We start from the raw sequence: 72,089 nt of genomic DNA, 5'->3' as shown, positions 1-72,089 counted from the left end.
CTTGATGTTTTTCCTGTCGCTTTATAATTGTTAATATTCTGAAATAAGACCGTCTTGATGACGTTTACCGCCTACACATGCAACCTCTGGAGGCTTCAGCTAGCGGCCAGCATTAGTGTACTCTGAAAGCGCGAAAGGCTTTCCTCGTCGGCGAATGTATTTCAAAGATGGAGGCACAACATGGATGCGCCATTCGAGCGACTCGACCGTATGTAGTCTAAATAGCAGATTCTACACTTACGAGAATACTTAGTGGGGTGGAAGTAATTACACACGAATGAGCACATACTTTTAAAAGAAAACATGGGTTTTTGCCAAGAATTAACTAAAAAAGTACACAGTGGAGCTTTAATAAGGGCTGTTTTCTTGTACAAAATTAAATATTTTAAGTTAAATGTATATAAACATAAATATTAATAAAAATAATAAGGGGAGACACCCTTAGCATTTGTCCGATGGCCCTGACGCGTAGGAACCAAAATATTTACCCCCAAAATATCCTTTGTCTGCTGTGTGATACTACTGCATTAATGCAGACATTAATGAAATCAGATGGTTGGAAAGCCAGTACATTTGTTAAATGCTTGATTTTCTGATTTAAAAAAAACATATGATCCATCAGTATTGTCATAAAAACGCATGGGTGCTTCGCCTCAAAACATGCCTGGACAAAATCAGAGACATGCTTTAATGCATGAGAACAATAGAGCACGGAGCGTGACAAGACTCCCGGAGCTTGTAAAGCAATTCATCTTTTATTTAGTTTAAAATAAATAGGTTTTAGTCTGTAATGTGGGTGCGATTTAAAGAAAGCGAATGAGAGTAGAATCCATGTGCGAAAAAGGTTTATTATAGTAAATCCCAAAAAGGGCCAGCAAACACATCCAGGCAGGGGCAATCCAAATCGTAATCCAATAACATGCAAAAGATCAGGGCAGGCAGCAAAACAAACAAAATCCAAAAGACAGGCACAGGTCAAAAACAGGCAGATACAGAACAAAATACAGGAAACAGCTTAAACAGACTAAACAGGCAAAGTAAGGCTAAGCAATTATTAGCAGTGTGTGAACAGAATCAAAGTGGCTTTATACAAAACAAACAGGAAGTGGGAAGTGAAACATGGTGATGATATTTCAAAATAAAAGCCGGAACAAAACAGGGTGTCAAAATAAAAGTCCTAATAACAAAAACAAACAGAACACAAGAAAACACAGAACAAAACCTTACATAGTCTTAAGAAAGTAGTATTGGTGGCCCCGGTACTTGTGGCATAGGGCATTGCTTTAACTATACACGTGCTGAATATTTTATTAGATAAATATGTGATATTACAAACAAAAGTTTACTTGCAAACATGAAAATACGCGCGGGCGCTTCACCTCGAAACATTGTAACGTGGGCTGCTTATACAAAGCAAGAGAGAGATGAATCCATGTGCAAGAAGGTTTATTGTAAAATCCACAAAGGGGCAGGCAAACGAATCCAACCAGGGTAATCCACCTCGAAACATGCCTAGTCCCATTTTTAATCGAAGACATGGTCCAGGAAACACTAAATCTAAGATAAACCTTTACTTTTTGTCAAAGTGGACAGAATTACCATAATGGTTTTAAAAACATAGTGACTCAAAACATCCCGCTGTGAGGGAATACAGGCTGTGGGTATGGGGAGACTCCAGAGACCCCGGTCGTAAAAATGACAGCCGGAAGGAAAAATCTCTGTACAACTTTTCCGCCAAAAATTCAAAAATACTTTGATTGACACACCAAGAAATATGACAAATAATTGCGTGACAATAACCAGACACAAAAAGGAATGACTCATTTGATTGACAAGTCGTAAAATGACGTCATTTGGACCTCCGGCTCAACACCATAAAAACGTCACTCAAATCTATACAGCGCATACAATTTTTGATTGGTAGGTATGGGTGGAGGTATAAGTCAGATGATTGACAGATTGACAGATGTTGGTGAATCACAACTACTTATGTGGCAGGTGACATTAACAAGACCAAGCAATGAATGAATGAACGATAATACATGCTTTAAATAGGCAGAGGTAACAAGGATAATCAAACATGGTAATCAGACATGTGCAACCAATCCGGAATAATAGCTTGTTTGAGATGCAGCTCGCCTCGCCTGAAATTTAGAAGAGAGCAGGTGGCTGCAGTGAGGGGAGGAGTAAAAAAGCAAAGGCAGAGATCATGTTCACATATTTTATTGAAATGGATGCAACCCAAACACCAATAAATGCATTTACATGCAAGATGTTGCATAAGATGTTTATAAGGTGAATCAACTAAAGTGAACTGTTCATTGATGGAAAAGGCTAATTAGTAAATGTTGGGATGTATAAATCTAACTCTAGTGATGATACAAATTATTTTCTGTGGTGTAAAAAGCAGTCATCAGCTGACATCCCTGGGCCAATGAACATTAAGCTTTGTCGCCAGCAAGTCTTTTTCATTGTGCTTTTTGTCAATGCAGTCGGTGGAGAGCAACTTCGTGAGTGTTTTTTTGGCACATGTCAGCATGACATCAGAGCAAGTCAGACGTAACCGTTTTCTCAATATGCGTTCTTGTCCATACTTGTGTTGTAGACTTGTGAAGCGTCATCAGTCGCAGAAGTACTGTTCCAATTTCAAGTTCACATCAGGTCAAGTTCACATAACATGCAAAGCTCGTCACAAAATTTATGTAGCCCATCATGTGTGGCTCGTCATTTCAAAATATGTGTTTTGCACGTCATGTGGACCTATGTACTTCACACACGTCAAAATACAAGCATGCTGCAGACTCTTTGAAGGGATTTGAAATAAGAGACGTTCGCATTTGCCAGATACTCGCTTAATCTCATCAGAGTTTAGTGTTACGTTAGTGTTTGTGAGTATTTGTGAGTGTCTCTTTTATCATAAATCCGTTTGACGCGTATGCAGCAGGCACACATTTTGACAAGACACATGCTGCACATGGTTCACATGACGCATTGAACACATATTTTGAAATGACGAGAAAGGTAAAAATTGCCATTCCACTATATGCATTAGGAGAGGAGGCTATAGGGGTGTACAATTCACTGACTATTGACACAGAAGGGGAGAATGCAACAATGGAGAGAAGATAACAGCACTAGAAAGTACAGCTTGCTGCCCAAAAAAGAATGTTGTGTTTGAAAGGCGGCAGTTTTGGGCTTCCCCCTTGCTGTATTCAATCACCATAGGTAAGTACCTCAATGATCTAAAACATAAGAGTAAAGACTGTAAGTTGGCTCAATGGAATCTGACATGATAAGAGACAAGATTGTGTTTAGCCCTACCGATCATTACCTGAAAGAGAGACTCCTCAGAGAAGTCAATCTGACACACAGACAAAACATAAAAGACACGTTACAATCGACTCATTATTTATTGGGGCAGTAGAACTGAAAGATAAAACTAACTCTTTGGAAAAAGCAAGCCACGCAGACATAGATATAGGAGAAGTCACAGTGAAGTTCAAACTGGACTTGGGGGCAGAAACAAATATCCTCCCGATGGACATCTATTGATCTCTGAAGGGAGCAGCGCTGCTGCATCCGACCTCAACCATGCTAGTGGATACAGATGGACAAAACTAAAGCCAGAAGGTGTGACCAACCTACAGTGCATCACACACAAATTGCAAGTTTGCTAACCTTTCTACATCACTGGACATTCATCAATCAACACCTTGTAAGGAAGCATGTAAGAGGATGCAGTTGCTAAATAAAGCTGAGACTATCAGAACCAAGCATCCTACCTCTAAGGATCCAACAGTCTTCAAGATCTTGGTCACATACATGTGGATTCAAAAATAGTCCCGGTCATACATGGCTGCGGATAAATTTCCTTAGCAGTGATGAGTAAATTGAAAAGCACACTGGACAGCTATTGCAGGCAGATGTCATAGCGCCAATCACCCAGCCCACACCATGGGTTAACAGCCTTGTCATCACTGAAAAAGAATGGCACATTAAGAGTACGCCTGAATCCCTATTACCTGAATAAAGCCGTTCTTCGTCAACACTTCTCTAGTCTCTCTATATGTTCTGTGTAGATGTCACAGGGTGCCTATTGTAGGGCGGAACCAAAAGTGGTGGAGATTGGTTCCGCCTGAAGATGGTTTCCTGCCAGACCTTCTTTCACAAACACTCTTTACTTCCTGGTTGTCTGGGGCAACACAATCTGGGCTTACAAGAAACAGGTGTGCGGATTTAAGAGTGGCAGTTGTGATTGGAGGAAGAATGAAGAGGAGACAGATAAATAGGCCCATAGAAACACAGTATGGGCACGGTTGACGAGAGAGTTGATTTTTGGGGCAAGCTCCGCTCCGCCAAGGGCGGAATAAACACCCCCTCATTAGAAGGCGCCGTTGATCCGGGGATCGCTAAAGCGAGCGGAAAGAAGATGGCTGAAGGAGCCGAAAGAAAGGAGTGGAGGTCGTTTTATTAAAGAAGCACCACAGAAGAGGACGCGAGAACCAGTGGTTCGTTTTGCCCATTGGGCTTGTTGTGCTGACTGGGTTCATTGTTTACGGTGGTTGCTGTCGTATGTGGTGGTGAAGTAGATACTGTGCTGCTGTGGCGTGCAGACGGAGGATTAAATGAGACGCGAGTTGGAAACGGAAGAAGAGGAGAACTCGTTGGCTGAGTATATTGAAAGTTATTGATCCTGTGAGAGTATTGACATGCATATCCTCAGTGAAATTGTTGGATAAATCCGACTGGATTACATGCAACAAGAAAGAGATTAGCCCGTGTGGATACCACGGAGACCAGGAGAGGGAGTGTGACAACTTACCGTGAGTACAAGGAATGTACAGTTGGATGTATTTATTGAGAGTACATTGTTTTATGTGTGTGTAAGCCCCAAGCGAAGGAAGATAGCGGCCCTATCACGGAGCAGAGTGGTGGGCGAGCCGGCAGTGCAGCATTATAAGGAAGGAGGATCATTGCAATAGCTACTTTCAACCATCAGCCTTCGATTACAACGCCCCGCCGGCCCACAGCCGACTCCGGGAAGATCTTGGCCTGACCTTACTATTTGTCACTTGAAGTTTGTTGTGGGTGAGTCTTGACTTTGCTGAGTGTGTACACTTGATGTCGTGCAGTGTCGTGCTGTGTATCTGTTGTCAGGAGCCATTATAGTGAGTCGGCCTTGAGAGAAGACGCCGTGCGGTGGGCGAAGTGCTTTTAAATCATATGCTGTGCAGTGATTCAGTGTGGAGACAGGCGTGGCATCAAGAGCCCCTGTTGTGGAGATAGTGAAGTCGGTGGTGGATTATACAGAAGACCTAGACCTTTGCGTGAGTAGAGATTCGAGTGCTGATGTATATGTGAAGGAAAGCCCAGTGTGTGTAGAAGTGTAGCGTGTAGTAACCTGTCTGTCACAGAGCCTCTTCAAAGGTGCGCCCCTGTCCAGATCTCTGGAGCTACACGTACGGAGAGGCGAGGGCAGCGTTCGGCTCGACGGTGACAGTATCCCACCCCCGCGTTTGTACAGAGGCCTTGGAAGCAAAGACTACAAGCAGCCATCTCACCTCGTAAGCCCCGAGCCCTCTAAAGGAGGAAGACTACTAACCAGTTACCTGTAAAAGTACTCACCGTATCCACTGCTACCAGCTCACCTGTAAGAGAGAGAAAGTCACAGTTAAAGGTGCCATGTGATCTTGTGTTACAGCCCCGAGCCTCTAAAGGAGGAAGTCTACGAACCAGTGACTCGAAGATTACTTACCGTATCCATTGTTGTCAGCCACCTGCAAGTAAGAGAGAAAGTCACAGTTAAATGTGCCGTGTGATCTTGTGTTACAGCTCCGAGCCCTCTAAAGGAGGAGGACTACTAACCAGTTAACCGAAGAGTACTCACCGTGCCCACTGCTACTAGTTACCTGAAATTCTGCCTCCAGGATAGCGGAGGGCGCCACGGATAGAAGAGACCCTAAAAGGCTGTCCCCTCCCCTTCCTTTTAAATCGGCCTGGAGGCCAGAAGAGGCCCTTATTTTAAGTCCCCTTATTCCCTTCCCTGATTATTCCCTTTTAAGTAATTTAATAAAGTTCATTTAAATTTTATTCGTACCTCGTGTGTCTGGTCATTGGGGTGGCTTTGGGAACCTCCTCGAGGTGGAACTTAGAAAGGGGCATGACCTCATAGCATCTGGGTCTGCCCTAACTTGTGACATAAACTCGCTGGAAAGTAAAATTTTCTCAATCTTTGATGAAAAGGATTGATACTGGCAAGTCAACTTAACTCTTTCACCGCCAGCGTTTTTTTTAAAAAGTTGTCAGCCAGCGCCAGCGTTTTTCATGATTTTCACAAAAGTTTAATGCCTTCCAGAAAATGTTCTTCTTCAAATATATAAACACACAATATACCAAATGAAAGAACAGACCCTCTGCTTTCAAACAAAAAAAAAACGTTTCATCCTACCTTGAGTAGTTCTTTTGTAATCAGCTTTTGAATATGGGTAGGTTTCTGCAAAAACACCACATTTTGAGCAAAAAGCAGAGATAATTCCATTTTTGTGGCGGACTTTTCATAGAGATCCCATTCAGAGCGATCTTTAAAACAGACACGGACATGCAGCAGCTTGCCATAGGGCAATACTTCCGGGTTTCAAAAGTTGCGGAAGGTAGATAATAGCGGTATTGCGGAAAGACGGAAATACTCGTCATTGGCGGGGACGCGTTTTCTCTTGATTGACGAGATATCTCGTCAATGGCGGGGAAAGAGTTAACAGATTCATTCCTACTATGCACATTCAACACCCCATGGGGTAGAGACTGATTCAAATGTCTGCCATTCTGTGTCAACCTGCTAGCAAAGTTTACAGCATTAGAAAAATGATGTGTTTGGTGACATAAATGGTACATATCATAGCTGAAAATATAATTGTCACAGTTGCCACTGAGCAAGAACATGATGAAATCGTTGCTACAATCACGGGGAAGGCAAAACAAAATGTAGTACAAGGTGAATAAAAATAAATTTAATGGGACACGTGATAATGCTACATGAAGTGAAAGCGTGACAGCAAGATACTGGCGATGGTATGCATGACAGCACCCACAGACAGACAAGGACTACAGCGCCTTTTGGGTATCGTAATATATCGTGTTCCATACATCCCACATGAGGCATTGCGCACGGCATCTCTCAGACAGCTATTAAGAAAAGACATTACATTTCAGTGGCAGGCAGAACATGACACAGCACTGACAGCGCTCAAAACGGGGCTGACCAACACACCAGTTCTCAGGTACTACAACACTCACTAAACAAACAGATGCATCCAAGGACAGCTTAGGATCTTGTCTGTTACAGTAAGGACATCCAATGACATATGGGTCAAGGGCGCTATCTGACACTATGGTGATTGTCTTTGCTAGTTCCATCTGTACATATATGGACGCAGTGTAAACACACAGCCAGACCAAAAGCCATTGAAAGCCATCTTCAAAAAAATCACTGAGCAAAGCACCGGCAAGACTTCAACGTATGCTCTTACAGCTACAGAAATATGATCTCAATGTCCAATATACCTTTGGAAAAGATATGCTGGTTGCTGATGCGCTGTCACAAGCTGTTGCTGAAGGCCCACATTTACAGAGGATCTTGATGATGAAAGAGTTGTATATGTGCTGGTGGCAACAGAAACTCTTAGGGAGGAAATGCAGAAGCAGCTCACAGATGCTACTGCAAAAGACAGTTCACTCCTGATGCTCATGAAAACACAAAAGACTGGATGGGCAAAACATAGAAAACAACTTGATCCCTCAATTCAGCTGTACTGGTCTTTTAGACACACCATAGCTGTGCAAGATGGAATAATGCTGATGTCAAATAGAATAAAGTCATTGAGATCAAATATCTCAGATTTGGTGAATTGGTATTCCACAGTGTTGTCTGTAAATAAATAAGAGGATAAAGCCTAAAACAGAACAATACCCTGTGTTTTAAGTAGTCATAGAGGATTTGTATACATTATATAAATGTCACAGGGTATGAATTAATAAAGTAATGGTGTTTTATATTTATAATCTACTGCTTCCCTCTGTTGGTTGATGTTTGTTCCTTCACTCACTTTACTCTGTTATAATCACTGTACTAGAGCAAGAACATCATTTGAGTGGTGTGTATGTGTGTGTTTACTGGTCTGGATTAAAAGCATAGGTCACATTGATGGTTTATCATTGCACAGCAAAATTCACAGAGTCAAATGAACACTGCTGGGTGTACATATTGTCCCAATCTTAAAAGGAACTCTGAAGTAGAGTTAAAAGTTGCAATTTGTAACTTATTCCTCTCAATCACCATCTTTGTTTGAACCCTAAAATTGCATTTCGCATTTTACTTGTAAAGTTTGTTGGCAGTTTCGTTTAAAGTCACCATTATGGTGATCAGGGTTTGTTTTAGTTGGGCGTGACTTTAGCTTGTCTCTTAGCTTATACGTTTATTTTTGGCTGCTATAATTTTGTGTTTAATGCAAGTTTGTTATGGCGGAGAAACAACAATAGTGGAACTCTTTAGTGGTGATTATTACATAAGTTAAACCTCATCTGGAAAACCAATTTATTAATTTAATGAGCTTACTTCTTTTCTGTGAATTATGTGATACTACAGTGCAAGGTCAAGAACTCTCAAAACAGTCTGTTATTCTGAATTTTAATAGACTGTACACAGAAAACATTAACCACTGTACAATGTAGACACACAGACATCAAGAATCAGAGTATGAATCTCAACAATGGTGACAAAGAAAAAAGTAAAAATGTTTCTTATTTATTGATGCCACATTGCATTCTGGGAGTCCGGGATGATGGATTTGTAATTAGTTGAGACCCATCATGCATTGCAGCATCAAGCTTTTCATTTTATTGTCACCATTGTTGTGATGCATACTCTGATTCTTGATGTTTGTGTGGCTACATTAAGCAGTGGTTAATTTTAAAGTATCAGTGTTTACAAAGAATACCTAAGATACATAAGAGGTTAACAGACCCTCCAGGTCGCCCCATTGTGGCACAGACTAATTCCCTATTAGCTCCTTTATCTCAGTATGTGGACTATTTCATCAAACCTTATGTACAGGCCTTACCTGCCTACATTAGGGACTCAACTGACTTTATCAACAAGATTTCTGAATTACATGATTTACCTGAGAATGCTCTGTTACTGACTTTGGACATTACTAGTCTATATACCAACATCTCACATGAGAAGGGACTAGATGCCCTGAAGTATTATCTTTCTACACGGAGTGATGTTACACCTCCGACTGATTTTTTGATCGATATGGCTAAATATGTTCTGAAATATAACTATTTCAGCTTTGATAAAGACTATTATCTTCAGATAAGTGGTACAGCTATGGGTTCGATTTTTGCCCCCAATTACGCTAATTTGTTTGTGGGTCATTTTGAACATTGTTTTGTGTCTAATCCTGAAAAAAATCCATATTGTTCTCAGATCTTGAAATGGTACAGATATATTGATGATGTGTTTTGTATTTTTTTGGGCAATCACAATGATGTTGGAAATTTGTGTCTATCTTGAACAGCTTTATTGAGGATTTGGAATTCACTTGTGAGATCAATGACACAAAAGTACATTTTCTTGATATGTGGGTCTTGAAAAATGATGGGAAATTGATTACGACTCTATACACAAAAGACACTGATCGCAACACATTACTTTTAGCCAACAGCTTTCACCCTATCGCTTTAAAAAAGGGCCTTCCAAAAAGTCAATTCTTCAGACTAAGAAGAATTTGCCATTCTGACACTGATTTCAACCTCTAAATGGATTGACGAAGCTTTTAATGTAACTCTCCATAAGACACGCTCTGAGTTGTTAAAAAAGAAGACCAAATTATCTAAAAAACATTCTTTCACTTTCATTACTACCCATTCTTCTCAATCTCATCTGATTAGATCGATCTTCAAAAAACATTGCACCTTTTGTCTTCCGATTCAGAATTAAGTGCCATTTTTCAAGATCCCCCATTGATTGTATTTAGAAGGTCTAGGAACTTAAAAGATTGTCTTGTACATGCTCAATTTCAGAAGAATACTCCGAGTCCTTCACAGAGATTAATCAGCCCTTTACCTAATGGAAATTATCGCTGTGGAAATTGTGCACAATGCAACAACACCTTCAAAACTTCCTTTTTTTTGTCATCCTAGAACCGGAAAAAAGTTTGACATTAAGTCAGTAATTACTTGTGTCTCTACACACGTGATTTATTTGATACGCTGTCCTTGTGGTTTGGGATATGTGGGAAAAACAACACGTCAACCTAAGCTAAGAATTAGTGAACACAAAAGTTCAATCAGAAGAAAGGATATGAATTACCCGGTTGCGACCCATTTTAATGCACTTAATCATGATGTTTCCTCACTACGCTTTTGTGGAATTGAAAAGGTGAATATGCCACCTAGAGGTGGTGATATTGATTTACTATTAATGAGACGTGAACTCTATTGGATCGATACTCTTCAAACTTTATCACCTTTAGGGTTAAATGATGAAACACTTTTTAATGTGATGCTTTGAATTGTGTATTAGACTTACATATGAGTTGTGTATCGGGTTACATATATTAAATGATATCATGAGTTTATTGAATTGAGCTGTAATCATGTGACTATTTTGAATGATGCACCTATCATGTGATTTGTTTTTCTGCATTGTGATTGGACATTTGTCCATTTGTATTTGGTGGTGTTTGTAACAATTGCAGTTGCCTGATGAAGATCAGTTGATCGAAACGTTGTAACGCAACTTTCATTAAATACATTTTTTCAGCAAGCAGATAGTGTGCGGGAATTGTTCTTTGTATATTTTGAGACTTTTTGTCGTCTTATCCTATGCACCTATCTATTGACTTCAGGTGTGCGACGCTAATTTGTTTAAAGTGTTTCAAAATTATTCAGAATGATAAACTGCTATGAGTGCTGGATCTGATACTGTAGTATCTCATTATTGACAGAAAATTATGCTCCTGATAAGTGTGTAAACACTAAATTATGTAATAAATAAATTTTAAGATAAACATCTATATAATGATGTTTAACCACCACCATAGAATTTCACAATTGTCTTTCTTTGTCATAACAAACATGTTTTAAAAAAACAAATTTATAGCGGTTGCACCTTTTTAGACATTCTATTAATTATAAATAACTTTGCAACTACATGTTAACTAGCTTTCATTAATATGCAACTATGTGTAAACTAACTGTCATTAGATTATTAGTAGACTGTAAGGGTTAGGGAATAGGTTATGGTTGTTGAAATAAGTTGACATACACTTTCAGATGAGCTTTGTACAAAATCAATGCGTTTGAGAAAAGGTACGGTATGTGGAAAATAATGTCTTGAAACAGGGTTGGTGATAAAGAGGATAAAGTTACAGATTGCAGCGTTTAACCCTGCTTTAGATTGGGACAATATGTCTACCAAGCAGTGTCCATTTAACTTTGGGGATTTTGCTGTGTAGCAATTACATCACTTTCATTTCACGTACCCAATTGGTGCAATATTATAATAGATTTTAAACCATAATAATGATACATTTTAGAGTAAACATAAAGTCTTTGTTTTTTAGTGTAAAGAGCTTCTATCCACAACAATAACCTCAATAAAATGTCTTCTAACTTTATTTCTACCTTCCAACTAATGAATGTAAAAGTTAATGAATGTGACAGAGTTTAGTGAATGCAGACATGAAGACAAACTAATTCAGCTTTATGTGTTTGCTTTTATTTAAAATATCTCTGTTAAGTTCCTTGCATTTAATTTACACTTGTAGTCTTACAATATCCATTTTAAAGTATCAAGTTTTCCTTCCCCATCACATTTCAATCACCCCATAACCATTTATTTTACAGTAAAATATATGATCAAGTGTAGGTTGCTTACAAAAAGCAAAGGAGAGTAGAGTCCATGTGCAAAGAAGGTTTATTATAAATTATCCCAAAAGGGCAGGCAAACGAAATCCAATAGGGCAATCCAAAAAAGTAATCCAAATATCAGGCAATGGTCGAGGCAGGCAGCAAACAATCAAAATCCAATATAACAGGCACAGGTCAAAAACAGACAGACACAGAACAGGAAACAAGATACAAGATGAACGCTTAGTTAAGGCAGTGAACATATTTTACTGGTTAATGTGGCTACTCGATCCGTACAGCAACCCGATCGGTCCGCGCATGTGCGAAATGACGTCACTTCCTGTTATCGGCGACGTTTTACGACAGTTTGCTCTCCTGGGATCAGTTTTGGTTTTTACGGTGGAGAGAGACGAATAGCGACATGGATTCCTTTCAATTTTATGTACGACTTCAAAAATTTCTTTTAAAGAGAGAAATTCCTGAGTCCTGACTGTCCTTCAGAGTTGCGGAAGGTGAAACGTGCGTCTGGAAAAGTTGCCATCAAAGGTAAGGAATAATAATTTAAAAGTAAATTACCGATAGATTTTATAATGAATAAAGTAAACTAACTCAAGTGTACAGCATGGGTCATGTGTTTAATTTATAAAATTATTTTGAAAATAATAAGCCAATTGTTCAGTTCCAATATTTGGGTAATCCTGCTGAAAAAACAACAACAGGAGCTTTCGAGATTCGAATGGTTTCCATTAAAATACTGTTAGGAACCATTAGCCTTTACCAATAAAACAAGTATAACATTCATTTTTTGTGGTGTGTTTTGGGCATTATTTCTGTATGATTTAATTGGGGTTATATTGGTTCCCATCTGTCAGAAAACATCTCACCCAACGATTCCATTACATACCAGTATACCCACAGAGACCCTAATAGTTTCCATTACAACCAATAAAATTTCCATTATAACCATTATATTTATAATTTAATGATTTCAATCAGTTTATAAAATCTGAAGAATTTATGTGATGTTTTATTGTTTTTCTAGCAGAGTATTAATAAATAATTGACCTTAATGTAGTTTATTTTTTAGTCAGATATCAGTTACTAATATGATTTTTTAAAATCTTTTCTTTATTCTTTTAAAGGCTTCAAGTTCCTATAGGACATTTGTTCTCAGGCTACAGAACTGGTCATTTTATCAGACATTACATCTATTTATTTTGTGTTCTCTTTTGAATGCCAGAAACATTGCAGACTTCATTGACCCAGGCTCCTGGACAGAGAAAACAGGAAAAGACCTTGAGGTTGGTTTTGAATAATAAAGTTGTATAAAGCTTTTTTTAAGTATATAGTAGGTGTCTCCGACTATGCTCCTGGAAAGCTACCCTCCTGCAGACTTCAGTTCCAACCCAGCTCCAACACACCTGTCTGTAATTATCAAACAACACTGAACACCTTTATAAGCTGCTTCAGTAGTGCTTCTTTGGGGTTGGAGCTAAAATCTCCTGGACCGTAGCTCACCAGGAGCAGGGTTGGAGACCCCTGGTATATATTTATGCATGTTTAAACAGTTTAAAACCAACTGTGAATGCACTTTTCTTTTTCCAGTGTTTTCCTCAACAGTGCAGTGGGAATTCTTGTGGTGTCTACATGCTGATGGTAAGAATGTTTAATTCATCAAAGCTGTTAGACAGTAAAATCAAAGTCTTACAGTATTGTTTGTATTTTACAGTATGCTCTCAGCATCTGCACATCATGTCCTTTAACATTTACAGAGGTAAGGTGGATTTTCACATAATTATGCTTTCAAACTATGCTATGTGCGCATTTTTATTTTTGTGCGTTTTAGGAGGAGGTGCCATTGATTTCGCCAGTGGTGGTGTATTCAGCTAATGGAAAAGTTTTGCCTAGAAGGGTATGATAGGTTTTCTAATAATAATAATAATTTCAGTATCTTGGCTGTATTACAGTTTTTTACAATCACTTTGCTACTATTTTCAGAACATTGATGTTATTTTTCACAACTCTAGACACAAAACTCACAACCAAAGATCGAAATGCACATTTTTCAAAACTCTTAACTCTTTTCTCAATTGCTTGGATACAATACACATAAAACTTGGATCATTTGTTCATTCAACCAAAATCACATGTTCAATATGACACAACTTAACATCAAAGTACTACTGTTTCAAAAGGCTATTCACACATCACATTTCAAATAAGTGTCTATTCATTTTCTTACAATGATCTAACTATCAATCAATACAACTGCCCAAAATTATAAGTAACTGTTGCATTATTCGTAATAGTTGTATGGAAACAGACAAAGAATCTTCCATGTTTACTGAAAATCATGAAAGTTTCAAGATAATGAGGTTCATTGTCACCAATAAGCATGGAGCATGAACCAATTATCACTGTACTGTATAGATGCAGGCCCTTGTAATTGCTTGTCCAATTCTGCCAACTTGTTACTGATGATTGAGTGCAGATTGTGAAATGATGTGACCTATGTTGTGATTGTACTGTAGTGTTTTCATCAATACATTACAAACTTTGTTCAATGATTCCAATGTGTCTGTCGTATTCTCTCTACTACTGCAGAACTTTTACAGATATGTATTTGCTCTACATGTACCATAATGAAATCTGTATCACCAATTTTGTTCTACAATATTTAATGATTGTACAAACAATGACTTAGTGAAACTATCAGTTGCTTGTGTGTGGGTGATCTATAGTTATGTTTCCATGGTATTTCACAGTAAATTTGTGTTTTGAAACAATGATTGTGCAAGTGCAAGATGTCTTTAAAGATGTGAATGCACAATGCAATGTTTTGAACACTAGACAGCCTGTGTTACAAGTGATTACCGTTTTGAGTTTTGTATCTAGAGTTGTGAAAAATGACATCAAGGTTCTGAAAATAGTAGCAAAGTGATTGTAAAAAACTGTAAGTCACTGTGGTTAAAGTTAAACTAGAAAGCTATTACATTAATAGATGGCATCTATGTTTGCATATATTTCAAAGGCATGGACAGAGGTTTGCATACTGGACTAAAGAATCATCCCAACTCCTTCAGGGAACACTTGAGCCTGTCTTTAGAGTTTCGAAATCCACCACCACCAAACTGTTGCCCAGCAGAAGAGTTGTGGTTGAACAGGACATTAATAAGGTAAAGACTTTAGTGGTCATATCCAACAGTTAAATGTGTGCCACTATTGTGCCATTATAATTTTGGGTAACACTTTATTTTACGGTGTCTTTGTTACACATAATACATGTAATTATTATTGTAATACCAGTTATTATGCATAATTACATGCAACTAACCCTTAACCAAACCCTAATCCTAACCCCAACCCTATAGTAAGTACATGTTATTAATGATTATTACTTAGTACTTAAATGTATAATTACACTGTAACAGTGACACCGTAAAATAAAGTGTGACCTAATTTTGTATATTTGATTTACAACTTGTGTCTTCACCAGGTGCAGCAGCCAACCATTCTGAGAGACCTGTATACAGCATGGAACTGGATACACAGTCACAGAGACTTATTCCATGGGGAGGTGACAGAGCCTGCTTTTCTGCAAATGACCATTGATGACCAACAAAATGCCATCAAAAGGGTCATGTGTGATGAATTCCCTGAGGCAAAGGATGATTTTATGTTTATTTTCAATGTCAAGAGGACATGGAGAAATTTTTGTCCTACTGCATTGATGAAAAGGCTTGAAGGTCAATGCAATGTTCCTGGAGGGAGGGAGGGAGGGAGTGATTGATTGAGGGAGGGAGTAAACATATTCATTAATGAATAAATCAGTTGAATAAATCAGTTTTGTCCTGTGTTTTTGTAATCTATTTTTCTTAAATACAAACACTTGTAAAAATATGCTGCAATGAGAAGAACAGTTTCAGAACATATATTTAGAAAATGAAATATTAAATGTAAACAAACACACACATCTGTATGTGATGTCTAACATATGTAAACTATATAGTTTAATTTTACAACATTTTGTCATACGTTTTATTTTATGTTGCACATGTGATTGCGTAGGACAAAAATACCACAAAAACAAGTCAGAGTAAGTAAACTTGCACACAAAACAGACATTACACGAGCAATATTATCAATTGTTTAAAGGCAGACATAGTTGTAAATAGTAAGACTTGAAAATAAAGCGCTATGACAAGGGTAAGAAAAGCGTTAATATCCGAAACTGCCGTAAATCGTATCGCAGTCATTTCGCACATGCGCGGACCGATCGGGTTGCTGTACGGATCGAGTAGCCACAGTTAAATACAAATATACAGGAAGTGGGAAGCGAAGCATGGCATGAGATGATTTCAAAATAAAAGCCAGAACAGAACAGGGTGTCAAAATAAAAGTACAAAACACAACACAAGACAAAATCCTTACATCAAGTTAGCAAGATAACAAGATTGACTGTGGAAAGTCTTACAATCAACAAGGCCCAGGGTAAAGGGATTCAGTGAATATATTAAATTATCATTTTAGTCCAAGTTTACAGTATTACAGTATTACACTGAAAAACATAATAAATAAAATGTACTTAGAAAAGCTAATTTAAATTAACAAAAAAGTAGAATGTGCTTAAGTTTACTAAGTAAAGTTAAATTACACTGTAAAAATATGTGATGTTTACTTAAAGATATTATGTAAAATATTGTTACCAACACATTTTTAAGAACTTTTAAAGGGTTACTTCTTTAATAGAATCTTCTTGATTTAATCACGTAAAATTTCTTCTTTTCTTTATTTATTACGCCACATTATGTTGAGCAAGTAAGAAGAGACTCAGTCTCAGTACATTAGCACAGTTATTGCTCATTGAGTGAATTAACACACATCATGATTTTCATCGTGTTGCCTACAGTATTGTCTATACACAAGCACCACTCTTCTGAATGATGGTAACCACAAAACTCAAAGAAGAAACAGAAACTCTTCTAAATCTCAAACATCAACACTAACAAGTCTTTCTTTTTAGTTAAAAAAAAACATAAAATAATTTAATTTCAAATTTAACTCTCCAAATGCAGTCCCATGCAAAGCATGATGGGAAATCCACTGCCTAGTTAGTTATGTTTACTAAAACCATTCAAGTAGCTTCAACACAAAATTATTAATTTCCTTCTTACAAATTTAAGTGGATTTTACATGATACACTTAAATTGAATTACTTAATAATGTGATCATTTACACATCAACTTAAATTACTCAATTTTTGTGTTATTTTAACTTACATTTTGGTTACTCATTTTATTTAGCAATCATTTTTACAGTGAAGAGAATCTCCACCACATCTACACTTCTGGATTACATAACTTTACCGAACCTGGAGCGATGTTAAACCCAGGATAAAGTGGTTTAATGAATGTGGTGTTGACTCTGTGTATGAGGTTCATTGTATCAGAGACGCTGTAGAAGGACAGAGATCCTTTACTGTGATCCACATACACTCCTATTCTACAGGAGCTCAACACTACAGGGAGATCAGTGCGTTTGTTATTGTGCCAGAATGAGCAGCTGGAGTCAGAGCAGTACAATCTCCAGGACTGATTATTACGTCCAAACAAACTTTCACGACCCCTTCCCTTCCTGCTGATGCTCTTATATGACACTGATATACCAACATGACCACTCCACTCAACCTCCCAGTAACAGCTTTCACACAAACTCTCTCTACCCAACACCTGCAGCCAGTGATCAAATCTGTCTGGATGATCAGGATACTGATGGTCTGTGATAGTGTAAGTAGCCGTTTTGTTCCCATCAGACAACTTAAAGTATTTATTAACTGTGTTTGAATCCAGTGTGAACTGCTTGAAATCTGATGAAGATAAACACAAATGACTTCAGCAGTTTAACAAAAATCATCATTGCAGATTTATTGCATTTTTTCCAAAACATACACATTTCTATATTTTTTATTTACTCTTTCATTTACTTTGTCTCTTCACAGTTACTATTTGGGTTGAGATTGTTTCATATATATAAATATATTTGTTTAAATGCCCTCATTTGACATTTTTACCGGTTTTAGTGTTAATGCAGTTATATGCAAAAAAAGAAAAAAAGCTAAGTTGTGTACTTTGCCTGTTAGCAGTAATTAACTCTCTGGGGTCCAAAACGTGTTTTCTCCTTATCATAGCAGAATCAACTTAAAATACTCCATCATTAATAATCATACACTTACGTGTTTGACATCATTTGAAACTGTGAAGGGTCTTCTTTAATTTGTGTACATTCACAATAACAACAGATCTTTGTGTTTTTGTCAAATAAAGAAAATAAACAGGGTGCACATTCAGACATTTCTGTCTCTGCCAGCTTAAAAAAGTTAAAAGGTTGATGTTTTGATTTTGAGTCTCAGTATCTGCAACTTGCTGTTAATTTTACTCAATTCATCCACCTCTTTAACAATAACTGAGTTACTGACACGTGTGACCTGAATGTTTTCTGTAAACATTGAAAACTTTTTGTTGTTGCTGTTGTTGTCTTTCTATTTTCTATTTCTTCTTTTGTTTTTGTCACTCTTTGTGTACTAAAAGATGTAAATAAATCAAAGTCATAAATCATAAACAGTCAAAAAGTCTCTTACATCGTAGGAAATCCTCCCTGCTCTTCAATTCATCATAAATAACTGTGATATATGTAACTGAGGACATAAACAGACATAATTATTAAAAAATTAAAATATCACAAGGATATATAAATAATAAAACAAATAACACACACAAAAACAGAGATCATGAGACTGATATAAAGTCGAACAGCGCTCTTGCTTGTGATATTAAAGAGTAAATAAATTTCTGCTACTTTACCTTCACCAGATATCTTCTCTATCTCCTCTTTACAGAAATCCTCCAGTTTGTCTTTCAGTTGAGAGAGAGATTTTCTCACATCATCAAAAGAGAGAAGAGAGCTGAGAGTAAATCTGTGTGAGACTGAAGACTCAAGAGCTGCAGACAGAGACTGAAAACTCTGAAGAAGAAAACATTACAAATTCAAAGACAACATAATCTTTATCAGAAATCTTTATCATTAACCTAGTTTATATTCCTTAAGTGGTTAAAATAATAATTACCATGTAAAAATGTTAAAATCATGGTCATATAAGAAGTGAAGTCTTCCAGAGATCCTGCTAATGTTCACTGTGTTGTATTTCAGAGTTGTGTTACCTGTAGAAAATGGATGTGATTGTCTGTATGTGAAAACTGCTTCAGTTCAGCGTCTCTCCTCTTCAGATCATCAATCTCCTCCTCCAGACGCTTCATGACTCCTTCAGCTCGACTCACTGCAGTCTTTTCCTGATCTCTGATCAGTTGTGTCACCTCAGATCGTCTTCTCTCAATGGATTGGATCAGTTCAGTAAAGATCCTCTCACTGTCCTCCACTGCTGTCTGTGCAGAGCGCTGTTAGGACAAACATTACAATCAGATCCATTACAAGTACACCAGTAAAGATCTCCATCACTGGAGGAGAGTCATGAATCTCAAACTGATCTTCAAGATGTCAGCAGATGTTTTTCTGCTCAAAACTCACCGCATGATAGTCCACAGCCTCTCTCAGCTCCTGAAGCTCCTTCTCTCTCTCCTTAATTATCCGATGTAATTTTATCTGTCTCTCTCCCAAAACTCTCTGTGAGATAACAAATAACTATAAAACCTCAAAAATATTACTTTAAACTGCATGCATGTAATGTTTCTATAATGACATTCATAGTTTAGCATATATTATTAATCATTACTGTTAGAATTAGTGCAGTGTCTGATTTCAGTTCATACCTGTTTCTCAGTTCTTTCTGCTACAGCTGTCACAGTATCATGGTTTTTATGTTCGTCCATCGTACACAGATAACAAATGCAGTGTTGGTCGGTGCGACAGTAGATTTCTAGTTGTTTATTATGTTTTGAGCAGATCATCTCATGAAGTTGTCTGGTGGGATTCATCAAATGATGCCTCCTGTCATTGAAGAGATTCTCATGTTGTTTAAGATGATTTTGACAGTAAGACTTCAGACACTCCAGACAGGACTTGACAGCTTTGTATTTTCTCTCAGTACAGGCGTCACACTCCACATCTCCAGCTTCAGCATAAGAGTCAGCAGGAACAGCAGTTTGAAGTTTTGTCTTCTTCAGTTCCTCCACCATTTCAGCAAACATCACATTTTTAAATAAAACAGGTCTTGGTGTGAAGGTTTGTCTGCATTGAGGGCAGCTGTAGATTCTCTTCTGATCATCCTGATCCCAGCAGTTTGTAATACAGCTCATACAGTAATTGTGTCCACAGGGAATGGTCACTGGATCCTTCAGGAGATCCAAACACACTGAACAGCTGAACTTGTCCTTAAAAATATGAGCTTCTGCCATATTTCACTAATATACATACAGACAGAGAGAGACATTCACTTGAAAAGTAGTTTCCTGGTTTTGTGGTAAGAGTCGTGTGCAAAACATGTTTATCTGTTAGGTGTGCCTCAGCTGCACTTTCACTTTCATTTTTTCGCCAAACCATATAAAGTGTTTGTATTAAATGTATTACATGTGCGATTTAATATAAACTAAAGCAGTGTTTTAAAGGTGAAGACATTTAAAAATATATATATAAAAAGACTACAGAGAAGTTGTTAATCATGGTAAATTTGGCTCATAAAGCAGGATGTTTTATTATGTGTCCCAAATATTATAATCAACCATGGCATTAATAATTAGTGACTGTATATTTGTCAATGTTTTACATAGACAAAAATAACTTACATTACAACAAACTTTTTTCTTTATTTCTTTTAATAAATAAATTCTAAATGACAATATTGAGAATACCAGAAATAGGGACTTTAAACCAAACCAATACCTCAAGCTATAGCACAGGGGTGTTTTTACAGCATTTCTCTTTTTGTCTTTCTTTAAAATAAAATTTCCTCAAGTATTATTATACATTTAAAATGACGGAACTTTTTGGTTATGTCACAGGTCAGAACGGACCACCAATACCGTGGGTCGCGCTCCTCTCTACTTCCACCCCGAGAAGGTTCCAAAACACCCCAATGACCAGACAGACAAGTATGTATAAAATGTAACAAGTTTTATTAACTTTTTAAAAGGGAAGGGAAATCTAAAAAAGAAGCTTCTAGCTGGAGTCTCCTCGACTCACAAGTGGGCGTATGGGTAAGTACTCTGGACTCACAAGGAGGTGTACAGATAGGTGCTCTTTACTTGGTCTCCGTAACTCACACGCGGGCTAGCAGGTAAGCCCTCTGGACTCTGTCCTCTGGACTCACAAAGGGCGTACAGTTTGCGAAAACACCCAGAACTTAGGCTCTTGGACATGCAGGCGGTAAGCACACTGAGCTTTCGGCTTTTGGGTATACAGGTGAGTACACTGGGCTTTTAGCTTTTGGGCGTACAGGAGGTATACAGGTGAGTACACTGGGCTTCTGGCTTTTGGGGGTACAGGAGGTATACAGGTGAGTACACTGGGCTTTTAGCTGTTGGGCGTACAGGAGGTATACAGGTGAGTACACTGGGCTTTTAGCTCTTGGGCGTACGGGGAGGTATACAGGTGAGTTCGACTTACAGGCAGATGAGTGGGTGAATACACAGGACTTTAGCCCTTCGATGCTTGGGTGACTGGAGGGGATGTACAGGCAAGATAACAAGGCTCCTAGCTGTCCACTTGCAGGTAGACTTACGGCTAGTACCCTGGGCCTTTAGCTCTTTCGACATACAGCGGAACAGTCAAGCGACGAAACAGAGCTTTAGCTCTTCAACCTGCAGGCTGGTAGCAGAGGACACAGAAGTGCATACACTAGTCTTAGCTTCAATGGACATACAATGGGAGATACGGGACTTTTACACAAGCAGAAAGGACAGATAGGAACACAGGCTATGATTCTTCAGCTTTTAAGCAAGCACACATACCAGAGACGGGTAACAATGAAAGGGGACACAGCGGTGTGCAGGTCGAGATGGAGGTTCTTACTGTTCAGCATACTGGTGGAGGGAGGCCAACCACTTCCAATCTCCTTCTCTTCAAACAGCGGAGCGGGGCGTTAGAGCATAAGCTGGCATCTGGAAACACTCAACATGAGAATGGTTATGCGCAAAGACAGCCAGTGCACTTCCCAGTAGCAAAAGGCAAACACTCCCTTTCTTGACCCCAGGCACAGTTATTGAAGTCAGCCCTTACTTCACGGCCACAGCGTCACCACCAGATGGTCGTGTACGTATAAGAAACGGATGTCCAACACCAGCACTCGGCTCTTCTCGGACAGGGCTCTTTCCTTGGCCTGGAACACGATTACTGACAGACACTGACAAAAGCACAGCACTACAATTTTCCTTGTGCACACACTTCAAAGAGATCATCCACCGCACTCCACACACTCACAGTGATATAGGGTCAGTGGCACGTTTCCAGCCCGGGCTCTGAATCCTGACTAATCGAGCGGTGAGGGCATGGGACGAGCACAAGGGCATGTCAGGGCCACAATCCGGGACGTACTAATTCTAGTTTCGAATACTATTTAGGACGGATAGTATGCAAATTGGTACTCAGCATCCGTCTTCCTTTCACCACAGCCTGTAAGTCCAAACAAAACGTCTCCTCTACCACACCAGTTGCTTCCCTCTCACTCCCAGTGAACACCCGGAACAAACTTCACACATCCGGTTTCTTCAACGGCCTTTTTATAGGCCTCCTCTCTTCTCTAAGACCCAATCATCGAACGCCACACTCGCTTTACACACCTGATCCATATCTCTCCTGATCTCTTTGCCCGGCCAAATTACAAAGATGATCAAGTATGCTAATTGAACACAAATGTAAGCTTTTAAATAACATTAACCTCTTTAACCCTGAGGACCCTGTCCCGGGTCCAGAATTTCGTATTTTGACTTAATATTAAATATTCTTTTAATCTTTAATGGTCCTTCATGGACCCCCAGTAACACATATGAGATACTGTTTGAAAGCTTAGACTCTCTACTTTCTGCAGATATGAGATATGTTCTACTGTAAGAAAGTTATTTACACTTAATTTACACTATCACCCCCCCATATTTTTTATATCATTTAATATTCACATATTTCATATTTTTCAAGTATGACAAACATGGGCAAGTCTTATATCAAATGAAAGCTCTCATTCTCAGGAATAAGGCTACAGCATTATTTTATTATCAACACATATCCAACAATCAATGAATGAATAATAAGGTTAAAAAATTGTCTTTTGTAAATTTATGTGAAACTTGAGCATGAACTGCCTCAGATAGCACAGATAGCCACAACTGATACACCATCTTTTCTCTTAGGTCCTACTCTAAAAAATGAGTCCATTCACAGCATTTTCTTAGGTTGTGTGCATGGATAATCCCTTGCTATTTATTATATGTGCAAAACAAAAAATTAATATTTATATGAAAAATGTATTTTCGCACCCTTCAGTAAAATAAGAATAACTTTTGAAAGTGACATGCTAAAGAGATCATTCTATTTTGGTTGTTTACTGGCTGCTGCTGCTAACAACCAGAACTGTCTGCAGTCTGCTAGAGCACCCAGAACCAGAGTTATACACTATCAAAAACAGTACTTACAACATAAAAAAAGACAATTTGGTGTTTCATCATATGAAAAACAACATAAATAACAATATGTGTCACAAACAGCAGATTTTTATGTAACTTCAAAGGGTTTTCTTTAAAATAATATAAAGAAATTGCATTTATTCCACTGTATGTGGTTATGGGGACACTTCAAATATTTTTAGGCAGAAATTGTATACAAAAAGAGTATTATTCCTCCCTTCAGTTGGAGTAAAATAACTTTTGCAGAGATAATGATAGAGAAAAAATTCCTTTTTCCTCTGTAAGCTGATAATTTCTGTTTGCAGGTAGCTGAGGCACCCAGGGCCAGAGTTATACACTTTCAAATAAAAACTTCAGAAAAAAAACATCAAAAAGCGCCTATTTATTTTTGTGTTTATTAGAGGACTGACAACACATACAACCATGTTTACCACTTTCAACAGTGTTTTCTGTAATTTCAAAGAGTTTCCTGTAAAATGATACCAAACTTTTGTATGTAAACCTCTGCATGTGGGTTTGGGAAGCTTTTGAAATTGGGTAGGCCAAATCCAGGCGAAAATCCCCAAAATAGCTTCAGGGTGTAATCCTTCAATTGTGAGTAACAATTGTGCCTATTTTTATTGAGCAGTTTTATGGCATTTGTCTTCCTATACCGATTAATAACAGGATATTACCTGAATACACTGATACTCATTAAGAGCCACATAATCCTTTCATGACATAAAAAATGCACAGACAACATTTTCAGCATAAAGTTATGACATTTTAGCATAAAATAAAATCTATAACAGTGAACAAATATGCATAGATTATTAGCACAACAAATCAAACCTTGCCAGTTTACAATGATCAGAGAGAAGATGGTTTCACTTCACTTGACAATCCGAAATCAAATTCGTCAAGCGGTCCTATGACAACATACACACTATCAGCATCATGAAAAAGTAAATATGATCCTGTTTTTTTAAAAGAGTTATTTATGAATCCCTGAACCATATTTAAAGCAAAATGATTCTGTGTGAAAAGAGATAATGTTAACATAAAGAAATAGATGTTAATATAAAGTCTATACAAACTGTACACATTTGAGGGGCAGCCAGTCTTCGATAAAATACTGCTATCTAACACTACAATATAGTTTCAAAAAGAATAAAAATAAAATGTGAAAACAAATTAAAGGAAAATATAGGATATCCAAAAAGGACATGATACAATACTGTTTGTAGGAGAAAAGATTCAACGTATACACTGTTAACCCAGAAATTGTCTGTACTTAAACAATCAAGTTAACATCAGTTAATATTTTCTGTTTTGAAGCCAAAACTTAAAAAGTTTAGTTGATTTAACTTTTAAGCTTACAAAATCCATTAAACTAAAACATTCAAGTAAAATGAACTTAACTTATTATTAGTTCATGTTGTAAGGAATACCCATAATCCTTTGCGCCTGAATATTTTGATTATTTTCTGCTTTTTCACAGAATAAAAACTGATAAGAACTTTGTCTACTCAAAAATTTGTTAATAAAATGTCAGGTTCAATCTCTTATATTATTGATGTTGTTTTGTTGTAAATTATAATTTTGTGAAGTCACCCTTCAGGTGATCAGTGTTTCCGTACATGAACCCTGTTAAGAAAATTTTATTGTATTTCTCTCCACAGTACTGACAATGTGTCAAAAACACAGTTTTGTGTTTGTTTCTGGAGAATCACGTTTATTCAATGATTGACTTATAGTCAGTCATTAATTTTGTGTTATAATGCCATTTATAACATTAAAAGTAATATAAAGTGATAAAAAGGTCGACACACTGGTAATAAAAATCCTCTTTTACACAGCACGAATAATCGTACACAGTATAAAAGACTCTATAGAGATCTATTGTTATATTTTAGCACCTTAACGCGTGTGAAAAGCCTTTAAGACACAACAATATACAACAATATAATGAGTAGAAATTGATACAACAATGTGGACAGATCCTAGCCCCTGCATCAAATATTATTAAATCCCCCAAAAAGTTCAATTTATATTTTGTCTATTGTAGATTAAAAAAGAAAATCTGAATTTGCAAATAATGTATGTTTAAACTTAATTAAAGGAATTATTTACACTTATTCACTTCATAAAAATTATTCTTAAAGTATGTCATTATCATCTTAACTATTGCCTTATCCTATTTTTCATCTTTTGTGAACAGCATAATGTTTTTGTATGATTTTGAATTCTGCTTGCCATTACAGAGGCTTGCCAATGTGCACATTTGTTCTAATCTAAAATGTTAAGTTTCAGAAACAGCAGGGGGCAGCACTGAACCATCCACAATGACCACAACAGCCCAGGCCACACCCAGAAAAATGAGGCCTTGAAAACCTAAAAGCCTTTCCTCTCAGCTGTCTTAAAATCATCCAGCTCAAACATTCAGTGACCTCCTTAATGAACAACTTGACCTTATGAATTTGCAAAGTTTAAACTTTAACCATGAGACAACAAAAGATGAAAAAATTATCATGAGCAGCTTCCAGATCAGTAGCAGTGCTAGACCAATCAGAATGATGCCCGCGACCACACACGCCACAGTGGGGATGATGTCAGGACCCGGCGGACACCCTGGTCTATTGCATTACTTTTTTAGCATGTTTATTTTTAGGAATGTGTATATATAATGGAAAAGCATCACCCAACTGTCCCATTCTTCCATGTTATGATTGGATGCTAGTGTGCCCAACATTATTTTTTTTTTACTTTAAACTGAACATATAAGAACTCATTGATCATCAACCTTCACCATAAAGACTGTGCTAGTTTTGCCATTCTTTTAACCAGGAAAATAACCCCACAAAAGTTAATATTTTGGATCTTTGTGGTCCTCATTTCTACTAATATTGATTAGTCTTATAATTTAATTATCCTCTTAATAGTTTTTTTTTAATTATTTCTATTTTTATTTAGATTTCAAAATCTATTTAAATCCATATTTCTATTTTTATCATATTTATTTTATATGTAAGGAATAATTGACAACAGGCTGTTGAATTATTAGAAAAATAATGCACACCTGAGGTGGTGATATATCGTCTGTCATGTTGTTTTTGTTTGTCCTTTATTACAGTTAACTATGCGAAGTGATATGGAACTGTAATGCAGTCAAGAGAGCTGCCTGGAACTACTTTCGCTGTGCTTTTCCCAGAAAATAATTGCACATTCTTCAGAACATTCTTCAGCCAATCAGATTCAAGTATTGAAGAGCTGAACAATATATATTGTTGGGATGACGCGCAGGCATTTTTGTTCATCATAAGCTCAAATGAGCATGTGACGCGATATTCTTTTATGCTGCTGAATGATCTCTGCTTCAGTGCAGTAAGTGATGAGTTAACTTGCCTTATATCTACATCAGTCCAGTTTGCTGACATTTCTCGTCGTGAATGTTGATCTTCATGTAAATCCCTCATTTTAAAGAGTTAAACCAACTTCATGATGCCAAGACGCGCCTCCTTACTACGGCATGCGCGTCATTGTTTATGCGTCTCATTTATCATTTCCTGATAACTGCTTCAATCTAGTTTGCAACATTTCTCGTGAATGTTGATCTGCATGTAAATCTTTCGTTTTAAAGAGCTGAACCATAACTTTTGTTGTGATGACGTGCACGTCCTCACTACGGCACGCCCATTACGGCATTGTTTCGACTTCTTGTTCACACAGAGGGTTTTCCGTGTATCTTACTAGGTCCTCTTTCCGGCAACGATCCCAGAAGATTTACAGGACGTGTTTGCGTTCACACAGAAGCTTTTATGGCAATTTTACAGGTATTTTCTGGGACCAAAGGTCTGTGTGAATGGAGTATAGGTGGGTAAAAGTTAGGACATTTCCAAGAGCCCACACATTATTGGGGCCCCCAAAGATAATTTTTATTAGTACATGGGTGTGACAGAGGGCCCAACCACATACTGAATGTTTTCTTAGGGCCCAAAATGGCTAGTGGCGCCCCTGGCTGGAACTGTTGCTAAAAATTATTAAAGGGGACAGAGAATGAAAAAACATTTTTACCTTGTGTTGTCTGGTCATTGGGGTATTCTTGGGAACTCCTCGAGGTGGAACCTAGGAAGGGTCGTGACTCACGACACCTGTGGTCCGCTCCGACCTGTGCCAGATTTGGCGTAGTCGGCAGGATTTCCACCTTGAGTGGAGCGACCAAGGTCCTCCAATGGCCGACAACGAGTTGCCCGAAGCCCCACCCCGAGTCATGCCCATGTTCATGGGAAATCGCTGGGTCCAGAAATACGGGGGGACCGAGTCTGAAGTAAGGCTGTCCGAGTGGAGAACCCAGATCGAGTATCTGGCCGGGATTCAGGGATTAAGCGCAGCACAACAGCTACAGTTTGTTCTGAATTCTTTAGAGGGAGAGGCCTGACGGGAAGTCCAGGCTGCCCCAAAAGCCGTCCGAGCTACAGCCCAGTCCATATTCAACTTCTTGTTAGAACAATACGGAGATACCATCCCAGTCGCTGTCCTCAGGGCGTAATTCTTCAGCAGCAAACAGGGGCCCCGACAGGCTATTAGAGCCTATGCTTTACGACTCCGAGAGCAGTTTGCCAGGCTGCAGAAGTGTCAGGATCATGGTCTTGGGGACGGAGAGACTCTTCTGAGGGACCAGTTCCTGTTGGGGCTGAGAGAAGGCCCGGCGCGACAGAGCCTGCGGATACAATTCCGAAGAGACTCAGAGCTAACTTTCGAAGATTTGAAGAAGGAAGCGGTGGCCCTGGAGTCAGACCAAGTCGAGGTAAAAGATCCCCCTATGTGTGCGGCTGAGAGTAACACCGCGACTGCCCGCTCTGAGGAAACTGATTGGAAACAGAGCAGACCACAGGTGTCGTGAGTCACGCCCCTTCCTAGGTTCCACCTCGAGGAAGTCCCAACAATACCCCAATGACCAGACAACATGAGAACAGGTAGTACTGTTAAAACAAACTTTATTTAATTTAATTAAAAGGTAAGTAGGTGAGCGGGGAGGGGAGAGGTAAAATCCAAACTCTCAGTCCGGAGAGTATCAGATCGGAAATGCCGAGGCCCTGTCACACGAGCACACTGGTGAGTCTTTACTGCAACCTTTTCTTCCTGGTTGTGTCGTGATTCCCGGGCCTTAACTTGTCACTTTTCTGTGTTGCAGGACTTCCCGTGGCCGTTCCTTGGCCTCCTGGAACAAGAGAGAGAGAGTGGGGTGAGTGTCGCAGGGGCAGAGGTAAGTACCTTACGCGGGCCTGACTGGGTATGGCCGCTAGAATCTCCCACGGCGACCAGGCTTCCTCTTCGGCACCAGAATCATTACCGGCCCTTCCACAGAAAGTGTCCCAGGCAGACGGCGGTGATTCTACTGTGGGCACACACACAGGGTTATTCAACAGAAAGTGAGTCTTGCTTACAGGCTGCGTTCCCGGACAGCGACTCGCCGCTACGGACATACAGGTAAGTAGCAGCAGGTAAGTGTTTCTCCGCCGTTGGCTGCACAACACACAAAGAGGAATCAACAGGTAAGTGGTTCTAAGTACTTAATACCCGCAGGCAGGGCCGCCTTAACCTAATGTGAGGCCCTGGGGCTGAGAGGTTTTGTAGGCCCCCCATACCCTCGATTTATAGTCTCATTTTTTTAAGTGTAATATCTAGTTAATCTACATCACAAAATGCATTAGTTTCTTTCGAGACATACAACAGTAACGGCACAACACTGCAATCCTCCAACAACTAACAGCATTATGTGCGGGAACTCCTTTCTTTATTTGGCGGCACAGTTTCTTGCGCACGGTTGAGAGACTTCTGCATGACAGAGACTCGTAACAGGCACGAGCACAGAGAGAGCGAGCGCGCGCGCGAAAGAGAGAGACCTGCACCTCACAAGTGCTTATTATGAAATTTCAGAAATTACTCTTTTATTTGTTGGTGGATTATTTCCCGTTTCTCTGTCACACTCAGTCTAACATGCAGGAATGCCAAGTTGACCACGCCCACTTAATTACATTACGCGGAATAGAAAAACCTGTTACGTCTGACATTTTATTTCAAGGTAAGTTACCACGGACCAATCAGCAGCCATGTAACATGCAATTAGAGTGATTGACAGAAAACCTGACAAGTTACAAAACAATATGACATTTTAAGCCATCATGAACGCGAACATGGGAGGCCCTTGAACTTGGGAGGCCCCTGGGCTTCAGCCCAGGTAAGCCGTGCATTAAGGCGGCCTTGCCCGCAGGACATGCTCAGATGGACGACTCTCTCTAGGATGGGAGCTTACAGGTAGGTATCAACAGGTAAGTGGCTCTCCGTACGTAATACACAAGGGCGTGTTCAGGTGGATGACTCTCTATAGTGTGGACTTACAGATAGGCATCAGCAGATAATTGACTCTCCGTACTTAATACAGAAAGGGCGTGTTCCCGTAGACAACCCTCTATGGCGGGGGCTTACAGGTAGGTATCAGCAGGTAAGTGGATCTCGGTACGTAGTACACAGGGGGCGTATTCAAGTGGACGACTTGCTATGGCGGGGGCTTACAGGTAGGTATCCACAGGTACTTGACCCTTAGGACGTAGTACACAGGGGACGTATTCAGGTGGACAGCTTTCTATGATGGAGACTCACAGGTAAGTATCGACAGGTAAGTGGCTCTTAGTACGTAATACACAGGGGACGTCTTTAGGTGGACGACTTTCTACGGTGGGGGCTTACAGGTAGGTATCGACAGGTATGTGACTCTTAGTGCGTAGTACACAGGGGACGTATTCAGGTGGAAAGCTTTCTATGGTGGAGGCTTACGGGTAAGTATCGACAGGTAGTGGCTCTGGACACATAACACACAGGCTGCTTCCAACTTACTGATTTGTCTGAAAATGGATAGTGTTTTCTTTACTTCGTTTGGAGTGGGGGGACTGGCGAAGAGACGGTACTCGCCAAAGGCGTCTTCCTTTCCAGAGTCTATTTCCCACACCGTTGTCGAGACCTTCAACACCACTCTGCAAGGCTAGCAGTCAATGGTTACTCAACGATACTCACGGCCAAGCCACCGCTACCTCTCCAGGTGGATTCAGGTCAGTAGCACGTACCACTGGTCGGTATGCTGATGAAACTGGGGTCGTGACGCTTCCCTCTCCTCTCCTCCAATCCACAGGGCAAGAGATCTAGACAGGGGCGCACTTTCCAGAAGAACTCCACAGTAGTCAATGCACACACAACAATCACTTTGAATCACAGAGTTTCTTTCTTCCTACTATTCGAGGTATTTTACAGGTTTTTCTCACCTCATTGCTTGCAGCTGGCGAGGGGGTCAGAAGTTGAGAGCTGGCATATATGAAAGGTGGTTTTTGCTGACGCGGCGTCCGTCTTTCCCCTCGGGATCTCCCTCCTCGGCCTACCGGAGTAAGTGCAAACGGCGGGGACACGGCACAGCACTGCAATCCTCCAGTGTACACACTTCAATACAAAACTCTCACAAAGCACTTCACTCACTCAGTGTTTTTAGGGTCCACACCGTAGTTCTGAGACCGAAGGCTCCTTCCAAGGGGGAACTCCAGAGCACCACACAGCTGATAGACAACAGTTGGCGTCACGGCCGCTACAGGACAACTACTTCCCCCAATCCGGTTGTGCTCGGCTCGCCCACCAGTCCTTCCTACAGTGGGGCCGCTTCCGCACTGCTTCACAACTCAAGTAAACGTCTGATTCTTCATATACAAGTAGGGCATATAGATGTAAATTTGCCGTTCAATGTACTCACAATTTCGTTGAATTTAACTCACTCTTCTCTGTCCGTGGCAGCTACTCACACGTACCCAACCGGACCAAGATGGCGTTCGTCGAGCCCCGTATCCTCTAACAGTTATCCTTGCAAGTATCTCTCACTTCCTGCAGACAGCACACATTGTCATAATATCCCACTATTCAAACTTCCACATCCAAACCTGTATTTTGTTGGCCCCTTCCTCTTCCTTCGCTTTGCGACTGCAAAGATCCACACGTCCTCAAACTCGATCTCCTTTTGCAGTCGCCCCAAACATTCGGTTCGCTCCGCAGATTCTACCAGAAACAACCACTACTTCCTGTATTCCTTGTGCCCTTCATATACTCCTCTTCCCGGCTTGATCGTCCAATCATAGATCGCCACGTTTGCGAACACACCTGTGATTAATCTTGCCCAAATTTCGGTCTCGCAGGGTTCCCGGAAGTGGCGGGTGTTTGAGGAATAGCGTCTGGGCGAAACTAATCTTCGCCCACTTTTCGTTCCGCCCTTTCAGAGAGTCACTCCGTGACACTTGTCTTTGTTGAATAATGGTAGTCTACTCGCATTCACAAACATACAAAAAGTGCTAAACATGCTAAACATCTCAGTCTCATAGAAATTCCTCTTTTAGAAATGTCAGCCAGAAAACAGCCCAATCTGAAAAACTGATGCTTATGACATCACAGGCATCTAACTGCCCCTCCACTTTAAAATAATTGGCTACATTTTTTGAGTGGCAGCAAAGTCAGCCAATCAGTAATGAGATTGCAAGTTAAGCCAGTAGGGGGAGCCAAATAGGTGCAAAACCACTTGTTTAAAATCCCCCACCCTAATAGAGCTATCTGAGAGAGGTTTTTAGGAAGCTTCTAAGGCATTACATACCCAAACAAAAAATAATTTGTCTACATGTCACATTATAGAACAAGGATAACCATTTTCTTTTCACTTCTGGGACTGTTCGATTAACAGATGAAATTTCATTAACAGCATCTGTAATGTGCTGCCAAGCTTCCTTTTTTTAGGACCGGAGACGCCACTATGTATGCTTGAAAATAAAATTTGGCTTTTTGAATTAACTTCTGATATTAAAACTTCAATTTCTGCATCTGATAAATTTTTCTTTTTCATTTGCTTTTAAGAAGACATGCTGAAATCCTTCGTTTGGTGTCATAATATGATGCCCATATATAGTTTTCAGCCGGATTTAATAGGCAGGATTTATGGTAATTGAGAATAAGCGTGCACGTGTGTCCCATGTACGATTCATAGGAATTCATTAACACATACACACATGTAACTATCAATTCTGACGTTTACGAAGCATTTGTGAATCAGGAGGAGAGTTTTCGGGAAGGTCTGTTTACGTGCAAATCACTCACATATTTACTCATATATTTATGAATGTTTCATGAATGAGACCCAATCATTCTATGTCACCTTTAAATAAAAATTCCATGGACATTTGTTTTTTGGTGGAGAATGAAATGTAAGCGGCGAGCGAGAGGAGGGGAACAAAGCTCTTAGATTGGTTGGCGAGTCAGATTAAAGACGGCGCGCCACATAAGTGAAGGTGAGACAGGACAGTTATATGACCTGGCTGATGGATGCAAGTGAAAATAGACTGGAAAGGCCCTGTCGACTGGGAACAACCTGAACACTAGAGTGAAAAATCAGAGTGAGTTGGGATTCGTTTGGGCACTGTTGTGATTAATTGTTTTGGGATGTATGTATAGATTTCCTTTTTTTGGGGGGGGGGTATATTGTACCTATGTTCCTCCTCCTATAGAGCCCTACCCTACAAGGCTAATAGTAAGTTATATAAATGGATTGTGGTGACATGTTTTTTGACAGTGAGATATTTTTGCAATATACTGTACATATTTTTGGTAACATTTTAATTAAATGGTTTAACAATGTTTTAACATTTAATTTTATTGAAACAGTCAGCTACTTTTATCTAAATGCTGCACTCTTAGAACAGATATGTTAAAAACAACAAATTAGTGTTGATTCTGGGACAACACAATAAATGCGTTGTCCAAGAATCCACTCATCTCTGTGTTATTATTGAAACAACACATTTTGTGCTACTTTTAACAGACCCTTTCTAACAGTGTGTGATTATACAATTGTGGAATAAAGACATTTGTGATAAAGTGTGACTGAGTGATTCATAGTTGATTAGTACCTGAACCGTAACAAAACTAACTTCAGTTTCATTTAAAAAATACTTAGCAATGGTGTTGAATGATGAATTTGTACTTAAATTTATCTTTAAGCATATTAAAAACACCACATAGACATTTTGTTGTCTTTGTACTATTGCTGCTGGAACTGTGTTGCCAAAGGTTACAAATTAAAATTTCCCATGGGCATTTATTTTCCATTTGGTGACAACACACAAAAGTCAGGATAAAAGGTTGTTGTTCTTTGTTGGTAAAGCATGCATTTTATATTCTGTATACTTTTTTTGCCTCATATTCATTTTACAAAATAATTGTCTCCACAAAAAGAGCACTTTTATACTGTCCCAATACTTATGGAGGGCACTTCACATGTACTAGAATGTACACTACGTAGTTTTTTTACCTTTAAATAATGTCTCTAAAATTATTTCAGTGATAGAACAACTTTTAACTGGTGTGGTGTGCGTCGTCACTTGTGTGTGCGCAGCGCGGAAATACCAGAACGAAGATGGATGCAGAGGAGGTTTACAGTGATCTGGTAGCTAAAAAAACTCTATGTCTGTTGTACGGCAGTATTTTGGATTTAGGATTACTGACACTGAGCAGTTGCTACATCACGTGGCAATCCGAAAACATTTCTAGTTTTACAAATACACATTTTAGCATTATCACTAAACTGTGTGTGGATTTTCCTTAAAACCCATCAAGTTGACTCATGATACCATTTAGTATAATCGCAATCGCACATCGGAATATTAGCATCAATAACCACAATGGGAAAAATTACACAAATCGTGGAGCCCTAATATATATATATATATATATATATATATATATATATATATATATATATTAGGGCTGTCAATAGATTAAAAAAATTAATCTAGATTAATCGCATGATTTCATGAGTTAACTGCGATTAATCGCAAATTAATCGCACATTTTTATCCATTCTAAATTTACCCTAATTTAACACTTTTCAGGTTTTTAATATTCTAATCATATGTACATATATAGATGCTTTATGCAAATGTATGTTAACAACAGCCTGTTTACATTTTAACAGAATCACCAGCCATTGTTTTGTATATGAATTTTCCTTTCAGAAGATTTTTCTTTCTCCATTTTTGTTTGGTGCTGCATCATTTGTGACCTGTGCAGGCAAGTTGAGTCGGAATTAGCAAATTTTTTAAAAATAGTTGTTCATATTTTGACATTCTCTATTAAAACATAGAACAATGCATGATTTGTTGAAATATAACAAAATATGACAGAACTACACGTGTTTGAAGTTGAAAGAGTCAAATTACCACAAAAATTTCCACATCCATACATTATATTACCACATCAATCCCTTAAAATCACTGGTAAAACTAATAGATTTAGCACACACAAAGCAAAAACATCATCAATGTATGTTCAACTTTTTTTCCTTTTGTTTGATTGACATTGAGACAGACTGCTTAAAATCTAAGTGATCTAATATAATGTTACACATCAGATAGTTTTACCCAACAGTTAACCAAACATTTACTTAAAACATAACAGATTATAGAGCCTACCTGCGTGAATTCTTATCAAAACAGATATTTGTAAAACTGTAATTTTGTGTAGATGTCTATATATCCGGGTCGCGCACTCGCGCGTCTGTGTGCACGCGCTTCAGATATCAGTCAGTGAGCGTGAGGGGATCGCTTTTGAGTCTTGTCGCTCTTAATAACTCTTTAACATTAATCAGGTACCGAACTTTATCTCTCTTAATGACTCTTTTAACATCAAGCAAGTCCTGCAGTCTATTTTCTAAGTCATGCATAAAAGCGAAACCAAAATGAATTGAGACGCATTTTTGTATTAGATTAAGCATTAGGAGGACGGTAACGTTACCTCTCAGACGTATAAATAAAGATCATATCAGATGTCCAACGAGCATTTAGAGCATTGGATTTGGTAGACGATTTGCTTAATGTTCTTATTTCTATGAAAACCTTTTACTCATTTAGAGAGAGTCACATATGTCTGCGTCTCTGTTCATTCAACTATGGGCTGGACCAAGGGTCAAACAGAAATTGCGCGTTGCGTTAATCTCCGTTAAAAAAATTAGTGGCGTTAAAATGAATTTGCGTTAACGCGTTATTAACGCGTTAATTTTGACAGCCCTAATATATATATATATATATATATATATATATATATATATATATATATATATATATATATAAAACCTTATGAAAAATATAGCAAATATTGTAATCACTCTTATAAATCTGAATTTATATGTTGCTTAAAAAATCCCTACAATTTATTTTATAAGATGACACATTTTCAGTGTGGATTCACTAAAAATAAAAAAACCAGGATAAAGTGGTTGAGTAAATGTGGTGTTGACTCTGTGTATGAGGTTCATTGTATCAGAGACGCTGTAGAAGGACAGAGATCCTTTACTGTGATCCACATACACTCCTATTCTACAAGACCTAGATACTACAGGGAGTTCAGTGTCTTTGTTATTGTGAATGAATGAGCAGCTGGAGTCTCTGCAGTACAAACTCCAGGACTGATCATTACGTCCAAATCCACACTCATTACCCGACCCCTTCCTGCTGATGCTCTTATATGACACTGATATACCGACCCAACCTCTCCACTCAACCTCCCAGTAACAGCGTTCACACAAACTCTCTCTACACAACACTTGCAGCCAGTGATCAAATCTGTCTGGATGATCAGGATACTGCTGGTTTGTCTTAGTGTAAGTAGCCGTTCTGTTCCCATCAGACAGCTGAATGAATGTATTAACTGTGTTTGAATCCAGTGTGAACTGCTTGAAATCTGGTGAAGATAAACACAAATGACTGCAGCAGTTTAACAAAAATCATCATTGCAGATTTATTGCATTATTTAAAAAACTACACATTTCTATATTTGTACTTACTCTTTATTTGTACTTTCTTTAACTTTCATTTCTTCTCATTTATTATTAGGTTTAAGATTGTTTAATATATCCTTAAATGTTTTGAAAGGTTTATGTTTTTTTTCTGAGTCTCAGTATCTGCAGCAACTGTTGATTTTACCCAATTAATTCACCTCTTTAACAATAACTGACACGTGTGACCTGAACATAAACATTTTCTGTAAACATTAATATTACTCAACTTGTTTTATTCCTTTACTAAAGGATATAAATAAGTCAAAGTTATAAATCATAAAAGTTTTCAAAGTCTCTTACATTGTAGGAAATCCTCCCTGCTCTTCAGTTCATTAGAAATAACTGACATATATGTAACTGAAACATAAACAGACATAATTAATATAATTCCCATATCACAAGATTAATAGCAAAAAAACATTGATCATGACACTGATATAGAGTATAACAGCACTCTTGCTTGTGTGATTTTGTTTGAGAGTAAATGAATATCTGCTACTTTACCTTCTCCAGATATCTTCTCTATCTCCTCTTTACAGAAATCCTCCAGTTTGTCTTTCAGTTGAGAGAGAGATTTTCTCACATCATCAAAAGAGAGAAGAGAGCTGAGAGTAAATCTGTGTGAGACTGAAGACTCAAGAGCTGCAGACAGATACTGAAAACCCTGAAGAAGAAAAGATTACAAATGAACATAAACATTCAACATTAACCACATTAAGCAGTCTGAATACACAGAGGAATATTTATGTTAACCTTGTTTATATTTTTAAAGTGAAGGCTTCCAGAGATCCTGTTAATGCTCACTGTGTTGTATTTCAGAGTTGTGTTACCTGTAGGAAGTGGATGTGATTGTCTATATGTGAAAACTGCTTCAGTTCAGCATCTCTCCTCCTCAGATCATCAATCTCCTCCTCCAGACGCTTCATGACTCCTTCAGCTTGACTCACTGCAGTCTTTTCCTGATCTCTGATCAGTTGTATCACCTCAGATCGTCTTCTCTCAATGGATCGGATCAGTTCAATAAAGATCCTCTCACTGTCCTCCACTGCTGTCTGTGCAGAGCGCTGTTAGGACAAACATTACAATCAGATCCATTACAGGTACATCAGTAAAGATCTCCATCACTGGAGGAGAGTCATGAATCTCAAACTGATCTTCAAGCTGTCAGCAGATGTTTTTCTGTTCAAAACTCACCGCATGAGAGTCCACAGCCTCTCTCAGCTCCTGAAGCTCCTTCTCTCTCTCCTCAATTATCTGATGTAATTGTATCTGTCTCTCTCCCAAAACTCTCTGTGAGATAACAAATAACTATAAAATCTCAAAGATATTACATTAAACTGTATGCTTATATGCATGTAATGTTACAATAATGGCATTCATGGCTTAGCATATTATTAATCATTACTGTTAGCATTAGTGCAGTGTCTGAATTCAGTTCATACCTGTTTCTCAGTTCTTTCTGCTACAGCTGTCACAGTATCATGGTTTTTATGTTTGTCCATCGTACACAGATAACAAATGCAGTGCTGGTCGGTTCGACAGTAGATTTCTAGTTGTTTATTATGTTTTGAGCAGATCATCTCATGAAGTTGTCTGGTGGGATTCATCAAATGATGCCTCCTGTCATTGAAGAGATTCTCATGTTGTTTAAGATGATTTTGACAGTAAGACTTCAGACACTCCAGACAGGACTTGACAGCTTTGTATTTTCTCTCAGTACAGGCGTCACACTCCACATCTCCAGCTTCAGCATAAGAGTCAGCAGGAACAGCAGTCTGAAGTTTTGTCTTCTTCAGTTCCTCCACCATTTCAGCAAACATCACATTTTTAAATAAAACAGGTCTTGGTGTGAAGGTTTGTCTGCATTGAGGGCAGCTGTAGATTCTCATCTCATCCTGATCCCAGCAGTTTGTAATACAGCTCATACAGTAACTGTGTCCACAGGGAATGGTCACTGGATCCTTCAGGAGATCCAAACACACTGAACAGCTGAACTTGTCCTTAAAAATATGAGCTTCTGCCATATTTCAATACATACATACAGACAGAGAGAGACACTCACTTGAAAAGTAGTTTCCTGGTTTTGTGTTAAGAGTCGTGTGCAAAACATGTTAGGTGTGCCTCAGCTACACTTTCACTTTCATTTTTTGGCCAAACCATATAAAGTGTTTGTATTAAATGTATTACTTGTGCGATTTAATATAAACTAAAGCAGTGTTTTAAAGGTGAAAACATTTTAAAATATATATATAAAAAGACTACAGAGAAGTTGTTAATCATGGTAAATTTGGCTCATAAAGCAGGATGTTTTATTATGTGTCCCAAATATTATAATCAACCATGGCATTAATAATTAGTGACTGTATATTTGTCAATGTTTTACTTAGACAAAAATAACTTACATTACAACTTACAACCCTCACCACAGGTAAATAAACAAACACATATCCCCCACACAACCATCGATCACCCAGAAGTCATGACAGTAGCCTCCCCCCCCAAGGCCGGCACCAGACGGACCGGGAGACTCACCCTGTCGCCGACGGAGGTCCTCGATCAGCTCAGGATCCAGTATATCCCAAGCTGGAACCCAGCTCCTCTCATCTGGACCGTATCCTTCCCAATCCACTAGATACTGAAAACCTCTGCCCCTGCGGTGAGAATCTAGTAACCTCTTAACTGTATAGACAGGGGCACCATCCACTAGACGAGGGGCGGGGGGTTTAGGGGCAGAGACGGGAGGATTATTGCGAGCAAATATCACAGGTTTAACCTTGGATACATGAAAAACAGGGTGAACCTGACCAAGAGAAAGGGGTAACTTAAGCTTTACCATCACCGGATTAATGACCTTGGAAATGCTGTATGGCCCAATGAATCGCGGAGCCAGCTTACGAGAAGGCTCACAGATCGGAGAGACAGATCCATGGTAGAAAGCCATACCCTTTGACCACAAACGTAACGGGGTGGAGGTCGCCGATGACGGTCAGCCGCAGCTTTGGTTCGTCTGGAATTAGATAGTAAAAGAGTCTTAGCTCTCCTCCAAGTGCGTGTGCACCTGCGCACGAAAGCTAACGCAGACAGAACCGCTGCCTCGGGCTCCTGTGATGGAAACAGGGGAGGTTGATAACCGTTGGAAAGCTCAAACTGGGACAAATTAGTAGACGTAACGGGAAGAGAATTATGAGAATTCTCAACCCATGGAAGCTGATCGCACCAGGAATTCGGATATTGTGACGACAGACAGGGAAGCGTTCTACCGAGATCCTGATTAGCCCGTTCGCATTGCCCATTGGTCTGCGGGTGATAACCAGAAGACAAGCTGGCCGTAGCACCAATCTGTCTACAAAGCTCCTACCAAAAACGAGAGATGAACTGAGGACCCCAATCTGACACTATGTCAGTCGGAATACTGTGTAACCAAAAGACGTGATTGATCAAAACCTGAGCCATCTCTTTGGCAGAAGGAAGCTTGGGTAGGGGAATAAAATGAACCACCTTAGAAAAGCGATCCACCACAGTTAGAATAACAGTGTTACCATTAGATGCCGGTAAGCCGGTGACAAAATCAAGGGCTATATGAGACCAGGGGCGGGAAGGGCACGGGCAAAGATTTAAGCAGACCAGCGGGAGGTAAATTAGATGCTTTATTACGAGCACAAACCGAACAGGCTAATACAAACTGTCTGACGTCCGTGGTCATAGATGATCACCAAAAACGCTGATGGACGGCAGCCAATGTTCTCCAAATTCCTGGATGGCCAACAAATTTGGACTCGTGACCCCACCGGATGACATCGGAACGTAAACGCTCAGGAACCCATAGGCGACCCGCTGGACACCCCTCCGGAACTTTCCCCTCCCGACCGGCCTCTCTCACCCGCTGTTCGATTCCCCACACGAGGGCACCGACCACTCTTCCCTCCGGGAAAATTGTCTCAGTCCGCTCCGAATCAGATTTCTCGAACAGACTGGAGAGAGCGTAAGGTTTCGTATTCTTCGAGCCAGGCCGGTACGAGAGGGTGAAGTTAAAACGATCAAAGAAAAGTGCCCAACGAGCCTGCCTAGATGTTAGTCTTCTGGCCGAACAGATATATTCAAGATTCTTGTGATCCGTCCAGACCAGAAAGGGCTCCGAGATTCCCCCCAACCAGTGACGCCACTCACCCAAAGCGAGTCTAACCGCCAACAGCTCCCGATTTCCTATGTCGTAATTTTGTTCCGCTGGGTTTAACCGGTGAGAGAAAAAAGCACACGGATGCACTTTCCCATCAATAGACGATCGCTGAGATAAAACGGCGCCTACCCTGACATCAGACGCATCCACTTCTACTATAAACTGTTTAGCCGGATCGGGGATAGAGAGGACAGGCGCAGAGATGAACCGGGACTTTAAATCATCAAAGGCCCCCTGAGCCTCCCTATTCCAACGGAAACACACATTAGATGAAGTGAGAGCGGTAAGAGGTTTAGCGATCTGACCAAAATTTCTGATGAAACGCCGATAAAAATTGGCAAATCCCAGAAATCGCTGAAGCTCTTTCCAAGTGTCGGGTACTGGCCAATCGGCAATCGTCTTAACTTTAGGTGGATTGGGACGAATTTCTCCCTCGGCAATAACAAAACCCAGAAACAAAACCGACTCCTTGTGGAACTCGCACTTCTCCGCCTTAACGAAAAGTTGATTCTCTAATAGCCGTTGCAAAACCATGAGAACATGCTGAGTGTGTATCTGCATGGAGGGAGAAAAGATGAGAATGTCATCGAGATACACAAAGACAAATCTGTTAATCATGTCACCCAGTACTTCATTGACCATGGTCTGAAAGACAGCCGGAGCGTTACAAAGCCCGAACGGCAGAACGGAATATTCCCAGTGTCCCGAAGGTGTATTAAAGGCTGTATTCCACTCATCGCCCTCTTTAATACGTACCAACTGATAAGCGTTACGCAGATCTAACTTGGTAAATACGCGCACTCCCTGTAACAACTCGAATGCTGACATAACACGAAGACTTCCATGACAACACAACATTGTTCTGCCAATCAACGTGAGGATTATGTTTGGATAGCCAGTCATGACCTAAAATGACTGGCGATTGTGAATCCTCTAACAGATAAAATTTCCTCACGATGATAGCCAGAAACAAACAAACTCACAGGGGGTGTGCAATGCGTGATCACAGCCATATGCTGACCCTTCAATGTCCAGGCAGACAGAGGAGAAGGAAGAGGAAAAAATGGAATACCCCAGGACTTGACCGACCCAGCATCCAAGAGACAGACCTCCGCACCGGAATCCAACAACGCCTGTGAATGAAAAGAATGGTTATAATTAATTATAACAGGTAGTGTGGTACTGCTTACGGGAGATTTAAATGACGATGCGCCCACCGAGACTCCCAAATTCATCGGCGGGTGGAACCTTTTACCGGACATGTGGCCGCCATGTGCCCCGGCTTACCACAATACAGACAAAGTCCATTAGATAGACGACGATTTCTTTCACCAGCAGTGATGCGAAACTTCCCCAGTTGCATGGGTTCCTCGGTGGGCATATCAGAAGCAGAATCCTCTGGTTCAGATGACAGATGGCGAAAAGAGCGGCGCAGATCTCTTTGACGATGGCGAGTCTCAACCCTCAAGGCCAGATCGAGGGCAGCCTCCAGTGACGTGGGTGGCTCCCTGAGTGCAATCTCGTCTTGAATGGCAGGTGTGAGACCCTCGAGAAATTGAGCTTTTAGAGCGGCATCGTTCCAGTTGCAGCTAATGGCAAGCGTCTTAAACTTGATAGCAAAGTCAGTAACAGAGGCATTACGGCAGGACCGGCAGGTGTTGGGATCGCCGTCGTAGGTAGGAGGTGTCGCCGTGTGTGGCTCCCGCTCAGTCGAGGCAGCTCCTCCAGAGGTAGAAGATGGAAGTTCACTGAGTGGGGCAACTCGGTCCAACTGTTTGCTCAGTTCATTTAGTTGCTCAGACAGAAGACTGAAATCTCTGGCCGCTGCGTTCAGCAACGATGAGTGCTGTTCGATGACCGCCCCCTGCTGGGGAAGGGCGCTCTGCACTTCCAAAATCTCCAAACTCGCTGACTCCATTGGTGACGCGCTCATTCTGTCACAATAATGGTCTCGGAGTCAATAGCAAGTTCACAATGTTTATTTAGAAAAGAGATATATGCAGAGCAAAGTCAATATATCAAGAACCACACACGGCAATCACCCTCAACTCACTCTGGATGTAATCACTACTGCCGGAATGAAGCACACACGACAGTAGGAGAGAGTGAGTCGGCACTACAGGAAAATAGTCCAGTTCAGATCTTGAAGAGAGAGAGACACCCACGCTCACAGTCAATGACACCAGCACAATCACCACACGCAACAGAGGGTATGAAACACGCACAACTGAAGGTGGAAGGTGGAAGTCATGACAGTTAATGCTTATAAAGCAAGATGTTTTATTATGTGTCCCAAATATTAGAATCAATGATGGCATTAATAATAAGCAACTGTATATTTGTCAATGTTTTACATAGACCCAAATAACTACGAAAGAAATACAGTCTTGTTCAAAATAATAGCAGTACAATGTGACTAACCAGAATAATCAAGGTTTTTAGTATATTTTTTTATTGCTACGTGGCAAACAAGTTACCAGTAGGTTCAGTAGATTCTCAGAAAACAAATGAGACCCAGCATTCATGATATGCACGCTCTTAAGGCTGTGCAATTGGGCAATTAGTTGAATTAGTTGAAAGGGGTGTGTTCAAAAAAATAGCAGTGTGGCATTCAATCACTGAGGTCATCAATTTTGCAAAGAAACAGGTGTGAATCAGGTGGCCCCTATTTAAGGATGAAGCCAACACTTGTTGAACATGCATTTGAAAGCTGAGGAAAATGCGTCGTTCAAGACATTGTTCAGAAGAACAGCGTACTTTGATTAAAAAGTTGATTGGAGAGGGGAAAACCTATAAAGAGGTGCAAAAAATGATAGGCTGTTCAGCTAAAATGATCTCCAATGCCTTAAAATGGAGAGCAAAACCAGAGAGACGTGGAAGAAAACGGAAGACAACCATCAAAATGGATAGAAGAATAACCAGAATGGCAAAGGCTCAGCCAATGATCACCTCCAGGATGATCAAAAACAGTCTGGAGTTACCTGTAAGTACTGTGACAGTTAGAAGACGTCTGTGTGAAGCTAATCTATTTTCAAGAATCCCCCGCAAAGTCCCTCTGTTAAAAAAAAGGCATGTGCAGAAGAGGTTACAATTTGCCAAAGAACACATCAACTGGCCTAAAGAGAAATGGAGGAACATTTTGTGGACTGATGAGAGTAAAATTGTTCTTTTTGGGTCCAAGGGCCACAGGCAGTTTGTGAGACGACCCCCAAACTCTGAATTCAAGCCACAGTACACAGTGAAGACAGTGAAGCATGGAGGTGCAAGCATCATGATATGGGCATGTTTCTCCTACTATGGTGTTGGGCCTATTTATCGCATACCAGGGATCATGGATCAGTTTGCATGTGTTAAAATACTTGAAGAGGGCATGTTGCCCTATGCTGAAGAGGACATGCCCTTGTTTTAACAAGACAATGACCCAAAACACACTAGTAAACGGGCAAAGTCTTGGTTCCAAACAAACAAAATTAATGTTATGGAGTTGCCAGCCCAATCTCCAGACCTTAATCCAATTGAGAACTTGTGGGGTGATGTCAAAAATGCTGTTTCTGAAGCAAAACCAAGAAATGTGAATGAATTGTGGAATGTTGTTAAAGAATCATGGAGTGGAATAACAGCTGAGAGGTGCCACAAGTTGGTTGACTCCATGCCACACAGATGTCAAGCAGTTTTAAAAAACTGTGGTCATACAACTAAATATTAGTTTAGTGATTCACAGGATTGCTAAATCCCAGAAAAAAAAAATGTTTGTACAAAATAGTTTTGAGTTTGTACAGTCAAAGGTAGATACTGCTATTTTTTTGAACACACCCCTTTCAACTAATACCCCAATTGCACAGCCTTAAGAGCGTGCATATCATGAATGCTGGGTCTTGTTTGTTTTCTGAGAATCTACTGAACCTACTGGTAACTTGTTTGCCACGTAGCAATAAAAAATATACTAAAAACCTTGATTATTCTGGTTAGTCACATTGTACTGCTATTATTTTGAACAAGACTGTACATTACAACAATCTTTTTTTCTTTATTTCTTTTAATAAATAAATTCTAAATGCCAATATTGAGAATACCAAAAAAAGGCACTTTAAACCAAACCAATACCTCAAGCTATAGCACAGGGGTGTTTTTACAGCATTTCTCTTTTTGTCTTTCTTTAAAATAAAATTTCCCCAAGTATACATTTAAAATGACCAAACTTTTTGGATACATTCCAATAAAAGATGTAAAACATGTTTATTTGTACCGCTGAGCATTAGAAATGAACCTCTGCACACAAAACAACTCTCGAATTCTTCATTTTCATTTTCTTCATTTTGTTTTTAAGCAACACGTACTGCTAATTATATCTGACTTCATATTTGTGAATTATTACAACTTTAACATGTCTTCACATTCAAATTACAAAGATGATCAAGTATGCTCATTTAAAACTTGTTTAAGCTTTTACATAACATTAAAATCCTTCATTTGTGGAGAATAACAATTGTGCCCATTTTTATTGAGCAGTTTTATGGCATTTGTCTTCCTATACCGATTAACATCAGGATATCACCTGAATACACTGATACTCATTAAGAGCCACATAATAAAACTTCACCACATAATCCTTTCATGACATATAAAATGCACAGACAACATTTTCAGCATAAAATTATGATCACAGGACACGTGTAATTTTAACAGTTAAGTGTTTTGCATCGTCTTAAACATGTTTTGGCATAAAATAAAATCTATAACAGTCAACAAATATGCATAGATTATTAGCACAACAAATCAAATCTTCCCAGTTTACAATGATGATCAGAGAGAAGATGGTTTCACTTCACTTGACAATCTGAAATCAAATACACATTCGTCAAGCGGTCCTATGACAACATACACACTATCAGCATCATGAAAAAGTAAATATGATCCTGTTTTTTTAGAGGGATTTATGGATCCTTTTGCACCATATTTAAAGCAAAATGCTTCTGTGTGAAAAGAGATAATGTTTACATAAAGAAATAGATGTAAATATAAAGTCTATACAAACTGTACAGGGAGGGGGGGCAGCCAGTCTTTGATAAAATACTGCTATCTAACACTACGATATAGTTTCAAAAATAATACAAATAAAATGTGAAACAAATGAAAGGAAAATATAGGATATCCACATGGCCCGTTCCTTCCAAAACACTCTTGAGTTGTGATATCGATGTCCATTATTTGCCTTCATATTTGGGGTTGATGACAGTTGTTACAGCGCTCTTATAAATAGGATTTTCTCCCTGTGAAATAAACAAAAAGTAGCTTTGTAACAATAAGCAACAAATGCACTTAATGCACACAGAGCAAAACAATGCACTTAAATCTCTAAATCCAAAATCTAAATGCATCTCTACCCGTTATAAAACATCCTTAAATAAACTTCAAAACATCACCACATGCAGGTATATCTCTGACATCCTGTTATATATTGGAGGGAACAAAACGATTATTTCAAACACTGAGTAAAGTATTGTGCAGTACTGTCAAATGCTCATGCAGGGATTTATTAGTGATTGTTTAAAGCAACACTATGTAGTTTTTTATCTTTAAATAATGTTTTTAAAATTATTTCAGTGATAGAACAACTTTTAACTGGACAAATTGTACTGTTGCTGCAACCTGAGCAGCCTCCTAGCTGCTACAAGCACACTGTGAAAGTGGCGGTGGAGGGTAGGAAACACAGCCCCGCCTCTCCCCCTGCCTGCAGAAGAGTGTCTGATACAGGGGCGGCGATTGTGTATGGCAGGGTATGGCAGTTGCCATACCCTAGCATTCAGACAAAACACCAGAAATCAACAGGCTATAATGAAGCTCATTAAAAATAATGTTAAATATTTTCAGTAGAACATTTCTGAACATTGGTATATCACTAAAATGGATAATTTACGCGTGTGCTCGACTTCATGCTATAATACAGGAACCGACATGTGGATGACATCAGCGTGCCGCGAGAGCGGTCTGAAAGCAATCTCTTCCGATGATTTCTCGCCTCATCCTCGCGGTACTTTGATGTCATCAACCTGTCGTTCTTGCAGCGCAGCTTGAATTGTGCAGGAGGTTTCATGATGACCGCTGTTGTTATAATCTTTATTTTCGCAAGAAAAATCCTTTTTTGTTTTAACATTTAAACAGACTTACGGTTCTCCCCCACACTCGAGCTATGCATATTGCATACATTATTACAGAAGTAATATTTGTTCTCTGTGAATAAATAAACATGTTCTCTTCCACTGGGAAACTGTAGCGCAGTCGAAGTGGTATTAATTATTTTGCGGATTTTTTAATATGGCCACTTGTGGAATAAAAACTGCACGACGACAAAAGGTAAGACTTGTTTTTGCATTTAGCCCTGTTTTACTAAGAGTTTTATTTAGTGTTTTAGTCTTAGTTGGTTAGCTGGCTGGGTTAACTACGTGTGCTCTATCACATCATTAAAAGTCTTTATTGTGTTTTTATAAGTGTTTATTGGCGGCTGTCATGACAAGATTTGTGAAGGGATGTTACAGTATGTTTTGATATTATCTTGTTTTAGTTTATCTGTTGCTGGAGTTGCACTTGACAACATTTGAAAAGCATTTTAAACAACCATAATTTTTATTTTTGTTTTTCATTTGTATTGCTTCCGTATTGTTGTCAGTAAGTGTACATCCGTGCAATCATAGTATGATTTTATACAGGTTGGTGGAGTTTGTACACATATGGATATAATGTGGTTTCATAGATTCGTTATTTGAATGGCCTTCTTGTACGAAGAATTTTTGCCATACCCTAGGTTTTCGTGAAACGCCGCCACTGGTCTGATACAAGGCACTGTTGCGCTTTTCAACCACATGGGGGAGCTGTAAGTCACTTTTACATGGAAACTACATAGTGTTGCTTTAAATACTTCATACAATTGCAAGATAGCAGATTTAGATTGCAAGATGTCAGGGACGTCAAAGAGAAAAATTGAAAAGTAAAAACATCTGAAAATGGTTAGAATTGAAAGGAAATAAAAGTCATGGGTACAGATAAAAACACACACACACTGAAGAAATATCATGCAGAAAGGAAAGAGAAATACAAACTTAGAGAGCAACAGCTTTACGTCCATAGTTTGGATTCTGGAATTTATTAATAGGGCTCTTGTAAACTGGATTGTCTGTCTGAAAGTGGAAATGGGGCAGATAAACAATCAAGAACATATAAAGTAAAGTAATAAAGGAGATGAAATGATAGAAAACAAATAAAGGACAAAAAGAACAATGGTCATGATACAGTATGTAGGAGAAAAGATTCAAAGTATACAAAGCATGGAGGAAATAAAGAGTAACCAGCACCCAAGACACATTGGGGCAGTTTCCCGGAGGGATTAGACTAGTCCTAGACTAAAATAAATGTATGAGCTGTCCAAACTGCAAGCATCTTTTACTGAAATATCTTAAAATACACCAGTGCCATTTGTTTTGCCTCAAAATGCACACAAGTAATGTTTTTAGTAAGGTATGTTTGTTAAAACTAGTTATATTTCCTAATTAAACTAAGGCCTAGTCCTGGTTTAAGCTAATCCCTGTCCGGGAAACCACCCCTTAAAGTTTAACCTTCATACTTCATACTTTTAGAGAAAGTTCACCTAAAAATGGAGGGTGAGTAAATTGTAGCCTAATGCTTTTTTTGTGTATCCCCTTAAAGGGTTAATTCACCCAACATGTTTCTCCACACACATTCTCTGTGCTTAGACTGTGGGGTTCACACAGTTAACAGACATTTACTTCAAGCAATGTGTAACAACTGTCTCGTTTCATCGCAGGCCGACAGGGAAAAATCGACACACTAGTCTGAAAAATAATCCTCACTTTCACACGGCACGAATAATCATACACAGTGTAAAAGACTTTATACAGATCTATTGTTTTAATTGTATTTCACATTCATGTCGCTTTATTGTGCCCAGTGTGAAGAGCCTTTAAGACACAACAATATAATGAGTAGAACTAAATACAACAATGTGAAGAGATCCTAGCCCCAGCATCACATATTATTAAATCTAAAAAGTTCCATTTATATTCTGTGTATTGTAGATTAAAAGAAAATCTGTATTTGCAAATAATGTGTTTAAACACAATTAAATGAATTATTTACACTTATTCACGTCATAAAAATTATTCTTACTTTAACTAAGTATGTCATTGTCATCTTAACTATTGCCTATTTTTCATCTTCTGTGAACAGCATAATGTTTTTGTGTGATTTTGAATTCTGCTTGCCATAACAGAGGTTTGCCAATTTGCACATTTGTTCTAATCTAAAATGTTAAGTTTCAGAAACAGAAGGGGGCAGCACTGAACCATCCACAATGACCACAACAGCCCAGGCCACACCAAGAAAAATGAGGCCTTGAAAGCCCAAAATCCTTTCCTCTCAGCTCCACGGCTGCCTTAAAATCCATCAAGCTCAAAAGACATTCAGTGACCTCCTTAATGCACAACTTGACATTATGAATTTGCAAAGTTTAAACTTTAACCATGAGACAACAAAAGATGAAAAAATGATCATGAGCAGCTTCCAGATCAGTAGCAGTGCTAGACCAATCAGAACGATGTCCGGCGACCACACCCGCCACAATGGGGATGATTTCAGGACCCGGCGGACACCCTGGTCTATTACATTTCTTTTTTAGCATCTTTATTTTTAGGAATGTGTATATATAATGGAAAAGCATCCAACTGTCCCATTCTTCTTTGTTATGATTGGATGCTAGTGTGCCAAACATGATTTTTTTTACTTTAAACTGAACATATAAGAACTCATTGATCATCAACCTTCACTATAAAGACTGTGCTAGTTTTGCCATTCTTTTAACCAGGAAAATAACCCCACAAAAGGTAATATTTTGGATCTTTGTGGTCCTTATTTCTACTAATATTGATTAGTCTTATAATTTAATTATCCTTTTAATAGTTTTAAATTATTTCTATTTTTATTTAGATTTCAAAATATATTTAAATCCATATTTCTATTTTTATCATATTTATTATATATGTAAGGAATAATTCACAACGGGCTCTTGAATTATTAGAAAAATAATGCACACCTGAGGTGGTGATATATCGTCTGTCATGTTGTTTTTGTTCGTCCTTTATTGCAGTGTACTATGCAAAGTGATATGGAACTGTAATGCAAGAGAGCAGCCTGGAACTACTTTTGTTGTGCTTTCCCAGAAAATAATTGCACACTTCAGAACGTTCATCAGCTAATCAGATTCAAGCATTGAAGAACTGGACAATATATATTGTTGGGATCACACGCAGGCATTTTTGTTTATTATAAGCTCAAAAGAGCATGTGACGCGATATTCTTTTATGCTGCTGTATGATCTCCGCTTTAGCGCAGCAAGTGACGAGCTAACTTACCTGATATCTGCTTCAGTCCAGTTTGCTGACATTTCTCATCATGAATGTTGATATCCATGTAATCCCTGATTTTAGAGAGTTGAACCAACTTCATGTTGCCATGACACGTTCCTCCTCACTACGGCACGTGCGTCATTGTTTATGCATCTAATTTATCATTTCCTGATAACTGCTTCAATCTAGTTTGCGACATTTCTCGTCGTGAATGTTTATATGCATGTAAATCTTTCGTTTTAAAGAGCTGAACCATAACTTTTGTTATCACTATGACACGCCCATTATGGCATTGTTTCGGCTTCTTGTTCACACAGAGGGTTTTCCGTGTATCTTACTAGGTCCTCTTTCCGTCAACGATCCCAGAAGCTTTACGGGACGTGTTTGCGTTCACACAGAAGCTTGTCTGGCAATTTTACGGGTATTTTCTGGGACCAAAGGTCTGTGTGAATGAAGTTTAAGTGGGTAAAAGTTAGGACATTTCCAAGCGCTTAAACAATATTGGGGCCCCCAAAGATAATTTTTATTAGTACATGGGTGTGACAGAGGGCCCAACCACATACTGAATTCTTTCTTAGGGCCCAAAAAGCTAGTGGTGCCCCTGGCTGGAACTGTGTTGCCAAAGATTATTAAGAGAGAGGAGGGGAACAAAGCTCTGAGATTGGTTGGCGAGTCAGATTAAAGACGGCGTGCCACAGAAGTGAAGGTGAGATGGGACAGTTATATGACTTTGCTGATGGACGCCAGTGAAAATAGACTGGAAAGGCCCTGTCGACTGGGAGCAGCCTGACTCCAGAACGAGTCAGCAGATGGCACTGTCAGATTGTAGCAAGGGGTGCTACAGGACACCATTATTGTCTATAAAGGGCATCATCATCTCCTGTGTGGTGGGACAAGCTATCCTCTCTCCCAGCCATTAAGGGTTCAACGTGTCGACTGCGTACAGTGAGAACTGAAGTGTGGAGGACTGCAGGTGGACTATTTGAATTGTGACTTATTTGTATCTTTTGATGAAGTGAGTTTAAAAGTTTAATAAAAGTGTTGTCTTGCTATTTAAGAATTAATTAAATTAATTGCATTTCGATTTTTATTCTTGTTTCTTGTGTGGGTTGAGTTGGGCTAAATTATATCAGGGAGGTAATAAAAGCAGGAGTATGTTTTGCTGTGTATTAGAGTAAGAAATGAGTGTGAGTGAGTTGGGTTTCGCTTGGGCACTGTTGTGATTAATTGTTTTTGGGTGTATGTATAGATTTCCTTTTTCTTTTTTGGGGTATATTGTACCTATGTTCCTCCTCCTATAGAGCCCTACCCTACAAGTTATATAAGTGGATTGTGGTGACATGTTTTTTGACAGTGAGATATTTTTGCAATATACTGTACATATTTTGGTAACATTTTAATTAAATGGTTTAACAATGTTTTAACATTTAATTTTATTGAAACAGTCAGCTACTTTTATCTAAATGCTGCACTCTTAGAACAGATATGTTAAAAACAACATATTAGTGTTGATTCTGGGACAACACAATAAATACGTTGTCCAAGAATCCACTCATCTCTGTGTTATTATTGAAACAACACATTTTGTGCTACTTTTAACACATCCTTTCTAACAGTGTGTGATTATATTGTGGAATAAAGAGATTTGTGATAAAGTGTGACTGAGTGATTCATAGTTGATTAGTACCTGAACTGTAACAAAACTTTAGTTTCATGGAAAAAATACTTAGCAATGGTGTTGAATGATGAATTTGTACTTAACTTTATCTTTAAGCATATTAAAAACACCATTTTGTTGTCTTTGTATTGCTGCTGAAACTGTGTTGCCAAAGGTTATAAATTAAAATTTCCCATGGGCATTTATTTTCCATTTGGTGACAACACACATAAGTCAGGATAAAAGGTTGTTCTTTGTTGGGAAAGCATGCATTTAATATTCTGTATACTTTTTTGCCTCATATTCATTTTACAAAATAATTGTCTCCACAAAAAGAGCACTTTTATACTGTCCCAATACTTATTGAGGGCATTTCACATGTACTAGAAAGGCTTTATTTGCATGTCTTAAAGTGGATGAAGACAAAAGGATTCCCCCTACATGTGTATGGGCTGTAAACCATCTTATAATAAGATTGCCAGATACCTTCTTCTACATCTCTGTGTTGAATCTGGCTTGTTTGTTGGTTGATGGTCTTATTATGAAATATAAAAAGTGATTGTGTGATTGTGTGTTTGCACTGAGAAAAATGACACAGTAATGTTGTGTGTAATTCTTGAGTAAACTTTACAGCTTTTTTAGATCTTTGCCTTTATGATCAATTTCAGTTTAATTTACTTATAAATAATATGTTTTATGATATCAAGTGCTTATTGTTTATGTAAAAATGGTGATGCAGTCAATCAATGTGTAAGTGTCATGGGATGGCATAAAACTTAAGGCATGAAATAAAGTTACTTTATTTTTTAGGCTTACACCTGTTTGTGAACTAATACATTTGGCATTATTTAAATTGAAAGTTCAATGTGAAATTTAATAGAACAAACAAAAAAATGAGTTCAAAATACTGAAAAACAAGAAAAGCTGCCTCAATTTAACAGTCAAATTATTTTTAAATCAGAATACAGAATATATTTTTTGATAAATTCAATTTAAGAATTTAAGTTTATTATAGCGCTCTTCACAATTTTGAAATGTGAGTAATATAAAATACAGAGAAGTACAGGCATATATATATAAAACCTTATGAAAAATAAAGCAAATATTGTAATCACTCTTATAAACCTAAATTTATATGTTGCTTAAAAAATCCCTACAATTTATTTTATGAGATGACACATTTTCACTGTGGATTCACTAAAAAAAAAAAACCCAGGATAAAGTGGTTTAGTGAATGTGGTGTTGACTCTGTGTATGAGGTTCATTGTATCAGAGACGCTGTAGAAGGACAGAGATCCTGTACTGTGATCCACATACACTCCTATTCTACAGGAGCTCAACACTACAGGGAGATTAATGTGTTTGTTATTGTGAGTGAATGTGCAGCTGGTGTTAGTGCAGAACAAACTCCAGGACTGATCATTACGTCCAAACCAACACTCATAACCCTTTCCCTTCCTGCTGATGCTCTTATATGACACTGATATATCAACCTGACCACTCCACTCAACCTCCCAGTAACAGCGTCCACACAAACTCTCTTTACACAACACCTGCTGCCAGTGATCAAATCTGTCTGGATGATCAGGATACTGATGGAGTGTGATAGTGTTAGTAGCCGTTCTGTTCCCATCAGACAGCTGAATGATTTCATGAACTGTGTTTGAATCCAGTGTGAACTGCTTGAAATCTGGTGAAGATAAACACAAATGACTTCAGCAGTTTAACAAAAATCATCAAAAACCTACACATTTCTATATTTGTACTTACTCTTTATTTTTACTTAACTTTAATTTCTTCACAGTTATTATTAGGTTTAAGATAGTTTAATATATCCTTAAATGTTTTGAAAGGATGTTTTTTTTTTCTGAGTCTCAGTATCTGCAGCAACTGTTAATTTTGTAAGGAATAATTGACGACGGGCCATTGAATTATAAGAAAATAATGCACACCCAGTGATGGGACTAATGCGTTACAAAGTAATGCGTTACTGTAATTCCACTACTTTTAGCAGTAACGAGCAGGTAACAAAGTATTTTTTTAAATCACGTAACGCAATTACAATTACTGAAATTTAAATGAGTTCGATAGTCGCGTTACTCTATTTTGTAAAAAAATAACACTTGAAGACGAGACATTTCTGTGGTAGCCGGTGCAATGAATCATTAAACTTCATCATGGCTGACAGTGCATATAGAATTAACATGAAAAATCTAAACGGGACAACATACCTTTGTTTAAAAATTGTGCGCAAGTCATAATCCATCCGGACTCATGTTTGTAAATTATCTTCACCAAGCAATCGCAGTATGACATCAACTTGCAATTGTAGTCCACAAAAGCAATAAATCTGAGAAATGTTAATATATATCTTAGATGTTTACATGGGCCTTCATGGAGAACGATATGCGATTGTTGTTTCCACTTAAATATTCACACTGCGCTGTACAACTGTTAAATTGTGTTAAAACTCCATAGTATGTGTGAGTGCGCATTTAGTTTCAGTTTCACTCGCTCCGTATCCGACAAAACAATCCACTTGCTCTGTGTCCGTCCGACAAAACAATCCACGTACTCCGATTTCTAATTAAATGTCAAACAATATATGACCAAACAGCGCACTACCCGCCGCAAGCTTCACAAGCTGTGTGCCAATTCAAGGGCTGCGACCTGCTAAGCAACCTTAAAAAGTGAGCACTCTGTCTTAAGCCTCAGAAGTCCGTGAAGAGAACTGATGAGACGGTCTAACATTCGGAGGACCCATAATTTGCGTCAGCTGCTGCACGTGCACACCGCGCCTGTCAGCAGGACACAGCGGAGACGTTTCTGACTTATTAAAATAAATATGGAATCAAAAAATAATAATTTATTTTAGAAAATATGACACAACTGTCTCCAAATTCTTAAAGAGACAGTACATAATTTTAACACATTATATATTTTCAATGTAAACATACAGAATATTTGTCTAAATGGTCTAAATGATATACATAAATAAACTAAGCTTACATATTAAGATCATTTCTAACTAAAATATTCAAAGGCTGAATCTACAGTATGTAAAATAACCCATCCATATAATTTTATTGTTTGACTGTTCAGTACTGTTTATATTGTCATTTAAAAAGCAGACATAAAAGTAACTTAAAAGTTACTTTTCTTAGTAACTTATTACTTTTGATATACAGTAACTGGTAGAGTAATTCAATTACTTTTAAAAGAAGTAACTAGTAACTGTAACTAATTACTAATTTTCAGTAACTTGCCCAACACTGTGCACACCCAAGGTGCAATGTGGCACGACGCGAAGCCGTTACACCGCGGGTGTGCATTATTTTCAAATAATTCAAAGGACCAGAGTCAATTATTCCTCGTATACCACGGTTACCACAAACAGTGCTCTGGTGCCGATTTTTAAGACATTTGACAAGTTAGGGGTGTGGTTATCATTAATGCATACCCACGGAACAGACCCGTGGTATAAACTCAATTAATTCACCTATTTAACAATAACTGACACATGTGACCTGAACATAAACATTTTCTGTAAACATTAATATTACTCAGCTTGTTTTATCCCTTTACTAAAGAATATAAATAAGTCAAAGTTATAAATCATAAAAGTTTTCAAAGTCTCTTACATTGTAGGAAATACTCCCTGCTCTTCAGTTCATTAGAAATAACTGAGATATATGTAACTGAAACATAAACAAACATAATTAATATAATTCCCATATCACAAGATTAGTAGCAGATAAAAAACATTGATCACGACACTGATATAAAGTATAACAGTACTCTGGCTTGTGTTATATTGTTTGAGAATAAATAAATATCTGTTACTTTACCTTCACCAGATATCTTCTCTATCTCCTCTCTACAGAAATCCTCCAGTTTGTCTTTCAGTTGAGAGACAGATTTTCTCACATCATCAAAAGAGAGAAGAGAGCTGAGAGTAAATCTTTGTGAGACTGAAGACTCAGGAGCTGCAGACAGAGACTGAAAACCCTGAGATTACAATATGCAAAAACAACATAATCTTTATCAGAAATCTTTATCATTAACCTAGTTTATATTCCTTAAAGGTGACATAGAATGATTGAACAGAGTATTTATCCTTGTTCTGTGATGTGACATGTAGACAACATTTTTTTGTTTGAGTCTGTAATGCCTTAGAAGCTTCCTAAAAACCTCTCTCAAAAACCTCTATTAGGGTGGGGGATTTTAAACAAGTGGTTTTGCACCTATTTGGCTACCCCTACTGGCTTAATTTGCAATCTCATTTCTGATTGGCTCACTTTGCTGCCACTCAAAAATTTAGCCAATTATTTTAAATTGGAAGGGCAGTTAGATGCTTGTGATGTCATAAGCATCAGTTTTTCAGATTGGGCCGTTTTCTGGCTGACATTTCTGAAAGAGGAATTTCTATGAGACTGAGATGTTTAGCATGTTTGGCACTTTTTGTATGTTTTTGAATGTGGGTAGATTACCATTATTTAACAAACACAAAGTAAAAATGGTTTTTCATTCTCTGTCCCCTTTAAGTGGTTAAAATAATAATTACCATGTAAAAATGTTAAAATCATGGTCATATAAGAAGTGAAGTCTTCCAGAGATCCTGCTAATGCTCACTGTGTTGTATTTCAGAGTTGTGTTACCTGTAGGAAATGGATGTGATTGTCTGTATGTGAAAACTGCTTCAGTTCAGCGTCTCTCTTCTTCAGATCATCAATCTCCTCCTCCAGACGCTTCATGACTCCTTCAGCTCGACTCACTGCAGTCTTTTCCTGATCTCTGATCAGTTGTGTCACCTCAGATCGTCAGGGCCGCATTAATGCATGGGCTTACCTGGGCTTAAGCCCAGTGATGCCGGGAAAAACAACCACATATATTTTAACAAGTTTATTTTTTGAAATGCGCTGCGTCGCTTTGCTTTGAATATACGTGCGTGAATGCAGTTCCTGCGCAAGAACCCCTGCAATCTTCTTTTGTGGGTTTACTGGCGGGTTGCAAACCAACTGTACAGGAGCATACCGCCCCCTACTGTACTGGAGTGTGACAAGGATAAGCTGCATGATGCTGGTTAAATTCTATTAATTAACACGTTTTTTAAACTCATTATTGCTATTATTAACCTACTCATTTTGTCCCTTTATTTAAAATATTACCCATTGTGAAATCTGAAATACCCATGTATTTTACTTTACCCTGCAATCATAACTTTTTTTTTTTTTTTTTTTTTTTTTTTATTAATTTACAAAGCAATTACAAACAAAATAGGTACAATATAATATCTTTCTATAAATCTAACATTTGTATCTTATCAAATACATACATAAAGGGTAGAAGAACATGGGGCATAGAAATAAGGCAAAAAAAAAAAAAAAAAAAAAAAAAAAACATAAATAGAATATATATTCAAAAGAAACCAAATCACAAGGGCAATCAATCAGTAAGAATGTTTATAAAAGACGCCAGTTTTAAAGCATTCTTATTATTGCACAATTTCAAAGATTTATAAAAGAGATTTAACTCATTCCTCCAATGTGTAATGTTAGGGCGTAATTTGAAAAAACGGCATTTATGTATGAAAAATTTACTTATCAGGATGATGTTGTTAATGCCAAAGTCATTGATATCATTGTGAAAAATTCCAAATTTTATATCATTAATTGTTAGATTCATTATCTGAATTCCTTTGGACACAAGTAATTGTATAAGGTCCAGCCAAAACCTCTGTACAATATCACAACCACCGAACAGATGATCTAAATCTTCTGGTTCCTTTTCACAAAAGCTACAATTTCCTACATCCATTTTGAATCTGTTTTTTAAGAAATCATTGGTTGGATAAATCCTATTCAAAATTTTAAATTGCATTTCTTTCATCTTTGGTGGGACCGGGAATTTTAAGTATTTACATCTAATCTTTCTTCTTGTCTCCTTACCAACATCTTTTAGAATATAATCTCTTTTGAGAGAATTTATTTGGCAGTTAAGTAAACAATTTCTTAAAAACTTGTTGTCACATTTATAATCATGAAAATTAATACCATTGATGCAAAGTTGTCTTAGATTAGGAGTGATCTTTGAGTATACAATATCCTGCTTAATCATAGCTACCAATGATACTGGGAGAGCTTTCACAATCCGATTAAACAGCTTTTGAGTACAGCTGATTTGAAATTTGTTACAGAATTCACCATGTTGTAACACATTTCCTTCCATATCCATAAAGTGACCAATTGCCCAGACACCTTTAGAAAACCATTCTTGTATAAACAGAGATTTTCTATTTACTAAAATATACCTATTATTCCAAATAGGCGTATTATGTGGTGTGAAATTATGTTTGAAAATTAGCTTCCAATACATAAGGACCTGTTGGTGGAAATCTGAAAGCTTTATAGGAAGTTTCTTAAAGTCAAAATCACATTTTAGGAGAAAATTAATGCCACCTACTTTTTCAAAAATCCAATTAGGAATATAATACCATAATGAATTTTGATTTTGTATATAGCTTTTCAACAATCTAATTTTCAGCATACCATTCATGCAATCAAAATCTATTGCATTACCCCCTCCATCCTCATAATTTCTAATTAAATCCTGCTTAGATATATAATGACATTTATTACGCCAAATGAAATCAAAATTTAACTTGTTGATATTTTTAATTATTTGGGGTGCTACTGGAAGAGAGTAAGCTGGATATATTAATCTAGATAAACTATCCATTTTAGTCAGCAATATTCTACCAAAAATTGAAATATCTCTTTGTAGCCATCTATTCAGATGAGATTTACAATTCGCAACATTGTCTACAAGGTTTCGTTTTTCAGATATCTTTTTATCCTTAGTCATCACAATGCCTAAGTATTTGACTTCTTTTTTAACCTTAATATTGTATAATGATTGCATGGATTGATCTTTTAAGGGTAATAGCTCACATTTGTTTAAGTTTAATTGGAGACCAGAAGCTTTTGCAAAAATATTAATAGCATGTAATGCTATAGGGATTTGCAACTCGTTTTTAAGAAACAAAGTTGTATCGTCAGCCAACTGACTTATAATTATTTGTTTGCCCTTTACATTCAATCCTTCTATTATACTATTTTTAATAAAAATAGATAGAATTTCTGCAACCATTATAAATAACAAGGGAGAGCTTCCACAACCTTGTCTTATTCCTCTACCAATATTAAATCTTTTGCAAGTCCCGTGACCCAAGGAAACACAACTATTTATATCAGAATAGAGCATGTGTATAGTGTCTATAAATTTGTTACCAAAACCAAAATAATGAAGTGTTTTTAAAATAAATTCATGTTCGACCGAGTCAAAGGCTTTATAAAAATCAAGGAAGAGAATAAAACCATCATCATCAATTAGATCACTGTAATCTAATAAATCCTTCACAAGTCTGATGTTATTATGAATGACTCTTCCTTTTATAAAACCTGACTGTGTGTCACTTATTATGTCTGCAATCCCTTTTTTAAGTCTAGCAGCAATGGATCCCGAAAATAATTTATAATCTGTGTTTAATAATGTAATTGGTCTTAGATTGTCTAATTGTCGTTTGTCTTTCCCTGGCTTTGGAATCAGGGTAATTACACCCTGTTTCATGCTAGACATCAATTCTTTCTTAATTATTTTAGAGCTTCAAATAATAAGTTTCTTAAATCTTCCCAAAAATACTTATAAAAGTTAACAGTGAGGCCATCTGATCCCGGGGATTTATTTAAATCCATTTTTTTAAGGGCTGCATCTAGTTCATCAATCTTAAAGGATAATTCCGGTATTTAACACTTTGAGTCTCATTTCTGGTTTGTTTCGGATGAACTACAGTGATGGACACAGAAATTTTGACAATGGGTCGTGTCTTGAGTTTTTGACTCGTTTAGAAGAGTCTCTTGACTGCTTCAGAATGGAAGTCAATGGCCATGCACAAACATGCCATCAAAACAACACTTAACGTTCATTTTCAAAACTGTACTACTCACCGAGTGGTTCGTGGTGTTCGTTGATGATTAAAAACAAGTTGTGTAGCGAAATACAGTTTCTGTCGTGTTTTATTTGGCATTTTGTAAAATTCCATTGACTTCAATTGGAAGACTCATTGCTCGCTGATATATCACTCCGCCGCCGGGAAACAGAAAAGGTTGTACATGTGGTTGTAGTTTTTTCGCTCGGTTTCTCTCAGAAGAAATTTTTCCCATATTTGTAGGGCTGGACCAGAATATTTGAATATTCATTCCGTGGGTTGACATTCGATTTTCAGTTTTGAGATTCGAATATATATATATATATATATATATAAATATTTTTCAGCATTAATGCAGAGCTTTTGCCAAGCAGGAAGTGCGCTTCACGCTCCCGCTCTATAGGTGGCGCAGAGAGACCAACATCCATAGCCAACAGCCACCAAACTTCACCAGTGCAAGAGATCGCCTCAAACGGAAAGCGCTCTTCCTGTTTTGGCATTCACGCTAATAGTGTTGTAAATAACGTTCAGTTTCTTGCAAAAACTGATTGATTTGCTTCACAAGACGTCAATATGTCACACGGAGTTATGGGGGATTGCTGTTGTATTGGATATATATGCTTTAGCTCTTAAAGTGTGCGGATCTGTTGACTTGCATGACGGAGCACTGGGGTTTCTGCAAAATATCTTCTTTATTGTTCTGCCGATGAAAAAAAACATATTGGATGGTGTAAGTGTTACAAATAAACTTGATTTTGAAAGTATGCTACCGTTTTATTACAGTTTGTTGGACTACGTTCATTCATGCTTCAGACTCAAATATAGAGCGGAAGTATATATGCGGTTGTGAGGTATCTGAAAAAATAGTTCCACTATAGCAAATAACACGGATTGAAATCATACATTGCGCCAATATATTTGTTTTTAATCATCAACGAACACCACGAACCACTCGGTGAGTAGTACAGTTTTGAAAATTAACGTTAAGTGTTGTTTTAATGACATGTTTGTGCATGACCACTGACCTCCACTCTGAAGCAGCCAAGAGACGCCTCCAAACCAGCCGAAAAGTCAAGACACGACCCATTGTCAAAATTTCTGTGTCCATCACTGTAGTTCATCCAAAACAAACCAGAAATGAGACTTAAAGTGTTAAATACCGGAATTATCCTTTAAGTTCAGCGTCACATATGTTTTTAAAAGATAAATCAATCTTGGGGATTAGTGGACAGAGATTTTGAAAGAGATTACTACAGTCTACTTTCGAAAACTGAGAAGAATATAATTTGGAATAAAACATGTAGACTTCATTTTCTATGACTTTGGAGTCATGCTTTTCCTCATCATTTATCAAAAGGCTAGAGATGAAATTTTTTTTTTGTCTGCTTTTTTCTAGATTAAAGAAGTAAGAGGAGTTCTTTTCACCTGACTCAATCCACTTTGCTCTCGATCTCACAAATGCTCCCTGTGCTTTGTCAATATAATGTTGATCTAACTTGTTCTGCAAGTCTATTAGTCTGCTTCTTTCATCAGGTGTTAAATTGGTGTTGCTACAACATGTATGTATTTCTTGTAATAATTTACTTTCCACCTCTTTATTTCTTTTGGCTAGTACTTTACTAAACCTAATACTTATTTCTCTAATTCTGAATTTAATAAATTCCCATTTGTTACAATGACCAATAACCGTGTCATCATTTTGAATTTCAGAAATCGTTTCTCGAATTTTATTGCAATATTCTTCATTTTGTAATAATTTGGCATTAAATTTCCAAAAGCCTTTCCTATAAGTTAATTTATTTGTAGGTTCTAAGACTAATTCTATGAAACAGTGATCTGATAAAGGTGCATTTGACATAGATATCTTTGTAACATGAGTCATTATACTGTTAGTACCCAGCCAATAATCAATTCTCGATTTACAGCTTCCATTTGGTCTAAACCATGAAAAACCTGTTATTCCTGGATACGTTTTTCTCCAAATGTCATTAACATTATTTTCTGCCATAAAGTTATTAATTAAACTATTATATTGAGGCTTTCTTACTCTAGCTGGCCACCTATCTAGCCACTCATCTGGAGTCATGTTCCAGTCACCACCACATAAAATATAATCTGTAAGATATCGACCTTTAAGTTCAGAAATCACCTTTGTTATATCTTCTAACATTGACTTGTTTTGATTATCATTGTTATATCCATATACATTAATCAGAATTAAGAAAGAACCTTCAATTTTCACCACAGCTGTCAACCAATGTCCTTCTGAGTCCGTCCGATGTGTGATAACTTCTCCCGGAAAGTTATTAAAACAAATCGCTACTCCTCCGGATCTTGAAGAGCCATGGCTAAACAGGATTTTTCCGCCCCATTGATTTAACCAGAACGATGCATCAGCTTCTGAGGAATGAGTTTCTTGTAAAAAAAAACAATGAGATTTTTGCCCTTTACAAAATAAAAACAATGCCTTTCTTTTAACAAGTTCTTTCAAGCCCCTAACATTTAAAGAACCAAAAGAAATTTTAACATTAAGCATGAACTAACAATATAAGAAAAACACGAGAGAAGAAAAAAAAATATGATACTTATTTACGTTACTAGAACAGAAAATGCTACATGTTAGAGCTCTCGAACCGCTCATTAAATCTCCACCTTCAAAAACGTAGCAGCAAACAAAACTGTAGACCGTTATCCTCAATACGATGTTCATCAAATACATCTTACTGTCTCCGATAACGTGACCACTTTCAGTCCCAAATTGTGCCGACCTGATAACTTCTGCCCGAAATTATATCAACCCGAAGAGGCTTGTAGGCCGTTGTCCTCAACTCGACGTCCTTCAATGTACGCGTCGGGCCCCCGGAAAAAAGCCCGCTTTCCTGTCTTTCTTGCTTGGTCAACCAGCGGCCACAAACGTTTACGTGTCTCCATATCCTCTTTAGGCAACATCTCCGCAAAACTAATACCTTCCAGCCTGCAAATTGGCGAGTCTTTGGTCTTCAGCCATATTTCATCTTTCACATGTCTCAATGCAAACAAGATAATGACTTGTCTGGTGCGGTTATCCTCTCTTTTGCCAAGCCTATGGACAACATCCACCGCGTGCTCCATATCTGCCGCATATTCCGGAGCAATTTTCTTTAGTATGGGAATGATGGTCGCTCTTAGGTTTTCATCTTTCTTCTCCTTTAGTCCCCTCACCCGAAGACATGGTTTCATGCTATATCGTTTCTGTTCCATCACCTTCTTTTTCAGTTCTTTATTTTCCTCCATTAAGTGGTTATTAGCCCTCTCCACTTCCAACACTTTCTTTTTTACCTCTTTTAGTTCTTCCGAGTTGAACTGCACAGTCTTGGTTAAACTAACAATCATGGCGGTGTTCTGTCTGTTTTGTTCTTTTATGTCTCCTAACTGCGACTCAATTCCAGACACACGTTTACCCAACTCCAAAATTGCTTCCAATATATCGTTATTTGAAGCTTGTGCATGACCACTTTCAGTGTTTGGCTTAGCTTTCTTTTCTTTTAAGGACTTACTTGGAGTTGGCGGCGCCGAATCTTGTCCGCGTTCCCGTTTAGATTGCAAAGTGACGTCCATTGCACTATAGCTATGCTCACCTTCCTTTGGTTTTTCGGGTATTGCAGGCTTTGAAGCGGTCGGCGGTTGCAGTACTGCTGGTTTAAGAATCTGCTGAATATTCATTGTTTCAATTTGGGTAGAGTAATTTAGTTAAATCATAAAATTCTGCGGCCTTGGAGAGAGCTCTCAAAAACGCGACTACCTACTCCGCCGCCATCTTGGTACCTCCCTACCCTGCAATCATAACTGAGCTTTATTTAAATTTCTGTCTGAAATCCAATAAAAATGTCTATTATTGCTAAACATTTCTGAAGGCGTCCAGTAATTGGCCTGTATCAAACTGTGACGTACTCACGTTGAATTCTTAATAAGCAAACTGCCGTCATTTACTCTAACGAATGAATCTATAAGATGTCTCGAAAATACGACAGCGGATCTCAAAAGAGAAAAATAGCGAAAAGTAAAGTTGATTGTCAATCAAATTTGTTAAAAAAAATTCCCAAGCTCACGTCATATTTTAAAACAGGCATAGCCGGAGAAGATGGAGATCACGGAGAAGAGGAAAGACCTGGTAAGTAACTGGGTCAGGCTGACTGTAACGTTAGTTAGATGCAGTAACTGTTAGGCTATAATTAGTCAACTAATTAAACTCGTTTTCATCTTAAAATAGTTGAGTTTGCAGTAGTAATGTACACTTTGTATTGTATATAACAGTAACTATTTTTTTATAATCCATAGCGATGGTGATGTGAACGATTATACACAAATGTAATTAAATAAACATATCATACATATTGACAAACTGCTGTCTTGTAAATAAAGTACTCTTGTTGTTATAGGATATTAATAATAAAAAGTTGTGTACGACTTTCAGGGCTCTACAATGCGACCATTTCAGTCGCATTTGCAATATTAACTCTGTCCTCACCAGCAGTGTTTTGTTTTTAAGAACTTGCCAGCCAGCATTTTTTATGATTTTCACAAAAGCTTAATGCATATCAGAAAATCTTCTTCTTTAAATATATAAACATACAATATAACAACTAAAAGAACAGACTTTGCTTAAAAAAAACATTCATCCTATCTTCATTTGTTTTATAAGTTGGGTAAGAGCACCACCTGATGGATAATAGCAGAAATTCGGATTGACTCTAAACTTTGCTCTGGTTCCTCAGTGTACATAGTTTTATACAAAGTCCCCAAAAGATATAGGAAGCACACTTTCAGAGATTGGCCTGCAAATGTATAAATAAACATTTTCAAATTTGACATATACTTTTCTTAAAGTGATTTACTAGGGCATTTTTGCTAACTTTAAGGAGTCAACTATTTACTTAAAATGGGATCAGACGGTAATCCAGATTTTTTTTGACTGTGCTACTAAATTACAAAAAAATAAAAATATTAAATAGCCTTTTTTTTATCTTGCACAGCCCCAGCATTGGATGATGAACCACACACCTCTGACGTCTTGGAGAATAATGCAGCAAGTGACCAAGTTCTAACTTCAGCCTCAAATGAACCAGATTACATAAACACAGATCCAGGTTGCTGGGGATGCATTAATGAAGAAGCAAGGGAATACTGGATTGATAAAGGACCTTTAATATGCCAGAACAGAAATGCAGATTTTTCTGTGTCAGAAAAACAGTACAAACATCAGAAACGGAGTTTTCCCAAAAGCCTTTTCACACGTAACCTTGCAAATGGTGAATCTGTGTCACGTGAATGGATGCTTTATTCTCCATCAAAGGGATGTGCATTTTGTTTCGTTTGCCTCTTGTTTTCTGAGACGAAAGATTCCCCATTTTCCTCCTGCGGCTTTGATGACTGGAAGCATGCCCAACAGCGTGTGGCTGAACATGAGAGATCTGAGTCACATCACAAATGTATGTATGTTTGGGCATGTCGAACTGCACAGAAAGGACAGATTGACAATGAACTAAGAGAACAGTTTAATACAGAATGCCATTACTGGGTTAATGTACTCCAAAGGGTTGTGGCTGTAGTGAAGTTCCTAGCTGAGCGTGGACTTGCATTACGTGGGCAGAGTCATGTTTTTGGGCAGCAAAACAATGGCAATTACTTAGGATTGCTTGAATTGATAAGTCAATTTGATCCATTTCTCAGTGATCACATTGCTCGCTTTGGAAACGCTGGCAGAGGCACACCATCATACTTATCAACCACTACTTGTGAAGAATTTGTAAAATTAATGGGAGAGAAAGTTTACTCAGAAATAATTAACAGAATCAAACTAGCTAAGTATTTTGCTGTTAGTGTTGACTCAACTCCTGATATTGCACACACTGATCAACTGACTGTTATTATGCGTTATATCTCACCTGAGGGTATGGTTCAAGAGCGGTTTGTAACCTTTTTGCCAATAACAAGTCACACTGGTGAATCCATTTTTAATTCAGTCATTGAAGTTCTAAATGAAATGGGCATTGACATACAAAATTGTCGAGGTCAGTGCTACGACAACGCCAGCAACATGGCTGGCTTGTATAAAGGAGTCCAAGCTCGCATACGGGAGATCAACCCATTGGCAGAATGGGTTCCGTGTGCTGCTCATTCTTTAAACTTGGTCGGAGTAAATACAGTTGACTGTTGCCTAGAGACAAATGTTTTTTTTGCTTTTATTCAGAATCTTTTTAACTTTTTCTCAAAGTCCACTTGGCGTTGGCAAATACTAACTGCTGGACTACAGTGCAATGACAAAGGGAGAATGGAAACACTTAAATCTTTATCAGAGACAAGATGGTCAGCACATTCCCAGGCAGTACATGCACTGTATATAAACTATGAATGCATTCATGGCACTCTTAAAACAATTGCAGAAGACGAAAACCAAAATATGACTACACGCAGCGAGGCAGAAACCCTCCATAACCAAATGGACAATCTTGAAGTTGCTTTCCTTACTACTATGTGGGACACCATTCTAAGGCGATTTCAGCATGTCAGTGAGTACCTGCAAAAAGTGGAAATGGACCTCTCACAAGCACATGAGCTCATTTTATCACTAAGACACTTCATCTCTGGCCTTCGTGATCAGTTTGGCATGTTTGAGGAGAGAGCAAAGAAAATGACACAAAGTGTCACACAAAACTACAAGGCAGACACACAAAGAACCAGGCGGCGAAAAAAACAAGCAGATGAGTCATCAGAACCAGGCTGTGACTTTGCAATGTCAGGCAGACATAAATTTGTTGTTAATGTTTTTAATGTCATCATTGATAAACTTGTTGCAGAGGTAAGCAAAAGATGTGAGGCATACAAAGAACTGGACAACACATTTGGATTTTTGAACAAGCTCACTGAACTCTCGCCCCAACAAATTCGTTCATCTGCCTCACTGCTTCAAAAGAAATACAGTTGTGACTTACAAGAAGATTTAGTTGATGAATTTGAACATTTTAAGGAATACATCAGGAATACAGATGCTAAAACAGCAAGTCAGTGTTTACAACTAATCCGAAAAAGGAACATTCACACTGTATTTCCAAATGTGGACATTGCCCTGAGGCTTTTTTTAACTATACCAGTAACAAACGCAGCTGGAGAACGTTCTTTTTCAAAGTTGTCATTGGTAAAAAACAGACTGAGATCAACAATGGGACAAGAAAGACTTAATCATCTAACACGCATGTCCATTGAAAGTGACATACTAAGGGAATTGAACTTTTCTGATGTCATAAGGGATTTTTCATCCCAAAAATGTCGAAGGAAACCTTTGTAAAAGTATTCATAGAATTTACATTTTTTTTGTGGTTGCAATTAATTTATTTTAGCTACATTAGTTTTAACAAATGTACTTTACTACCTTTTAACTAACTATGTTTATTCAAATATAGCTCAAATTGATTTCAACCACTTACCTTCAAAAAAGGTAGTAAATTCAATTCATAATTATTTACAGTGTACACTGTAAAAGTTGTTTCTGCTCTGTTCATCTTATTTGTTTCTGCTCTGTTGACATTTCTCAGCAAAATAAAAGGCTGACAACATGCACTTTGTTATTATTAAGATTGTGTGAATGTAGGCTGTATTTCTGGTGAATGAAGGGCCCCACAATGAGGTAAAGCCCAGGGGCCCCTTAAAGTGTTAATGCGGCCCTGCAGATCGTCTTCTCTCAATGGATCGGATCAGTTCGGTAAAGATCCTCTCACTGTCCTCTACTGCTGTCTGTGCAGAGCGCTGTTAGGACAAACATTACAATCAGATCCATTACAGGTACATCAGTAAAGATCTCCATCACTGGAGGAGAGTCATGAATCTCAAACTGATCTTCAAGCTGTCAGCAGATGTTTTTCTGTTCAAAACTCACCGCATGAGAGTCCACAGCCTCTCTCAGCTCCTGAAGCTCCTTCTCTCTCTCCTCAATTATCTGATGTAATTTTATCTGTCGCTCTCCCAAAACTCTCTGTGAGATAACAAATAATATAAAACCTTAAAGATATTACATTAAACTGTATGCTTATATGCATGTAATGTTACTATAATGACATTCATGGTTTAGCATATTATTAATCATTACTGTTAGCATTAGTGCAGTGTCTGATTTCAGTTCATACCTGTTTCTCAGTTCTTTCTGTTACAGCTGTCACAGTATCATGGTTTTTATGTTCGTCCATCGTACACAGATAACAAATGTAGTGTTTGTCGGTGCGACAGTAGATTTCTAGTTGTTTATTATGTTTTGAGCAGATCATCTCATGAAGTTGTCTGGTGGGATTCATCAAATGATGTTTCCTGTCATTGAAGAGATTCTCATGTTGTTTAAGATGATTTTGACAGTAAGACTTCAGACACTCCAGACAGGACTTGACAGCTTTGTATTTTCTCTCAGTACAGGCGTCACACTCCACATCTCCAGCTTCAGCATAAGAGTCAGCAGGAACAGCAGTCTGAAGTTTTGTCTTCTTCAATTCCTCCACCATTTCAGCAATCATCACATTTTTAAATAAAACAGGTCTTGGAGGTTTGTCTGCATTGAGGGCAGCTGTAGATTCTCATCTCATTCTGATCCCAGCAGTTTGTAATACAGCTCATACAGTAACTGTGTCCACAGGGAATGGTCACTGGATCCTTCAGGAGATCCAAACACACCGAACAGCTGAACTTTTGAGCTTCTGCCATATTTCACTAATATACAGACAGAGACACTCGCTTGAAAAGTAGTTTCCTGTATTTGTGTTAAGAGTCGTGTGCAAAACATGTTAGGTGTGACTCAGCTGCACTTTCACTTTCATTTTTTCGCCAAACCATATAAAGTGTTTGTATTAAATGTATTACATGTGTGTTCTAATGTAAACTAAAGCAGTGTTTCAAAGAGGAAATTTTTTTAAAATATATATATATATAAAAAGACTACAGAGAAGTTGTTGATCTGGTAAATTTTGCTCATAGCAGGATTTTTTATCATGTGTCCCAAATATTAGAATCAACGATGGCATTAATAATTAGCGACTGTATATTTGTCAATGTTTTACATAACTTAGAAAGAAATACATTACAAATAACTTTTTTCTTTATTTCTTTTAATAAATAAATTCTAAATGACAATATTAAGAATACCAGAAAAAGGCACTTTAAACCAAACCAATACCTCAAGCTACAGCACAGGGGTGTTTTTACAGCATTTCTCTTTTTGTCTTTCTTTAAAATAAAATTTCCACAAGTATTATTATACATTTAAAATGACCAAACTTTTTGTTTACATTAGACTAAAATATGTAAAACATGTTTATTTGTACCGCTGAGCATTAGATATGAACCTCTGCACACAAAACAACTCTCAAATTCTTCATTTCACCGGATGAAGATGTTTTTAAGCAACCCTTACTTTTAAGCAAACCTAGAGTTTTGTAGCGTTTAGCTTTTATCTCTGACTTCATATTTTTGAATTATTACAACTTCAATTTTACATGTTTTCACCTTCAAATGACAAAGATGATCAAGTATGCTAATTGGACACTCATGTTAGCTTTTACATAACATTAAAATCCTTCATTTGTGAGTAATAACAATTGTGCCCATTTCTAATGAGCAGTTTTATGGCATTTGTCTTCCTATACCGATTAACATCAGGATATCACCTGAATACACTGATACTCATTAAGAGCCACTTAATAAAACTTCACCACATAATCCTTTCATGACATATAAAATGCACAGACAACATTTTTAGCATAAAGTTATGACATTTTGGCATAAAATAAAATCTATAACAGTGAACAAAAACAGTTTACAATGATGATAAGAGAGAAGATGGTTTCACTTCACTTGACAATCTCAAATCAAATACGCATTCGTCAAGCGGTGTTATGACAACATACACACTATCAACATCATGAAAAAGTAAATATGATCCTGGTTTTTTAAGAGGGATTTATGGATCCTTTTGCACCATATTTAAAGCAAAATGCTTTTGTGTGAAAAGAGATAATGTTTACATAAAGAAATAGATGTAAATATAAAGTCTATACAAAATGTACAGGGAGGGGGGCAGCCAGTCTTTGATAAAATACTGCTATCTAACACTACAATATAGTTTCAAAAATAATAAAAATAAAATACAACAATATAATGAGTAGAACTAAATACAACAATGTGAAGAGATCTTAGCCCCAGCATCACATATTATTAAATCCAAAAAGCTCCATTTATATTTTGTGTATTGTAGATTAAAAAGAAAATCTGTATTTGCAAAAAATGTATGTCTAAACATAATTAAAAGAATTATTTACACTTATTCACGTCATAAAAATTATTCTTACTTTAACTAAGTATGTCATTATCATCTTAACTATTGCCTATTTTTCATCTTTTGTGAACAGCATAATGTTTTTGTGTGATTTTGAATTCTGCTTGCCATAACAGAGGTTTGACAATGTGCACATTTGTTCTAATCTAAAATGTTAAGTTTCAGAAACAGAAGGGGGCAGCACTGAACCATCCACAATGACCACAACAGCCCAGGCCACACCCAGAAAAATGAGGCTTTGAAAACCTAAAAGCCTTTTCTCTCAGCTCCACAGCTGCATTAAAATCATCCAGCTCAAAAACATTCAGTGACCTCCTTAATGCACAACTTGACATTATAAATTTAAAAAGTTTAAACTTTAACCACGAGACAACAAAAGATGAAAAAATGATCATGAGCAGCTTCCAGATCAGTAGCAGTGCTAGACCAATCAGAACGATGTCCGCGACCACACCCGCCACAGTGGGGATGATGTCAGGACCCGCCGGACACCCTGGTTTATTACATTTCTTTTTTAGCATCTTTATTTTTAGGAATGTGTATATATAATGGAAAAGCATCCCACTGTCCCATTCTTCTTTGTTATGATTGGATGCTAGTGTGCCAAACATGATTTTTTTTACTTTAAACTGAACATATAAGAACTTGTCACACCCAGGAGCTGGCTACTAATAGGCTAAGCCACGCCCCTTCTCAACTTCCACCTCGAGGAGGTCCCCAAAACCAACCCAATGACCAGACAACAACGGGAGCAGGTAAAATTTAAAACAATCTTTATTTATTTAAATATTTAAAAGAATAGGGAAATGGGGAAAGGGCAATTAAAACTAAGGGATCTCTGGCTTCTCCCTCCAGGGAGACTACTGCCACGGGCAGACAGGGACAAAGGGGCAATGGGGATGCAGACCACCGTAAGCCGGGGGAGGGGAACGTCAGGCTCCGGCCTGGTCCCTGCTATCCGTGGCGCCCTCCTTCTTCCTTCCTGGAGGCAGAGTACAAAGCAGTGTGACTGTTGAATGGATAGTTCTTTGTCTGCGTACCTTTATCTCCGTAGCAGGGGGTCTTCGCCCCACGTGCTCTCACGTTTCCCTGTCGTTACGTTCCTCTCTTTCTCTTTCTCTCCACAGGCAGCGGCTGGGGCACAAGACACAGTTAGTTTCACTTGGTTTGCTCTCACCTCTTCGCTGAGTACAGCCTATGGTAAGTATAAGGTTCCACACAGTTGGTGTTCACTCTCTTTCTCTCTCTCTCCACAGGCAGCAGCTGGGGCACAAGACACAGTTAGTTACACTTGGTTTGCTCTCACCTCTTCGCTGAATACAGCCTACGGTAATTATAAGGTTCCACACAGTTCGTTCTCTCTCTGGTGTTCACTCTCTTTCTCTCTCTCTCCACAGGCAGCAGCTGGGGCACAAGACACAGTTAGTTTCACTTGGGTTGCTCTCACCTCTTCGCTGAGTACAGCCTACGGTAAGTATAAGGTTCCACACAGTTCGTTCTCTCTCTGGTGTTCACTCTCTTTCTCTCTCTCTCCACAGGCAGCAGCTGGGGCACAAGACACAGTTAGTTTCACTTGGGTTGCTCTCACCTCTTCGCTGAGTACAGCCTACGGTAAGTATAAGGTTCCACACAGTTCGTTCTCTCTCTGGTGTTCACTCTCTTTCTCTCTCTCTCCACAGGCAGCAGCTGGGGCACAAGACACAGTTAGTTTCACTTGGGTTGCTCTCACCTCTTCGCTGAGTACAGCCTACGGTAAGTATAAGGTTCCACACAGTTCGTTCTCTCTCTGGTGTTCACTCTCTTTCTCTCTCTCTCCACAGGCAGCAGCTGGGGCACAAGACACAGTTAGTTTCACTTGGGTTGCTCTCACCTCTTCGCTGAGTACAGCCTACGGTAAGTATAAGGTTCCACACAGTTCGTTCTCTCTCTGGTGTTCACTCTCTTTCTCTCTCTCTCCACAGGCAGCAGCTGGGGCACAAGACACAGTTAGTTTCACTTGGGTTGCTCTCACCTCTTCGCTGAGTACAGCCTACGGTAAGTATAAGGTTCCACACAGTTCGTTCTCTCTCTGG

At 38.2% G+C, this 72,089-nt stretch overlaps 2 protein-coding genes and 1 pseudogene across 2 annotated transcripts; all 3 read right to left on the bottom strand.

Moving 5' to 3' along the window:
* Positions 1 to 16,626: 16,626 nt before the first annotated feature.
* On the bottom strand, positions 16,627 to 20,402 carry LOC141362102 (E3 ubiquitin/ISG15 ligase TRIM25-like). Its single transcript, XM_073863906.1, has 6 exons — positions 19,737 to 20,402; positions 19,495 to 19,590; positions 19,131 to 19,364; positions 18,774 to 18,933; positions 18,551 to 18,607; positions 16,627 to 17,779 (listed from the first exon to the last, which is right to left on the bottom strand). Exons 1-6 carry the CDS (start codon positions 20,319 to 20,321, stop codon positions 17,253 to 17,255), a joined length of 1,659 nt encoding a protein of 552 aa, XP_073720007.1. The 5' UTR covers positions 20,322 to 20,402; the 3' UTR covers positions 16,627 to 17,252.
* A 13,941-nt stretch (positions 20,403 to 34,343) lies between these two features.
* On the bottom strand, positions 34,344 to 38,488 carry LOC141362195 (E3 ubiquitin/ISG15 ligase TRIM25-like). Its single transcript, XM_073864324.1, has 6 exons — positions 37,872 to 38,488; positions 37,624 to 37,719; positions 37,260 to 37,493; positions 36,934 to 37,093; positions 36,730 to 36,786; positions 34,344 to 36,332 (listed from the first exon to the last, which is right to left on the bottom strand). The coding sequence occupies exons 1-6, from the start codon at positions 38,451 to 38,453 to the stop codon at positions 35,803 to 35,805; spliced, it is 1,659 nt and encodes a 552-aa protein (XP_073720425.1). The 5' UTR covers positions 38,454 to 38,488; the 3' UTR covers positions 34,344 to 35,802.
* Positions 38,489 to 51,980: 13,492 nt separating this feature from the next.
* On the bottom strand, positions 51,981 to 68,426 carry LOC129426641 (tripartite motif-containing protein 16-like; annotated as a pseudogene).
* Positions 68,427 to 72,089: the final 3,663 nt, after the last annotated feature.

Source organism: Misgurnus anguillicaudatus, chromosome 25 (assembly GCF_027580225.2).
Source record: "Misgurnus anguillicaudatus chromosome 25, ASM2758022v2, whole genome shotgun sequence".
NCBI lineage: Eukaryota > Metazoa > Chordata > Actinopteri > Cypriniformes > Cobitidae > Misgurnus > Misgurnus anguillicaudatus.
Note: the sequence above shows the minus strand (reverse complement) of the source record. Positions and strands in the feature narration are given on the sequence as shown.

Excerpts from the sequence above, each read along its gene's own strand:
- LOC141362102 (XM_073863906.1), bottom strand. The coding sequence starts at position 20,321 with ATGGCAGAAGCTCATATTTTTAAGGACAAGTTCAGCTGTTCAGTGTGT. Across the intron at positions 18,608-18,773 it reads AGAGAAGATATCTGGTGAAG|TTACATATATCACAGTTATT; the intron begins GTAAAGTAGCAG and ends TTATGTCCTCAG. Across the intron at positions 17,780-18,550 it reads CAGGGAGGATTTCCTACGAT|ATTTCAAGCAGTTCACACTG; the intron begins GTAAGAGACTTT and ends TATCTTCATCAG.
- LOC141362195 (XM_073864324.1), bottom strand. The coding sequence starts at position 38,453 with ATGGCAGAAGCTCATATTTTTAAGGACAAGTTCAGCTGTTCAGTGTGT. Across the intron at positions 37,094-37,259 it reads ATCACATCCACTTCCTACAG|GGTTTTCAGTATCTGTCTGC; the intron begins GTAACACAACTC and ends TTTCTTCTTCAG. Across the intron at positions 36,333-36,729 it reads CAGGGAGGATTTCCTACAAT|ATTTCAAGCAGTTCACACTG; the intron begins GTAAGAGACTTT and ends TATCTTCACCAG.